Below are 72,089 nucleotides of genomic sequence, written 5' to 3' on the forward strand. Positions count from 1 at the left end.
TTTGGGTAACTATGAGAATGAATTCTGTGCTTTACTTATTCTCCTTAATCTCAACCCTTAGCCGTTCACCATTATTATAAAAGGGGAAGCTTCCAAGGTTGAAACTGGTTCAACCAACCCAACAACTTCTTCTCCAACTTGGACTAAGCCATGGTTTGAACAGAGGGGAGAGAGAGAGGAAAAACCGAAACTACTTGCATGTACCTCTCTCAATCTTTTTCATTTATTTTCTTCGATCTTGGCTATTGATCTTGACTTTGGCCCCAAAAATTGATTATGACCATTGATGAGCTTCTGACCCAGAACAGTTTCAAAGTTTCCATTTTTGCTTCTTCCCTTAAGAGGCTATCTTCTTTTTTGTGACACAAAAACAAAAATAAGCTTTTTACCAAGATAGATTTACTACGATTCGTTTCTTTTCTTGATAACAAATCTTTGAGTCTTTCTTTAAATCTTTTCTTCTGTAGTAAGAATCTTTCTTAGCCTTTTTTTCATAAGTTTTCTGAGACTTCATTTTTTTTCTCTCTTCTTCTCTAAGTGATAGATGTGACCGAAAGAGAGAAGAGAGAGGAGAGAGAAGAGAGGAAAAAAGAAAGCTTTTGGTGGAAGCTTTTAATTATATTAAAGTGAATTGAATTCCCGCTTTCCCGCTTTCAGTACCAAGAAATAAAGTCGCGTGTGAAACTCACTTGAAGAGATTGCTTTGTGATCACCAAATGGTTTCCTTCAAGATTTTGGACCACTTGTTTCTTACTTTATTTTATCACGGGCTTTAAAAAAATTTGGGCTTTTTTGGATTTTTTTTATTTTTTTAATATTCAGCCACTTGATTTAATTAATTTTGCACAAGACTAAATTAATTTAATGATCATCTTGGGCTTGTTTAGCTTTTGACCCATTATGGAAACTGATTTTCCTGCACGCTAACAAAGACATCAAACAACCCATTGGAAGCAATTTAAACATTTAATAATATTTTAATAATTTTTTAATTTTAATAATATTTGATCATCATTTTAATTAAATATAAAATTTTTAAATTCAATAAAATTTATTTTTTTTATTTTATATTCAATTTATTAAATTATCTTTAATTTCATTACCTTTTTAAAATTATTAATTTATACTTTTATTATATCCCTTCATTGATCATACACTATTATTCTCTAACTTTTGTTATATTGTCTTGTTCTCTTTTCTCATTTTTTTTCTCCTCATACCATCTCTTCACCTGATCGTAATTAATTATCACCAAGTACCATTATCGCAATTTTCAATCTTGTCTATTACTTTGATCTATAACCATCCATTCTGTTAATTTTTATGAGTTGTTGGAGTGTTATTAAAAGAATTTATTTTTGTGTCTTTTAAATATCTAAATATATAAAAATAATAACATTTTCTTGATGTACGTGTTAAATTATTCTATTAAAAAAATTAAAACATAAAACATTCAAAATTTTTGTTCAAATTATCAAAATTTGATGTCAGTTATATATTATTTTTAACTAATAATTATATTTAAGTTACAATTTAACATAATACCTTAAAACATAAGGTTGCTTTTCATATTTGATTGTTATTATATAAATTTTATATTTGTTTTATTGTGCACATTAATTAAACTGTATTTTATTATTTCATTTTATATGTTTTAAAATAATGCGATCGTATTATAAAAATGATAGCTTTTATAACTAATGCAATTCTTCTTATTTTATATTGTCATTTAAATACTATCCTACAAAATAATAAACACTCTAAAATTTATAAAACTCTATAAGGTAGCGTTTGTTTTGAAGTATTGGGACAGAGACTGGGAGACTGAGACACAGTATCATGTTTGTTGACTCAAAGACTGGTATTAAAATTTCTGTCTCTGTCCCTAAAATTTCAATATTTCAGTACCTCCAAAAAGTAGGGACATAGGAGACTGAAATTTTTAGAGACGAAAATTGAAATTTTAATAATATTTTATACCTAAAATAGCCTCATTTTAATTAATTAATTCTAATTTTATCATTTATGCAAATTAAATTAGAGTTTTATTCTTGTTTCAATTTTTGTCTCTCACTTTGCACCAAACAGAATACTGAAATTTATTTCGGTCTCTGTCTCTTAGTCTCTGTCTCTCAGTCTCAGTCTTTCAGTCTCTGTCTCTCTACCAAACGCTACCTAAAAGTACTATATATATTTGTAATTTAAATACTATCCTATAAGGAGCATACTTTTAAGGATAACATGCTCCACTTGGGAAAAATCTATTAGACCCTTGTCCCACAAAAGCTCTAGCGAGTTCTCTGTGCAACAAAAAAAAGGATAAGAGGAAAGAGAATGAGATGAAGAAACAAAACAAGAGAGAGAGGAAAGGAGAAAAGGAGTACAGGAGAGTGGAGCCTTTGATGGATCCATTGAGGTGAGCATGGAGTTCCACCTTTGGCATTGACATCCACCACTCCATCTTTTCTTCTTCCTCAACACTGAAACTGAAACTGCAAGTGCTTCGTTGGGTGTTGGGTAAGAGTAAGAGTACACTCTGGTTGGTTCAGAAGAGACTGGCCAATGGCCATTCACTGAACTCATCCAAGGGCGTGTATCAGATAAAAAAAAAAACTGCACTCAAACATGTTGAGGATTTAGGGTTCATGCCACGATCATTGTGATAGGATCCCAATCAATGTTATACTTGATGTTAATTTTGAATATTCAACTATTATTTCCTATCTTTGAAATATTTAGTGTTGTTATTTTTATTTGTACGTTCAAAAAATTAAAAAAAAGGTAAAAAATAAGTTTTAATCAATTTTAAATTTATAATTCTTTTAAGAATAAACTATCATTTTTATCTATAAAAGTTGAAAATATCGTCATATCTATTCATAGAAAATAGAAATTATCATTTGTATTCATAAAAAATAAAATTTTTCAGACAAAATTATCTAAACTCTCAAAAATTAAATAAAATTTCCTATACCATTCTCTCCACCACTACAACCATCATCTCCCCCCTCTCTATTTCAAAGTTCTCAGCGACTCCAATCCTAACATTGATCACATCGCCGCTCAGTATCACCACTTTACTCTCCTCCTCAACCGCCACCTTAACCTTTTCGCTCATCGGTGTCGGTCGTAACTCAACAACACCAGCACCACCATCACCAGCATAATCATCTAACGCAAAAAAATCCTAGATCTAAGGATGCCGCAGAGCGTCATGGCGGTCGATACCAGTAGGTTGCTGGTCAGGACCTCGAGAATAATGGCGAGGATGAATCCCCCGCCCGCAAGAAGTCCAAATCGGAGAAGTTCCCTCTCAACAGCTGCGAATTCGCCACGGCCGTCGCCGTATTCTTTCTCTTCACCACTGGCCTTTTCTGCATCTACCTCACAATGTCTGCCTCCGAATTTGGCCGCATCAAGCTCCCACGCACTCTCTTTGATCTTCTCCTTCTCAAGTAAATAAAGATCCCTCTTTTCATCTTCATAGATTTATCTAAATCAAATTAGTATTAGATGAACGTAACATTAGTGATTTAGACAGGTGGGAGAAAGCATCTTTTTTTTGTGAAAAAAAAAATTGGAATTTGTTGTATTGTTTTCAGAATAAGGGTGTGTTTGCATTTTTTCTTATATAGTTTATTGTGCTTGTTTCTTTGTATACAGAGAGAATCTTTTAGAATATGACGAAGAAGTGAAAGAAGAAGAAGAAGGAGGAAGGAAGGGTAGGAATGGCCATGACGGTGATGATGATGGTAATGGAGACACTGATGGTGATAGTTGGAGAAGATAGTGGTGGTAGAGTTTGGAATTTGAGTAGTTAAGAATATTGAGAGAGAGAAAGAGAGAGAGAAGGGAGAAATGATGGTAATAGTGGTGAAAGGAAGAATAGTTTAAGAATTTTATTTAATTGTTTAGAGTTTGAATAATTTTATCTGTAGAAATCTATTTTTTATAAGTATAAATAGTAATTTCTATCTTTTATGAATAGATATATCAATATTTTTAACTTTTGTGAGTAGAAATAATAATTTATTCTTATTTTAATATGTGAATTGGTGAGTTATTGGGTTTGAAGGTGATAATTTAAAAATATTAAATAATAATTTAATTAAATATATCAAATTATTTAATAATATTTAATTATTAATTTTACTAAAAAATTAGACATAAGACTTCACAATGTGAATAGTAATATTTTAATTCAAAAGTAACTAAACTTTTATTTTTTATTGATATTGGTTAATTTTCGTTTTGTTTTCAATAAAATTCAATTAAAAAAAGTATTTTGAAAAAAATGGTGCTAATCATATACATATACTTCTAGTTTTGAGAAGTTAAGGTTGTTTTTGAAAATATTTATAAAAATATTTTTTTGAAAATTAAAAATTCAATACAATTCTATATTAATAAATTTTATATTTATTATATTTATATCTATTAAAAATATTTTAAATACTAAAAATAACTTCTTCAAACATATTTTTTGTAGTTTATGCTTATTAACAACTAATTTTAATTTTATTTATCAAATCAATTTAAAATATTAATTTTAAAAATTAATTTTAATAAATTATTTTAAAAAATTAAAGTTTTATCGTACTGAACCAAACCTAAAATGATAGACTCTACTCATAACATTATATATATATATTTATTGAGAAATCTATCCTAATTTTTAACTATAAAACTTTAATATAATGAAAAATTATACATATTTAGTTTTTTACCCATAAAAATAGTTTTGATGTCACAAAAATACATAAGTATTAATTTTATTCATGTATAGTTTTATTAATATTTTAAAATTTTATAAATAAAAATAACTTTTATCTTTTATGAGTATAAAATTAATTTCTTTTATCAATGGATATATTTGTTAATATTTTAAATTTTTATAAATAGAAATAATAATTTATTATATATATATATATATATATATATATATTTTTTTTTTTTTGGTCTCGTAATATATTTAAATATTTTTGTCAACCAAGTCCTATTAAGTTGGCACAAACCTAATAAAAATCATTCACACATCCTGTGCATGTTCTTTTTTTTTTCTTTGCGTGTTTTATCCTCGTCATCGTTGTTGCCGTATTTTTTTCTTATTTTTTTTCTTCTCTTCCTCCTCCTAGTGGTTATTGCAACATTTTTTTTTATTTTTTGTTCTTATTAGGAGGGTGAAATCAGAGGAAAGAAAGGAAAAGAACTTTTATGTTATGCAAAATTTATTAAAAAAATAGTACTAAAAAAATTTTTTAATTTTGATACCAGAATTTTTTAATCGTGATACTGATTCTTGCTAGAAGGATAAAATAAGAATTGTGAAAATTTTTGAAAAAAGATGATAATGATAAAGACGATTAAAAGGAGTTTTAAATTATACATAATTTATTAAAAAAATAGCACCGATTAATTTATTCACTTACTTTGGCTAACATTAGATATAGAAGTTATTATAAAATTGTGTGTATTGTCTTTGTTGTATGTTCAACATGATACAGTATAACTGTGAAAGTCATTGGCCGACTATAGGATATACATTTCCTAAAAGGAGGGTCACATATTCATCCTTATTGAACTATATATCATGTTATCAACCATATAGACAAGAAGTATTAAAGAATTACTCAATAAAATGAAATTGATGTTAATATTGAGTTCTTTGTTGCTAATTCGAACATGGCCTGTGATTTAGCTGACAATTTAAATGGGTTAAAATCAACATATGGCTTAATTGTGTGCTAATTTGAAAATGTTTATGTTATTTGAAATAAGATAGTGGCTTGGGAGTGCCAATATATGCTTTAATTCGGTTATTGAAGCTCTTAAGGTTCCTAACAATTGTTCTAATGGAATCTTATTCTATTCGCAGTATGTAAGCATGCATACTCATTGTCCCAAAATTTGGAACCTATCAGTGACAGTGAGGGACTAGGTGTTTTACAATTTAAGACCGGTTTGATATCTGTCATTAAGGTATATAGTTATTATCTAATTTTCTATCTGGAATGCAAATTTTACTTAATATACTTGTGTTGCGCATCGTAGTGTGTATGTACATGGTTTCTCAAAGCCTGTCTCATCCTTTTGTATTTCAGGACTGGACGCATCTTTCATTTCAGTTTATTGCATAAAATTTCCTGTTGTCAACTATTTCCTATGGCAATTGCTGCTGCTGCTTAATGAAATACTATCATGATCATTTTACTCAAAATTTTTTCTTCAATCTGTAACTCTTTAAAAATTGAAAGTGAGATTTACAGCTAAAACGACCAGAGGAATCAAGAGAGTAGAGACAATATCCTATTGTCTGGTTAGAAGACAGAAAATCATCAAGGATACCTAAAGGTTGAAAGGATTCCCTATCATTAAGGTTACGAAAGAAATGGAAGTCCCAAGAGAAAGACGAACCCAGGATTGAATCCGCAATGATAAAGACAAGGAAAGGCTAGGTTTAAAGAGGTATCTCCTATCAAATGATCTGCTCAAAACCCACAAAAATTATGATAATACTACAACATAGAATAGCTAGACAATTCCCAACTAGACACAACACTTTAAACATAAAAATGATAAAAAAAAAGGGAGACAGTATGATACCACCATAAATTATCATCGAATTATAGCTAGACTTAACATACATCATTCCCTTTTTATAGGAGTGGACAGATCGTTCTAAAATAGTTGCCAAATAATATGCAAGGCATTTCTCAAAAAAAATTAACCACTCTAGTGCATAAGTACTGTTGGTATTATCTGCTCCACCAAGAGCGCACACATGAAACATCTTTGTCATGTATGGATGAACTTAGAAAAACGGGTTTTGAACCCAATCAGATGTTGAGATCAGTTTCATAAGTAATATATAGTAAGCTTTGAAAATTAAGCCTTTGCAAAATCTAGAGAGCTTAGTAGATATCTGTTTACAGAGTTACTTTCATACACAGTAAATTTTCATGTAATGGTAAAGCTCATCTTACTGACTAAATACTTTAGCTATTTGGCGACACAGGCACATATAAACACCAAGTTTGCTAATTAAGCCCTAAACTCACATGGGACATCCTCCTGCATACCGATAGTTGAGAGAGAAATACCAAGCATTTTATCCACAAAAAAAAATAATTGACATACCATAAAAACACCAGCCCTCAATAAATCATCCTGCAACTCAGATGAAACAGAAACATTGGCAATAGACTGTAGAGCAGCATCAACAGCTCCTGGTAGAAGCTCAAACTCAGTGCCATGCACAATGTCTGGAACTAGCCCAGAAAACTCCAGTATTTCAGATCCGGCAGCCTCAAATTGACTAAGAACTGAAAATGTTCGCATGATGTTTGTGGTTCATTTCCAGGAGTAGATGGTTGAACAACATACATGCAACGGAAAACAAGAGTTGCAAGAAGTTGCACTCCTCCATCTCTCACCAGCTCTTCTCCATTCAATGAAGATGCACATCTGGCCACAATAAAAGTCAACGAGCAGCATGAGCTAGAATGGAATTTTACGCCAGGCAAACAAGCTCTGATGCTGCAACAATGAGAGGTGCTCCATCTGAAAGAAAGAAAATTCTTATCATCCTTGTCCACAGTAACAGCACTTAACAACATGGGATAGCCAGCATATTTGAATAGCTACAATATGTCTCTATATCTTCTGTATAAAATGCATTGTCCCCTTCAGCAAAAGAAGCAATCTCCAAGGCTGAGGACCTTGCAATCCTTACATGGTAGCCTAAGATACAGTTAGCAAAAGGTAAATATTCAGTGAATTAGGATATAAAAACCTACTGTTGCAAGCAAATGATATTATATCACATAAATTCCCCCAAGAAGCAAAAAGAAATTTTAACATACACCATGATTTTGCCACCCCAAATCTGTGCATGCATATAACAGCCTGTCTATAGCTGGCTTGCAAAAGGAGAAAAGAACAAAACAGTTTATGCATCTACAAAACTCTCCCAATCTGGGTGACAGGGGCTATCACACCATTTCTCATTTCTCACACTAAAGAAAGTACATGGACTTGTTTGCATGATATACTTACATATCAAAAATTAAGAAGTTAAGACAACAAAACATGTCCCCATGGGCATTTGAAGACTTCAAAATAACAAGCAGTTAACTTCAACATGAGGATAGTTGTGCTGAATATCACACTATCCTAATAACTTCTATTGATATATGAATCCAAATAAGCTTGTAACATGCAAACTATGTTTACCTGGAGGCGTTCATAAGCCTTCTGTATAGCAAGAAACTTCTCCCTTCCTTCAGGGTTTTTGACAGGATGATATTTCATAGCAAGCTTTTGATATCGTCGCTTTAACTTTTCCTAGTCGATATTTTCAATTTGCTTTGATTAGCTAGATGTTTCATCTGATACCTCCGAATAGTGCTTTTTATTTACATCATCACTGGATACATCATCCAAGGATATTTCAAGGATCTTGCAAGCTGCTCAACAATAGGCCAATTTGGAAAGCGGATTTCATCACACAGATTCCTCTAGTAATAATGATGACACCACATTTCATCTCTAAGTTCAGGGTATGTAACTGGAGGCATTGGGGCATAGTCATACAAAACATGGCAATACTGTGACAATTTCTGTGGAAAATCACCAAGGTGTTGCAAAACCTGATAAATACAGTGAACAGGGATAAATCGAACCGCATGAACAATACCGGAAAGGTAGTTTGGGAAGTACACTTGTATTCTATAAAAAACCATACACATCAGACCTTAATTTGCAATACCTGACGTATTAAATTTTCTGCCCTCATTTTATGAGTCCATATTATCTCAGGAGTGTCAGAATCTGATACCATTGCAGCAGCAAGTGCTGCTGGACCACTGCGCTTCAATACAAACAACAAAGATTCAGGAAGAAGTCCACCAAGAACAGTGCGTTTTGCCAAAGGCAATGAAGCTGAAACCGCAGCCTCTACGCCACCATGAAATCCTTGGTGGACAAGGGTGACGGTAAAGAGTTGCCCAATTGAAAGTAGATTAGATCCTGGATAGGCCAGTGCAAAATAAAATGCACTGGTGCTGTATAGACGTATCATGGCCTTGGGATCCCTGGTAACAATAGCCTTCAACAATGCAGCAGCTGCCTCAACAATACTTGGTTCCCCAGAGAGAATGGCCTGAATTCATAAAACAACCCACCCCCCAACACACACAACAAAAGAGGGAAAACAATGAAAAGAAAAATAAAAACTAAATTTAAATATTATAAGCAAAGCTTGAGAGCTACAAAGACGAGACCATATAAGCGAATAGCAGCGCAGCCGAGAGAGTGGTGAATTATTGGAAGGGTAGAAAATACTAAAAATCAACTGAAACCATACCTATCACATAGTAAACAACTTGAACTAAATATGATAAGGTTAACAAGCAAGGAGACAATTCCTATAATCTTTGAAAAAGAAATTTTATTAAAGTAGTAGTATATCACAGAACAAACATAATACATGGCCAAATAATAAGGAGAAACCTTTGAAGTACCTGTGCAATGTGAGGAAGGCAACATGGACTTGACAAGATTCGTTTTACTCCAGGAGTTGGAGTAACAATTTCTCCAGCATCATCTAAATGAACATGCCAATTTTCAGAAGAATATAACAGGCACAGAAACTTGAGGCTAAAAAAATAATTTTGCGGCAAAGAGAATAGTTGGGTAAATTTTTGCAAATGTAAGCAAATTAAATATAGAATTGTAATTGGTAAATAAGTTATTATAGGAGATTGAAGATAGTGGCACCTAAACATATGTTGCTTTTCTCATTAGATTTTTTGTACCAAAAATAAATAAATTCAAGTCATCAAGAATAATAAGGTTTTAGGCCATGAAAGATTAATAGCAAAAAAAAAAAAGCCAATTCATGCCACATATCAGACAAGAAATAATAAAGAATTACGAGATAGAGAAAATATTTACAGAATAATTGATGTTTGTATGAATATCTTCCACCAAAGATGATGACTCTACCTGAGGTGGGGTAAGGACAGGAACTCTAAGGGCAAGTGCCCAGCGAAGCTCACGAATATCACGCAACTTCTTCCAATCTAGCATCCCAGAGGCCCAACACCTTGTTGTCCAATCAATAGCCTTCTTGGACCATAACCTTCTAATAGCATCTTTTTTCCACAGGTCCAATTTGAGCACCTTCTTTGTCAATATACATCCATTCCTTGAGTGGCTCCATAAAAGCCGTAGCTGCAATCAAATTTGATTGCAAAGGAATAGCTGTCCTCTCCAAAGCTTCATGGACCACTGTAAGAAGATTGACAGCTAATACACAGGCTCCAACTAGAACATAAGCCTCTACATTAGCTAAATCCTTCATCAAAGCCTGAAATTGAGTTGAATTTAACTTTGAGTAGAGCTTGTAAAGTGAAATCACCAAAAGGAAAGAGAAAACAAGAAAGAATAAGTAGATTAAATTTACAAAGACCTTCAAAAGAAAAAGAGGTCTGAGTCTCAGAGATCTGTCATCATGTCCTATCCAGGAGAACAGTAATGTGAGCTGTGCCTGAAAAAGGACCAACAGTCTTGTAGTGCTGCTCATATACAATTGCCATTGCCCTTGCACTTGTAGTCCTCTCCCAATGCGACATTTCCTCTGCTGAAGTAAGCGTCGTTTTCTTCTCCCGGTTGATGACTACTCTTGATTTGATTCTTCACGTTGAACTCCATCAGAGCGTGTATGCAAATAAGCAACAAGTCCGGGAGGCAGAATTCAAGACAATAGCTCCAAAGCGGGTTGATAGGAATTCGCCCAAAGAGCAACAAGTTGTCGACTAACTTCACAGCGTTCACCGGCAAGAAGGAAAAAAGAGTGCAATAAATGCCTCAACAAAGCACCATCACGCACAGAAGCCTCTCGCATGGACTCCACAGCAATAGCATCTTCAGCAATTGATCGCATAATAACAGCTACTGTCTCTCTAACACTTTCAGTAAGATGACCAAATAGTGCAAACAAACGACGCTTTAACCCAACAACTTGGCGCAACAACTAAACAAAAACATTATATTGAGTAGTTTCCCCATGTGGATCACAAATCATAGCCTCGAGCACTTCAACCACAGCCATTGACAGCAAAGGTGATACTGACGTAGGCTTCAATCTGTTGACAAGAATAATGACATAACTCTAATTAGCAAACAATACTGACTTCGTATGCATAATTGTTGCGTGACACTCTTCTTTAGAATCCATCACATTAGCATCACCAGGCCCACCACAATGACTGCTGCAACAAGCCCGGCAGCCTCAGAAGCAACACCCTCTGAACCATTTCTAAGTAAACCCATTATCCTTCCAACTGCTGCTGGAAAAGACGGCACTTCTTGATGCAAGTAGTCGATGTAAACAAGCAATAAAACCCATCACAGTTGCAGCAGCTTTTGGTGACGGGGTGGCAAAGGAGGAGATTCTGGAGGAAGATTTGGAGCTGCAGGAAGCATAGTAATCAAGGCCAAGGTAACCTCACTAAAAGGATAGTAATCAGTAGGTTCCGGGATTGGTCGTCTTTGTCGTCTCCTTACTCCGAGTCTCATCATTAGCTTCCTTCACGCAACCAAAAGTTGGTCCCCGATTTGGTGAGTTCCAACAAATTCCCCTATTCTTTCTTTCTCAATTTTGTTGCTGTAATACATGACTACATTTTAATTTTGTTATTGAAAATATCACTGAACTAGTATTTTTGCTGCTGAAAATAATCACTGGTATGAGTTTGTTACTAACGCTGCACTTGCTTCAACTAGGATTATTAGTATCAATGAAAAACCATCAATTGTATACTAACAAGGATGAAGTTAAAAGAGTAGAAGAGGGTCGCATTATTATTTCAGATGTAATATTGGGCACTACTGGAAGAAAAGTTAAAGTTTTAGAAGTATCAAATAATCACAGAAAAGAAGTTCAGAGACAAATACGGTGTTTTGATAATTTTTTTAGACTCTCATCCAAACATTTTTTACAAGGGCTTGTTTATTTTCGCGAGGGGAGACATGGGTTTTTATTTACCAGCATTATGACAACGACTTAGCTAATGTCTGGGTCGAGGATTGGGACAAATTCAAGCTTTATCTAAAGCAATTTTTACAAGCTCTCGCAATATTACATGAAGGGAAAAATATGTATCATGAGAACTTAAGAGACTACAACTTGGTAACAAAAGAGACTACAACTTGGTAACAAGTGGGATAGAGCCTTTGTTAGTGGAGTTGAGGGAAATCATCTTCGTGATGGTTTTCAAGATCAAATTTTTACTGATGAGATGGACGCTCTACGTGGACTTTTATTAGCTTTACATAATCTCAGTCAATCTCTAAAGGAAATCGATCTGTTTTTAGATTTTATACGAACGTAAGTTAATTTATTCTTTTAGTTAGTATATGATTTTTATTTGAATTTTGTTTATATTTTATAGCTAACATTTATTTATTATTATTTTATAGCTATAAAATATAAACAAAATTCAAATAAAAATCATATACTAACTAAAAGAATAAATTAACTTACGTTCGTATAAAATCTAAAAACAGATCGATTTCCTTTGGAGATTGACCGAGATTATGTGAAGCTAATAAAAGTCCACGTAGAGCGTCCATCTCCTCAGTAAAAAATTGATCTTGAAAACCATCAGGAAGATGATTTCCCTCAACTCCACTAACAAAGGTTCTATCCCCATTAGTTACCAAGTTGGAGTCTCTTAAGTTTCCATGATACATATTCTTCCCTTCATATAATATTACGAGAGCTTGTAAAAATTACTTTAGATAAAGCTTGAATTTGTCCCAATGCTCGACCCAGACATCAGCTAAGTCCTTGTCATAATACTGGTAAATAAAAATCCATGTCTCCCCCTCGAGAAAATAAACAAGCCCTTGTAAAAAATGTTGGAATGAAAGTCTCGAAGAATTATCAAAATACCGTATCTTTCTCTGAACTTTTTCTCTGTGATTATTTGATACTTCTAAAACTTTAACTTTTCTTCCAGTAGTGCCCAATATTGCATCTGAAATAATAATGCGACCCTCTTCTACTCTTTTAACTTCATCCTTGTTAATATACAATTGATAGTTTTTCATTGATACTAATAATCCTAGTTGAAGCAAGTGCAACGTTAGTAACAAACTTGTACCGGTAATTATTTTCATCAGCAGCAAAAATACTAATTCAGTGATATTTTCAACAACAAAATCAAAATATAATCATGTATTACAGCAACAAAACTGAGAAAGAAAGAACAGAAGAATTTATTGGAACTCACCAAATCGTGGACCAACTTTTGGTTGCGTGAAGGAAGCTGATGGTGAGACTCGGAGCAAGGAGACGACAAAGACGACCAGCCCCGGAACCTACTGCTTCTGTCGCCAGCGACTCAGCAAACGGAGGGTGGTAACAAGACAGAGAACGACAACGACGATCAATCCGAGGACCTACAAAATCAAGCATTCAATCCTGAAGTTGAAGAACTTTAATTTAGTTACTGCTTCATATTACTGTTGTTGCTTTTAATGTTAGACAGCAGTCCAAATAGCTTAACAGTTGTAAAAAAAAAAAAAAAGAGAATGCTTAACAATTGAGAAAAAAAAGGAGAATACTAAATATTTGTTTTGAACTTTGCACATAAAAAGCTTAATAATTGAACTATGCCTTGATATCCTTTTGGGTTTAGCAACCGGGTGTTATGCCCAAAAAATATAAATATAAAATATTGACAATGGTCAAAGAAAGATAACTTACACCACTATCTAGGTATACCATTTCAAAGTTGATTTATTATACTAATCAAATTTAAATCAAGTTATTAAGAAGTAGGTTTTAATCAGAGTTGTATATCATACTTCATGACATTTCAATAGGTAATAGCCAAAAAGGTAACAATAAAGCACCCCACATAACAAGAAGAGACTTGGATTTAAAGGGTATGATTTATGCTAACTGTTTCCTTTGCCATATGAATAACTATTACATGCCATTCAAAGATTTATTTATTCTGACAACCATCCCAGCATAAATACTCAAAGCAAACCCATTAACCAACTTCTAATTGGAAGAGAGACAAAAAATAATTAAAATAAACAAACAAAGCAATAATTATTATAATAAAAGATGAAACCCTAAGCATGAACTACTACTGCTTTAGGGTATTAAATCCAATGAGATAGTGACTGTTCCTTACACATTTTATTTTAATTATAAATAAATAAATAAATAAATTAAATTAACCTGAATCAGAGAGTGGTGGATCTAAGTCTCAGTCTCACGGGAAAAAACTTGAGATTATTATTTATTTTAATTAAAAAAAATAGATGATGAAAACTACAATTCAATGGAAGCTAAGAAATTGGAATTTGAAAGAGAGAAATAGACACAAGTTCAGAGAAAACACTGCTCAATTTTGCTGTTAGTTAAATGGCTACATATATATATATATCAAAGTGAAGTTAATAAGAAATTAGGAAAACGCGGTTCTTCTCATTACTAGAAATTACAATGACATCACAAAGAACATGTGCTCTTGCTATTTGATAGTTAAGAGGTCTCATAAACCCCCAATATAACTTGCAGATCTTTAACACTAGCAGTATGCCCAACAAATCGAGTATTGTCAATATTCAATGTTTATAAAATGTAGCTAAACAGAGAAAAAGAAATAACCAAATATTACCAGATACAAGCCTTCCGGCTCCGGGAACAAGAAGACTCCAGTCTATAGCATAGCCTTCATATTTGTGTTTATGTTTCTAAAAGGGGACCTGATTAAAAACCGCAGCAGCTCCTTGGACACCCTCTGTTTCTGACTCTGCTAGAGCATTCAGATGAGAGCTTTTAAGTCCCTAACCTACAAATCAACAAGTATATTATTGTCACAACAAAATGGTCAATTTTATTTACTGCTATCGCAAGGCTTCAGGGCAACAGAAATTTCTGTTATAGTGTGTGCATACACTCTAAGTGACAAACAGATTCCATAAATGGGCACAAGGTAACAGCGGGTCCACAGAACAAAATACTAATTTGAATAAATAACCAACAGAATTGAGATATAATAAGTTTCAATTGTGGGTGAAAAGCTTCATGAATGAGTTCTTTTCAGTACAAAATTTCACATATACCTGAAAATTTTCAATCTCAATTTTTAAGGTGTACCGGATCACCACAAGTTGAGGAGAAAGATAAAAGAAACAACATACTAAAATGATAAATGCCAAGTATATGGACTCAGAAAATTCAAGGCATAAAGGTGATAAGGAAGAGCTAGAAAATATTTACTTAGAGCACTGAAGAATGTTTATATAGAATCAAACATTGAAATAATTAGAAAATAAATTTGAAATGATCAATACAATAACCTCGTATCTATGAATAGTAGGGGTGTTCGCGGTGCGGTTTGGTTCGGTTTTTAAGAAAAATGTCATCCGATCCGATCGTTTAATTAAACTGCGGTTCGGTTTGATTTGGTTTTTTTTGTCAAAACCATCTGAACCAAATCAAACCAAACCATTAAAATCGGTTTAGTTTGGTTCGGTTTTTTCAATCAATTAAAAAAATACTACAATACTATTTCACAAAGTCTTATACATTGAAATCGACAAACACAAATACACAATTGAAAACAACAATCAGGTGTCACCCATATTTTCACTTGAACTGACATCAAACTTACTAAACAAATACATTAAACAACAAAATCAATTTACAAGCAATTTACAAAATCAAGATCTTGTTTACAAAATCAAGATCCTGTTTACAAAATCAAGCAATTTACAAATTCATTAACCAACCAGCAACAATACGAACAATAAAGTAATTCAACAATAATTCAGTAATTCAAAACCTCCAACACTTGATCCAAAACCTCCAGCACTTGATAAATCATACTAAATCACTTCAAAACTCAAAAGTAATTCAGTAATTCAATAGAACAGCAAAACAAACAAAACAAAACAAAACAGAAGCAGTTTCAATAATTCAACAGAACAACCAGCAAGGCAGCAACAATGAAATAAACAAGTCAACAGCCAGCAGCAATCCATCAAATATACGTTATTGGCTCCTATTTTGTGTTTTATTGTCATCAAAATGCAGTGAAGAGGATTTGCATATCTCTGGATGCATCCTATACCTGTCATGATAAAAAAAAAATCAAGAAAAGGATTCAGCTTCATAAAACAGGACAATGTAAAATTATAGTCATCTTTGCCTAACAAAAAATAAGCCATAAATTAGAACAACACTAAAATTAAAATAACATAAATTAGAACACCAAACCACAAACTCAAATTAAATAATTAAAACAGAGAACACTATAAACTTAGATAATAAAAATAAGAACACAGAACACATTTTCAAACAGAAATGATCAAACAGAACCACAAATTACCAAAGCTGCAAGAACAAATTAGAAAGAACAGAACCAAAAATCCGAAACCAAAAATCATATAGTAAAATAAAAATAGAACCAATTATTAAAACAGAACTAAGAACAACTAATTAGATCCAAAAAAAAATTAGAACAAATAATTTACCTGAAAACTAAGAGGCATCCCCATTCTAGATGCAGAGGAATGGCTACTGCGATGACTACAACGCGAGGACGACAGTGGCTACGAACTCGCGAAGGACGACGAACGACGGCTCTGGTGCGTGGAGTAGACGACGTGCTGCTGGAAGAGGTGGTGTGTGGAGGACGCCGGGGAGAGAGAACTGCTACGACGAAGGGAGAGGGAGAGAAAAGAGCCGCACCGCCGCGATGGTGCTGTCTGACAGCATTGACAGCGGGGAAGGGGGAGGAGTTTTCGGCGCTGAGAGGTGGTGAGAGCTCAGAGGATTGGAGACTAGAGAGAGGCTAAGCGGAGTTAGGGTTACTGGTGGGAGGGGCTGGGAGGCGCTATTCGGCGGGGCTGAGAGGGGCTACTGGGAGGGGCTGGGAGGCACTATTCGGCGAGGCTGGAAGGGGCTGCTAGGAGGCGCTGTTCAGCGGGGATGGGAGGGGCTGCTGGGAGGTCAGGGTAATGGGGTTTCTTTGAGAGTTTGGCTGCGGGGAGATGTGGGGGTGGGGTAATGGGGAAGCTAGGTTATCTGATGGGGGTGGGGACGTGGGCCGTGGGGTAATGGGCTCTTGGGCTGCCTAATGGGTTGGGTTAACTAATGGGTTTTTTAATGGTTTTTTAGTTACCGGTTCGGTTGGTTCGGTTAGGATTTTCAGTGTCAGAATCGAAAACCGAACCGAACCAAACCGCATAAAAAACAGCAAAACATGATTTTTTCGGTTTTTTTGATTTTTGGTTCTGGGTTTTATTAGTTCAGTTGATCGGTTTTGTTCGGTCCGAATCGGTTTTGAACACCCCTAATGAATAGGATACTCGACTTAGGAAAGAAGAAAAGGTAAAGGAAACAAAAAGTGAATTACATATGTAAAGGAAAGAAACACCGTACAAACTGACCTTTAATCAGGATAAAGACAAATACAAAATTCTTGAAAAGGTAAACAAACAAGTATATTGTACAAGTAAAGTAGGTTTTAAGCATGAAAAATTGCTAATGCAACTACACAAGAAACACAAAAGGGACAAAGGAAACTCATTCAACACATGTACTTAATCTGTCAAACTATAACATGGCTTTCACAATAACAAAAATTATGGTGACAATAATATACTCACACCAGCTCAATGATTTTTTTGTTTTGGGATTAAAGAGAAAATTAGACAGCAGAAGAGGAATAAAAAGGACAACAGATTCTCTTTACAAAAATGAGCAATCAGAAGAAAGGGTCATCTAAGAAGTAAACAGCAGAGAGCGAAAATCAAAATTGAACAAGTGAACATCAGATCTAGAAAAGCAAGGACCTTTTTAAGTCTTGCAACTTCTTCAAGGGTCTGTGAATTCACAATGGCAGCCTGCACACAGCACAAAAGCAGTATATTCACAATGTTTATAATTTATTTTTTAAGCATTATATTCACAATGTTTATTACACGGTGAATGGAATGGCCCTCCAATGTGGTTGTTGCTAAGATCACTGCACAAGAAACAGAAAGTTTAATTTCTAGTTCAAATAATTACACAAGAAACAGAAAGTTTAATTTCTAGTTTAACAATCTCTTGAAATTTTGGTCCCTATTGCAGTTGATCAGTATAAAATTCAGTCACACCGCACAGAAAGTGATACATTTCATTGAGAAAAGTTCAAAATTCTAGAATATGCAATAAGCATAGCATCAAAACTAGTCATTACCTTAACTTTATCAAGAGTATCCAATGGTCCAGCAACACCAGACACAGTTCTGCATTCTGCAATATCAAGAACAATCTTATTCTTGCCAATGTGATAAACTGATCAACCCAATAACCATTCGAAAATACTTTTCTTCCCCCACAATGACAAGCACAAAAAAGAAATGGTGATTTGCTAATTCATCAACCAGTGAAACACAATGTTTACCACTTCAAAGCATTTGATATTCAATAACCATCTACAGTTTAGGAGCATTATTTTCCTTTAACTATTTTCTCGATCAAATTATTGCTCGTCACTTTCAAAAGTTTCTTCCGAACCCTAAAAGTTGAAATCAGACAAAACGTCCAAATTATGTATTGCGATACAGTAAGAGGAGGAACGAACCTCTACACCGGTTTTGGCTTGGAAGTTGACAAAGGAATTCCTCTCCTGCGGAATGTAATCCCTAGCGGCGGATCTGAATGGTAAGGAAGGAAAGGGGAGACTCATCAAAAAGGAAGGAAAGGAGAGGAAAGGAAGGAAAGGAAGCTAACCTGGATCGTCGAAGAGGAAGGCGTTGACGATTTTGGCGGAGAAGACACAGAGGACGACAAGGAGAGGAAGCTGCAGGAGACGACACCGGATGAAATCGCCGCTGTAGGAGATGTCGTCGATGGAGATCGATGCCGGAGGAGATGTCACAGAGAAGGTCGTCAGTAAACGCCAGAAGATCGGAGATCGTCGCAGAGGCCAACCAGGACAACAGCGTCACGGCGTAGTTAGGGTAATGAGTAAGGGTTTCAATTGAGTAAGGGTTTCTGAAATATCAAGTTATTTTAAAATATTATGAAACATGAACAATAAATATTTTATTATTTTTATTCTATTATAAATATTTTTATTTTGTTTTTATATTAAAATAACTATTATTTTTAAATTTTAATAATTTATTAATTCGTTTATATTTTTTATACTATTATATACTACAAGTATTTATTAAAAAATAATATTAATAGAAATTATATAATTATAAAAAAATAAGTGAGTTTATCATTATTGTTAAATAAAAATATAATCTACTTAATATACTAAAACTGGGTTTTCCCCCAACTAATAAGGGTGACGTGTCGATCTCTCGTGAGTTTATTTTTCTTCCAAAACGAATGAAATTTTTCATCTATTCTAAATTATTTTTAAAAAAATACCTTTATTATAATTATATTATTATATTATAATTAATATTTAATGAATAATATATAATTATACTAATTTAAGAACATATTTTCATTATAATTATATCAAATCAATATTTAATGCACTATTAAATTACTTATCAATTATAATGCGTAATTACTGTACATAATAAAAAATTACCTTAATAATAAGTAATTTACATATTTATTTTTGTTTTACTAAGGTCTATAAATAGTGTTTTTCTGTGGTACATGAATCTAAATTTGAGAGTCAGCTCATACTTTTATATTTAGTATTTTTTTTACTACTTCATAGAATAAGAATGTATTCTTCGTTTTTTATTGAAGTTGATCCTTTTAAAGTACAATTTATAATTTTTTATACTATTTTTTATATACTCATTCTATTATATTATTCTTTTAATAATTTATTAATTGTTGTTACTCTAAGTTATTCTTATCGTCTAATATTCCAGTTCGATTGTCTTTTACCACAATCGTTTACAATGCGTGAAATACCTCATCGAATTGTCTTCACTGATTCAGGTTCCAACTACATGGATGTAAGCGTTCAAAGAAGGGGCAATAATCTCTACTTTACCGAAGGATAGTTTGATCTACTCACCTATTATGACCAACCTAATGGAATGTGGTTAAAATTAGCTTTCTTGGGAGGAGCTCGATTTTTTATTGAGGAATTGCATCCACGGAATTTTATACTGCAAGTTCAAGTTCCATCCCCTTCATGCTTTTTACTGTCTGTCCGAAACCTTCAAAGTAAAGCACATAATGAGATTGAATTCTCTCAGTTTAAGTTCAGTTTTGCTAAATTCGTGACAAACTCGGATATGCAATTTCAACGATTGGTAATTGTTACGGTGGGTAACCGGAGATTAGTCCAATGGATGGCATTTGGCGGCCCAAGTGTATGGTGGAGGAGAATTCCGGGTATGTCCGCAACTCGGGAGGCTCCGTCCGACTTGTGCTCGCGTGTGAATGGGGGGTGGTACCTGCAAGGACACTCCGATGCCTAAGTTAGCAAGAGTGTGAGCAGGTCTTAGAGAGTATTGGACTTAGGAATACCTGAGGTGTGTCAGTGTACTTATAGTGGTGAGCCAATAACCACCGTTGGAGTAGTGCCGTATCTTTAGGATAATAACCGTCCCATTATCTTAGGGAGGTTAAGATATGGCTTTATGAAGTGGTTAGAGAGATTTCAGGGGCGGTTACCCATTTGAATGAGTATTTATCTGCCAGCTAATCTCACAACCGACTTCTTCGTACCAAGTCGGGGTTGACACCGACCTCTAGAATGGAGGTGGGTGCTTTGCTAGGCTTAATCTATTGGATCAGGCCTTTCGATTGGACCTGGGCCCTTAACATTGGGCCGGGGTATGAACAGTGCCCCTACTTGAGCCCAAATTTTCTTTAAAGTTTGGGTTCAAGTATTCAACTCGGGTTCGTAGTCGACTTGTTTGAAAGAATACGGATGGTGAGAACCGACGTGATTTTCGCGACTTTTGGTTTCTGACAGTTACGTCAATTCAAGCGTCGTGTCCGTTGAGGGATCATTTAGGGATTGAGGGCTTTGGTAACGGTGCAGTCGCATTAATGACTACCTCGTTTTTACCATTATGCCCCTTAGCCTATTTATAAATACTTTCCCTCTCTTTCCATTTTCCGTTTCTGCAATCTTTCAAACTTCTCCTTATCCTGTTTGTGTTGCATTCTTGTGTTTGAAGACTTCAGTTCTCCCCAACCTTCATTTTCGGCTAAAGGTTAGTTCTGTTTTTCCCATGTCATTTTTGTTTGCATGTTTTGTTTGGCGAGTAGATAGGTTGACCTGTAGTTTCTAGTTTCGAATCTTTCTTCTTTAGTGGCCTTGTTTTTTGATTTTCTTTTTTCCTTTTTCCCTTTTGTAGGTTTTCTGCCACTTTTCTTTACATAAAAAATGGCTTCTGTAGACATTCTTTCTCAGTGGGTTGACGATACGGTCCTTGGGGAGGAACCGTTGGTCGACGCTGAGTTCGTCACCCACCTTCGTACTCACCATAGGCTCTGTACTTCGGACGAGGACGAGCCCAAATATGAATTGATAATCCCGGGTCCTGAAGACCGGGTCTGCTTTGGGAGAGTTGATGAGGCGACTCCTCACTTTTTCTTTATGTATGAATGCATGATCACCCGTTTGGGTGTTTTTCTTCCTTTCTCGGATTTTGAGATATCCGTTCTGCACCACTGTAAGGTTGCCCCTACTCAACTCCATCCCAATTCCTGGGGTTTCTTGAAGATCTACCAGTTTATAAGCCACGCTCTGGACTTCCCGACTTCCTTGAGAATCTTCTTTTATCTTTTCCATATGACTAAGCCCTTTAGTGGGCTAAATAATAAGCAACAATGGGTATCCTTCCGAGCCATTCAAGGTCGGAGGATTTTCACCCTTTTTGATGAATCCTTCCACGACTTCAAAAACTTCTTCTTCAAGGTTCAAGCTGTAGAGGGTCACCACCCCTTTTTTCTGGACGAGCATTCCTCCCCCCGCTTTCCCCTTTATTGGCTGCCGGCTACCCCTTGTGAAAAAATTGGTCTAGATGACCTAAACGAGGTGGAGGCGGCCATTGTAGGGTTTTTCCGAGAAGCATGGGGGAAGGCCCCATACTTGGATACGAGAAAAATCCTCCAGGGGACGTCGGTATTTGTTCAATCTTGCATAGGTAGCGCATGCATTTCCTATTTCCGAGTTGTATTTCACCGACTTGTATTTTACCGACTTGTATTTTGCCGACTTGTAACTTGGTTGTTTCTTTTGTAGATATGGCAAAGAAAAATGCTCAAGAGTCCTACCAGAGGGTGCAGGAAGCCAAGGCAAAGTCTCGGGCCAGGTCCGGGGGTTCCAAGGCGGTCGTCTCTCCTCCTCCTCTTCCTCCTCCTCCTAGAAATGTGGGTACTCCCTCTCAGCCTATTGTTATTTTCTCCTCCTCAAATTTGGCTCGACCACTCCCTTCTGCCCAACCGTTCTCCGAGCCAGAGAGTAAGAAGCGCAAGACTTCAGAGTCTGGCCCTTCTTGGGAAGGTGGTGTTAGGGCGGAGGCTCTTGCCTTCGTCCGAAAGAACATCTATCCGCTTATTAATATGGATGATGTTTCTGTTCGGAAGCACCTTGCCACTCTGGCCGAAGAAAGTTTTAGGGCGGCGGGAGTTTGTGGCAAACTTCTGGACATGTTTGAGAAGACTCCCCTCAGCTCCTTGGGTACTTCCCCAAAGGTCGAGGAGCTGGAGGAGAGGCTTCTTATGTTTGAAAAACATCAGAAGGAGTTAAAGGAGGAGAGGGATAATTTAAGGAAGGAGAGAGACGACCTCCGGAAGAAGGAGAGCGAGCTGCGAGCCCAATGTACTATGGAGGTAAATTTAAGGAAGGCAGCCCAGGAGAGTTACCAAAGCCTATTTAAAGATATGGTGGAGGTGAAGAAGGATTTGCTGAACTCTCGGACTGCTTATGCTGACTTGGAGGACTCTATCGCCGATGGCGCCGAGGAGTCTTGGAGAATTTTCCTAGAGCAGGTCAGGGTTATAGCCCCCGACTTGGATCTTTCTCCATTACATCCTGACAAAGTGGTGATTGATGGCGCCATTGTTGATCCTCCTGTTCCCGAGGTCCTTTCAGAGTCAGACCTAAAGACTCGGGGGCAGAGGATTATAGAGTCTCCTCCTCCTTCTAAAGATGATCCGAGTCCTTCCACTCCTGCTCCGACTTCCTCTTTGGCTCCTCCTCCCGGTCCTGGTGACGTTCCTCCTGGTGGTGGTGATTCCTCTGCAGCTTCCAAGAAATGACTTCTTTTTATTTTGTGGCTATATGGGGCCCGGCCTGTGGGTCCCCCTTTTTTAAACTTCTATTTATTTGCTGGTGGTGTTTGAACAATTTGCTTGTTGGCCTTTTGGGGCCGTAAACAAAGTATTCTGTTTGTTGCCCTTTTTTGGGATAAGGGTTTAAACAAAATAAATTCCCTTTTTTGGATAAGGGTTTTCTAATCAAAGTGGGTGCCCCTTTTTGAATAAGGGTTTAAGTTACTTTGCGCGTATGCATGCTTTTCTGTTTTGGATATGTTTGATCTTTTCGGAAAAAAAAAACCTTTTGTTAGCTTGCATTGTTTTCTCGAGCCTTTTCGTGCAAAGGCTCGTATGCAACCTTTAAACTTCTTCTAGGTTTCTCAATCTCTTTTGTTTATCCTTTATACTCAACTTTGCTTTGGTGAGTTTTATGACTTAGGTTATTTTTGCGATGCGTTTTTTTTTCTACTCGGTGTTATGTTCCGATCTGTGGATCGAAGCTTTCCGAGTTTCTCTACTCGGGATCACTTTCCGACTTATGAGTCGGGTTAGTTCACGAGTTTTTACGATCGACTTGTATAACCTCTTTACATCGACTTGTACCTCGTCGTTTTATCCTGACGACCCTCTAGGTCGATTCATGGGATTTTCACGCTTTGTCGAGCTTAAGTCGGCGCGTTTCGTAGAAAGACTTATATAAAAATAGAGAAGGATATTTAAGAGAAATATATTAATGAAAAAGATCTTTATTAATCGGGAAGGTACCTTTTTGCTACTAAGGGTCTTGACGGTATATTTCCCTTAGCCTCTACTATGATGCCTCGTTAAAAACCCCTCTCCAGAAAAAACCCTTTTTTGGGAAAAAATCATGAAGCTGGGAAAAGAGTACATCAGGGAGTAGAGTTCGCTTCTAGCTGTAGTACCTTTTCATATTACAAGCATGCCACGACCTTGGTAACTCAGTGCCATCCAGGTCGGTTATTTTATAATAACCTTTCCCTAACACTTCTTTGATTTTGTATGGCCCTTTCCAATTGGCGGCGAGCTTTCCTTCCCCCGACTTGTTGACTCCAATGTCGTTTCTGATTAGGACCAAGTCGTCTACAGCAAATGTTCTTCGAATGACTTTTTTGTTGTATCTGGTAGCCATTCTTTGCTTTAATGCTGCTTCTCTTATCTGGGCGTTCTCTCGGACTTCGGGGAGCAAGTCGAGCTCCTCTTTGTGCCCCTGTACATTTCCGACCTCATCATGGAGAATTACCCTTGGGCTTTGCTCACTGATTTCTATAGGAATCATGGCTTCTACGCCGTACACTAGTCGAAAAGGTGTTTCTCCTGTGGCGGATTAGGGAGTTGTCCTATAGGCCCACAGTACTTGAGGGAGCTCTTCGGCCCAAGCTCCCTTTGCTTCCTGTAATCTTTTCTTCAAACCTACCAGTATGACCTTGTTAGCTGCCTCGGCTTGCCCATTGGCTTGTGGGTGTTCTACCGAGATGAATTGATGCTTGATTTTCATGCTGGCTACCAGGTTTCTGAAGGTGGCGTCGATGAATTGGGTTCCATTATCTGTGGTGATGGAATAAGGTATCCCATACCTTGTGATGATGTTTTTGTAGAGGAACCTGCGACTTCTTTGAGCAGTGATAGTGGCTAATGGTTCTGCTTCTATCCACTTTGTGAAGTAATCTATTCCCACGATTAAGTATTTAACTTGCCCTGGTGCTTGGGGAAAAGGACCTAACAGGTCCATCCCCCATTTTGCAAAGGGCCAGGGGGAAATTATACTAATGAGCTCTTCTGGTGGAGCTACGTGGAAATTTGCATGCATCTGGCATGGCTGGCATTTTTTCACAAAGTCGGTAGCATCTTTCTGCAAGGTCGGCCAATAGAATCCTGCTCGGACTACTTTTCTGGCTAGCGACCTTGCTCCGAGATGGTTTCCGCAAATCCCATTGTGTACTTCTTCCAACACCTCGGTGGTTCTTGAGGTCGGTACGCACTTCAGCAATGGTGCTGATATCCCTCTTCTGTAAAGGACATTTCTCACCAAAGTATAATGTTGTGCTTCCCTTCAGATCTTTTTAGCCTCTTTCTCCTCTTTGGGGAGGATGTCGAATTTTAGGTATTCGACTAAGGGATTCATCCATCCGAGGTTTAGGCCGACTACCTCAAGAACCTCTCGTTCATCTTCTGCTTTTGATACCGAGGGCTCTTGTAGGGTCTCTTGAATCAGGCTTCTGTTGTTCCCTCCGGGTTTGGTACTTGCTAACTTAGAGAGGGCGTCAGCTCTGCTATTTAGATCCCGAGTTATGTGTTTGATCTCGGTTTCCGCAAAGTGCCCAAGGTGTTCCAAGGTTTTTTCCAAGTATTTCTTCATATTGGGGTCCTTTGCCTGATATTCCCCACTTATTTGGGAAGTCACCACTTGTGAGTCGCTATAGATTGTCACCTTTGTGGCGCCAACTTCTTCTGCTAGCTTTAATCCTGCAATCAAGGCTTCATATTCTGCCTGATTGTTTGAAGCTGGAAATTCAAATTTTAAGGAGACCTCTAACTGGGTTCCTTTTCCATCTACCAATATTATGCCTGCGCCGCTCCCTGTTTTGTTGGAGGACCCGTCTACATAGAGTTCCCATGTAGTTGGTTTTTCCTCTTGTTCACCTGCGTATTCTGCGATGAAGTCGGCGAGGCACTGGGCTTTAATTGCAGTCCGAGCTTCGTATCTCAAATCGAACTCGGAGAGCTCTATCGCCCATTGAACCATTCTCCCTGCAACATCCGTCTTTTGAAGGATTTGCTTCATGGGCTGGTTCGTACGGACTCTTATCGTGTGAGCCTGGAAGTAAGGTCTTAGCCTTCTTGAGGCTATTACTAAGGAGTAAGCAAACTTCTCTAGTTTGTGGTACCTTAGTTCAGGACCTTGTAGAACCTTGCTGGTAAAATAGACCGGGTGTTGCCCGACCTCGTCTTCTCTGATCAGGGCTGATGAGACAGCCCTGTTTGCGACGGATAAGTATATGACGAGGTCTTTTCCCGGTATTGGTCGGGTCAAGATAGGAGGTTGGCTTAAGAAATTTTTGAACTCTTGGAACGCCTCCTCACATTCCGGAGTCCATTCAAACTGGCATCCCTTCCTTAACAGGGAGAATAGTGGAAGGGATTTTAGTGCCGATCCTGCCATAAATCTGGAGAGGGCTGCAAGTCGGCCATTGAGCTGTTGGACCTCTCTTAAACAAGTCGGGCTCTTCATTTCTAGGATGGCTCTGCACTTGTCGGGATTAGCCTCAATCCCTCTTTGTGTTAGCATGAAGCCTAGAAATTTCCCTGCTTCTACTGCGAAGGCGCATTTTGCGGGATTTAATCTCATCCCATGCAACCTTATAGTGTCGAAGACTTGTGAGAGGTCGGTTAAGGGGTCGACTTCTTGCTTGGTTTTTACTAACATGTCGTCGACGTATACCTCCATTAGGCTCCCTAAATGGGAGGAAAACATTTTGTTCATCAGCCTTTGGTACGTGGCTCCTGCATTCTTTAGTCCGAATGGCATGACCACGTAGCAATAGTTGGCTTTTGGTGTGATGAACGATGTTTTCTCTTGGTCGGGTTCATGCATCGGGATTTGGTTATATCCCGAGTAAGCGTCCATGAATGATAGGTATTGGTACCCTGAGCTGGAGTCCACCAGGGTATCAATACTTGGTAAGGGATAAGGGTCCTTAGGACAGGCCTTATTCAGGTTGGTATAGTCGACGCACATCCTCCATTTACCATTTTGTTTTTTGACTAGCACTACATTGGCTAGCCATGTTGGGTATTTGACCTCTCTGATAAAGCCGGCTTCCAGGAGCGCCTGTACTTGCTCTTCTACTATGGAGGCCCTCTCTGGGCCGAGCTTGCGTCTTCTTTGCTGTACAGGTCGGGACCCTGGGTAAACCGAGAGCCTATGAGACATGAGCTCGGGATCAATCCCGGGCATGTCGGAAGCCTTCCAGGCGAAGAGGTCGGAATTAGCTTTTAGGAGTTCACCCAACCTTTGTTTCAGGGTTTCCCCTAGGTTGGCTCCTATGTAAGTCGTTTTGCCTTCCTCTTTACCGATTTGTATCTCCTCGGTTTTTCCACCCGGCTGGGGTCGTAGCTCTTCTCTTGTCCTTGTCCCACCTAACTCTATGGTGTGGACTTCTTTGCCCTTTCCTCTCAGATTCAGGCTTTCGTTGTAGCACTTCCTTGCCAATTTTTGGTCTCCCCTCACCGTTGCTATTCCTCATGGAGTCGGGAATTTCATGCAGAGGTGAGGGGTTGACACTACTGCTCCAAGTCGATTAAGGGTAGTTCTGCCAATTAAGGCATTGTAGGCTGACCCTTCATCGATGACTATAAAGTCTATACTCAGAGTCCTTGATTTTTCCCCTTTTCCGAAGGTGGTGTGAAGGGGTAAAAATCCCAGTGGCTTTATTGGCGTATCCCCTAACCCATATAGAGTGTCGGGGTAAGCTCTCAATTCTTTTTCATCTAACCCTAGCTTGTCGAAGGCGGGCTTGAAAAGGATGTCCGCCGAGCTCCCTTGGTCTACTAGGGTTCTGTGGAGATGGGCGTTGGTTAGGATCATAGTTATCACCACGGGGTCATCATGCCCGGGGATTATTCCTTGCCCATCCTCTTTTGTGAATGATATAGTGGGGAGGTCGGGTGTCTCATCCCCGACCTGATAGACTCTCTTCAGATGTCTTTTGCGAGAAGATTTGGTGACTCCACCTCCCGCAAATCCTCCTGAGATCATGTGGATGTGTCTCTCAGGGGTTTGTGGTGGAGGATCTCTCCTATCCATATCCTCTCGCTTTCTCTTTCCATGGGTGTCCGACCTCTCCAAGAGATATCTGCCAAGCCGACCTTCTCTAGCCAGCTTTTCTATCACATTTTTGAGGTCGTAACAGTCGTTGGTGGAGTGACCATATATTTTATGGTACTCGCAATACTCGCTGCGACTTCCCCCTTTTTTGTTTTTAATAGGTCTTGGGGTTGGCAGCCTTTCAGTGTTGCAGATCTCTCTGTATACATCCACTATAGAAGTCTTTAGAGGAGTATAAGAGTGATACTTTCTGGGCCTTTCGAGACCGGGTTCTTCCTTCTTCCTGACTTCCCTTTCCCTTTCCCTAGAGGAGGAAGTAGGTCGTGAACTCAGGTCTCTTAATTTGGCATTCTCTTCCATGTTGATGTACTTTTCGGCCCTTTCTTGTACATCACTTAGAGAAACGGGGTGCCTTTTAGATATGGACTGTGAGAAGGGGCCTTCTCTAAGTCCGTTGACTAACCCCATTATTACTGCCTCTGTGGGCAGGTCTTGGATCTCTAAACATGCCTTATTGAACCTTTCCATGTAGGCTCGTAGAGACTCTCCGACCTCCTGTTTTACTCCCAGGAGGCTCGGTGCATGTTTTACTTTATCCTTCTGAATTGAGAACCTCATCAAGAATTTCTTGGAGAGGTCTTCAAAACTAGTAATGGATCTCGGGGGGAGGCTATCGAACCACTTCATCGCTGCTTTCGATAAAGTGGTCGGGAAAGCCTTGCATCTCGTAGCGTCGGAGGCATCGGCTAGATACATCCGGCTTTTGAAGTTGCTAAGATGATGCTTTGGATCCGTAGTTCCATCATAGAGGTCCATATCAGGACTTTTGAAGTTCGTTGGAACTTTTGCCCTCATTATGTCCTCGCTGAAAGGATCTTCTCCGCCTGGGAGTTGATCTTCTCCTTCGTCGCGGGAGTTCTTGAGAGAGGATTCTAGCTGCAAGAGTTTTCTTTCTAACTCTTTTCGTCGTTCCATCTCTTCCTTAAGGTACCTTTCGGTTTCCTTTTGCCTCTCCCGCTCTTGTTCCAATTGCTCCAGGCGGCTATGGACTAGTCCCATCAATTCAGTTACGTGGGATGGTCCACCCTTTTCTGATTCACGACCATCTGAGGAGTTTACCTTTGGGTTCTTCATTCCAGAGGTACCCTCTCTGTGTTGGTCGTTATCTTGATGTTGGGCTGTGTCTTCAATGTCATTGCCCATGCCTAGATTCTCTTGCTCAGAATCTGTTTCGACATGGCCTTCTTCATGGGATCTTTCTGCCATCGAGGGATGATCTCTCGGGTCCCCGGCAACGGCGCCAATGTTACGGTGGGTAACCGGAGATTAGTCCAATGGATGGCATTTGGCGGCCCAAGTGTATGGTGGAGGAGAATTCCGGGTATGTCCGCAACTCGGGAGGCTCCGTCCGACTTGTGCTCGCTTGTGAATGGGGGGTGGTACCTGCAAGGACACTCCGATGCCTAAGTTAGCAAGAGTGTGAGCAGGTCTTAGAGAGTATTGGACTTAGGAATACCTGAGGTGTGTCAGTGTACTTATAGTGGTGAGCCAATAACCACCGTTGGAGTAGTGCCGTATCTTTAGGATAATAACCGTCCCATTATCTTAGGGAGGTTAAGATATGGCTTTATGAAGTGGTTAGAGAGATTTCAGGGGCGGTTACCCATTTGAATGAGTATTTATCTGCCAGCTAATCTCACAACCGACTTCTTCGTACCAAGTCGGGGTTGACACCGACCTCTAGAATGGAGGTGGGTGCTTTGCTAGGCTTAATCTATTGGATCAGGCCTTTCGATTGGACCTGGGCCCTTAACATTGGGTCGGGGTATGAACAGTAATATATTTAAATTCTCTTATTTTAAGTTGTTCATTATTAAAATAATTTTATAACATATTGTGATTTTTTTCAGAAATTATCGACTTTCTTTTGCATGCATGCAATGCCATTGAGAGAAATAAGGGTTAGTTTGGTTTCTCGGTGTGGCAATTCTATACATTGCCGTATTGCATGGATAGCAGATGATGAAACTTACTTAACAAGAGGATGGTTTGAATTTGCACGAATTCTAAATGTTGATATTTACGATGTTATTTTAGTTGGTTATCGTTACGAGAAAGACTCTATATTATACGTGACTAAGAACTCGAATAGATTCAATATTATTTAAGTAATTTAGTTTTAATATTAGTATTTGATTAAATTATAATTAGAAAATTTTAAATTATTGCTTCAATTTATATATTATGAGTATTTTTCGTAGATGTATTATTTTTAAATAATTTAATAATTAATAAAATAAAGTGGTGCCAAATATATTATTTAAGTTTATTTTTATCCTTTATTTTTTTATTTGTATTTTCATTATATTTGAAAATCATGATGGCAAATAAATAATATAGAATAATATTATACATTTAATTGTATTATAATTAGCTCATTAATAATGTATGATTATATTATCTTAGGAAAATATTTTTATTATAATTATATCAAATTAATATTTAGTATATTATTTAAATTTATTTTTTATATAACAATAATATTATATATATTTATATATCACTTTTTTAAACTCATTCTTATAAATATTGGCATATAATTAATATAGATAACATATATACTTAATAAATATTTTTATTAAATTAAATATAACGATTAATACAAGATAATCTCATAAGTATAACCTAATTATAGCAAGAATTTTCATAAAAATAATTGACTACTAATTTGAATATAATTGATATAGTTAAATTGATACAACCGATAAGATTGAGAATATGTAGCAATTATAGCAATTATTATATCAATTATAATAATAATTCACGTGACTTCATATACAGTAATTTTTGAATTATAATTGTCACATAATTATACTTGAATATTATTTAAGTTTAGATATTTTATAGGTAATATTCATTATCACATGAATTATCATCATTACTCAATAATAATAATAATAATAATAATAATAATAATAATAATAATAATAATAATTTTGAATTTATATAACTAATATAATTGATATAATTCTAATTCTCATTCGTATGTAATAATTTTATTAGTATGTATTCACAGTTTTAATCAACATATAATAATAATAATATTATATGAACATAAAATTAATTAATTAACAAATTGAATTTAGCTTATGAATTTTTATTTTCTACTCAATTTTTTAATCATTAGTGATTTTATTTTTTATATTTACAGTAAATTTTGACTATAAAAAAAATTAGTTTTGATTGTTTCCTATTTCATTTATTTACAGTCATAATTAAATTTGATATAATTATAGTAATATAAAGCTGCTTCATATATAGCAATAATATTATAAAAAATATTATTGCACGATTGTAGAATAAAAAATAATCATATATATAAAACAAAATAATTATAACAAAAAAATTAATACATGTGATTTAAATATTTTTAATAGCTGGTAATATGGAGTTTAACAAAATATAATTATATATATATATATATATATATATGTAGAGAGAGAGAATTATTTAACAAAATTAATATATACGTATATATAAATAAAAAATTATTATAATTTCTGAAAATTATATATGAATTTTTTTTCTCAAATAAATTTATTTTAATTATATTACAATTAGCTCATGAATAATGCAAGATTATATTAATTTAAGAAAATATCTTCATTATAATTATATCAAATTAATATTTAATGCGTTATTAAACTACTTATAAATCATCGATATTTTTAATCATTCTAATTATATCAATTGATATAGTTCTAATTCTCATTCAAGTGCAATAATTTTATTAGGAGATAATTGATGCACACATTAATAGTGACCCATTTAATTTGATATCAATTAGTGGATAATAATAATAATAATAATAATAATAATAATAATAATAATAATAATAATAATAATAATAATAATAAAGTCTACATGGTACATACATTATATTTTAAAAAGGTAAAATATATTTTAAAAAATTAGAGTATTAATAATCAATTATGATTAATATCAATATCAATAATTAATTTTTATAATTATTTTTTGTACTAATAAAGGCTACATATAGTGTTTTTCTTTTTTGTAGAATAAAAAAGGTTATGATTCATAACATTTTTGTAAAATTATATCGTATGGACACAAGATTAATTAGATAACAAATTAAATTTTAATTAATATGTTTTATTTTCTACTCATATTTTTTCATTAATTATTTTACTTTTTATATTTACAGTAATATTGAATATAAAAAAGAAAAAAGTAATATTAAATGTTATCTATTTTATTTATTTAGATTCATAATTAAATTTGATATAATTATAGCAAGTATCTAGGATTAATAATAACATGATAGTATAATTTTAAGTTGTATAACATAATAAAAAAATGTAGCAATTTATGTATGCTTCCTATATAGCAATAATATTATATATATTTATATATCTCCTCTTTTAACTCTTTCCTAAAAATATTGGCATATAATTAATATCGATAATATATATATTGAGTAAGTATCTCCATTGAAAATATTTGTTCACTATTACCGTGTATAATTAGTGTATATATATATAAGGATTAATAGTGAATTGTTACAATTATTTATCATATAGAAAATTCGTACCTCAGACATAGAACTTATTCTGTTTATTATTTTTCATACCTAAAGGATACTAACTACGATTCTATCAATAGTATTACCTATGATAGATTATGTAACGAAAAAGTTTGAAAAATAAAGGCAAGAATTATAAGATTATAAAAAGTCTCATCCAAATTTGACAATAACAACACGACTTACATAAAAATGGTTCTTATGGATGATAAGGTAAGTTGATTATTTTCCATGATTCTTTCAAGTGATGCTAGGTCCATTTTATAAATATTTTTTGTTTATGTTTTAAGTTTATTTGATAAATAAACCATTGCACGAATTAAAAATAGTGCGATTTTATAGATTTATAAGTGCGTGCTAACAGCCTTTATATTTAATTTATTTTAGAGTGTGATAATAGCCAATATGTTTGTTGGTAGATTTAGCTATTACTATATTATTTATGATCACATTCAGTATATATGTCTGATTTATTGAAGAAAGTAAATTATTAAAATCGATTAATAACTATTTTAGAGTTAATCCAATTAATACTAAATTAAAAAAAAACAATGCATAACATATTAATTTTTTATTAATCAAATTATTATAATTTAAATTAATTTTTAAAAATAATTTAAAATTATAATTTCAATCTTTTATCACGTGTATGGCACGGGTAATTACACTTGTATGAGTTTAATTTGATGCATTGATAATGTAAAATATTTTATACATTTGTGCAATCGCATTCAGTCTTTTTGAATGATCATTCATGCAATCAATGAAAATAATAGCTATTTTTCATGATGTAACATTACGTAATTAGATACATATGTAAACTATTTTATAGTGACAATGCATCAAAATTAAATTTATAAGAGTATATATTAAATAATAATGCTCTACAACTAACTCCAAATGAATTACATACCCAAATTCAACTAAGTCGTTATAATCTTTTTCACATTACGCGCCACTTGCCGTGAGCGTACTTTTTTCATCATGATCCTTTTTCGTCTCACTTACACACTCTTACTGCTTCTTCCTAATCTTTCTCTTTAGTTGACAGTGAAGAGATAAGAAAGATGGTGAAAAATATTATGGAGAATGCTAAAAAGTTTAATAATGTTTCAGATTTTATTTGGTTATTTAAGAATTGGAACTTGCATGGGAAAAATAAGATGGTCAAGGAGATTAGGGAGAGATTTGATTCAATGATGGAGAGAGTCATTAGGAGCATGAATTGGCCAGGAAGAAAATGGAGGAAGAAGGAGATGCAGGTGGGAGAGTGAAGAATCTATTTGATATTTCATGGACATATTTGAAGATAATAAGAAAATTGACGAGATACGATTAATTAAAGAGAATATCGAGGCTTTCATCTTGGTAAGAATCTGTCTCATCACACACACACACACATTTATATGATAGAATCACTAACGTTTTGAGTCATATTATTAGAAGTTCATCAACTATGAACAATTGACTGATAATTTAAGTCAGATTGGACACATATATGTATATTCCCTTCATTGTTGTAGCATAGGTCGCTCTGAAATGTTAAGTCGTTGCGTGTTTGTCTTTGTCTAAACTAAAAAAAATCACCAAGATCAATTTTATTTAAAGTGAATTAATTAAGATAGTCCAATTTGTTGAAAGAGATCCCAAGAAGAAAAAGAAAAGTTTCTCTAAGAAAATTTTCTATTTTAAAAATTTGAATTTGATATATCTTTTATTAAAGTACGATGGCATACACTATCTGAAGGATTATTATGTGTTTATAACGCAGTAGAAAAAAAAAATAATCCTAAAATTTTATTTTGTGCTTAAATTTTATTCAAATAATATATATATATATATATAGAGAGAGAGAAATACAGTTGGACACTTTAGCAAAAACTTTATTCTTTGATTGTATGAAAACGCTATACGTATCTACACTAAGACCAACCGTTGCTGTCAACTCGTTGACCAATGGACATCTAATCTAAATTGAGAAACCTTTTACAACTCTTTATACACGCCATAAAATTCTTCTCCAAGAATTAAACTCACATACGTTTATATGTATAGAGGTAAAGGAATAAAACTTTTGTGTTTTATTCTCATCTATTTCCTCTACTCTTGGCATACATATATATAGTATCAGATTTGTTACTGATTTTAAATTTGAATCTCAATTCAAATTTGAATCCTATCTTTATTATTTTAAACTTGAATCTTTTAAATTTATGAATCATATCATAATTTAATTTGAAGCAGAATCAGTTAGAATCTCATTCAATATATAATTCAAATTTAGAAATAGAATAACTAATTATTCTCAAATCTCATTTATTTAATATTCTCAGTTATTATACTATATTATTATATTCTTGGTGCTAACAAATAATATAATAATATTTCATTTGAATTAATATCATTTTTTTCTCAAATCAAAATAATAATTAAATAATTCTACAGCAAATATTAGAACATTCGTTAGTGTGTGACTTCATAGATTCAATACTAAGCGGGTAGTAAATTAGTCATACTAAATTTACTAATCAAGGTTGGCGTCTAACAACACTCTTTAACGACCCGATAGTATGAAATAATATATTTTTACTAAGAACTCGAGAAGAACAAAGTATAATTCCGTCCATCTTTCTAGCTCTTGGTTAACTCTTAGAGTATGGTTTAATTGTCAAACTCTAACTTGTTACCGTTATTATAATGAACTGTGAATGAATGACCTAAGAAACTCATTTCTTCATTCATTCAATCCCTTTGACCCAGGTTTTATTCATCTCAGTCATTATAATCATAGAGCTCAAACTCTTTACCGAGAGTTGACGGATTCCTTATTGACTAATCATTGATTCTCAAGTATTTAAATCATATCCAATATCCATTTAACTATTAGGTGTCCGGAATCAAACTATAATAAATATATTGTTAATTACTATGAAAACTCTATTATCATGTTCATTTTGAGAATATCCTATTGACAAATATGCATTATAACTATTAGGAATTCTCAAAGTGAGTCAGTTCAATGGTCATATCTCTATATGCACCATATATATATATATATATATATATATATATATATATATATATATATATATATATATATATATATTGATCTTTTCAGATTATTAATATCCTTTTAATAATTCTGTGACCAAGAATAATTTAGATTAAATAATAAAAGATTTATTTCTCAATATTATGATCACTATTATAATGATAAAATACTAAATTTAATCAAAGACCTTATTATATTAACATTTTAATATAATAATAATACCAAATTATTTAACACATAATTAATTGAATTGTGGTCATACTACTTATTCCCAACACTACCCTAATGTTCAATCCTAGTAGTTTGATTCATAGATATGTTATTGTTATTAAACATGTAATATACTATGTTATGTTAAAATTAGAATGGAAACGAACACACTGAGTAATATCTCATTGACTTATTGGTCTTGATAAGTATTGGGACGTATAACTCCTCAAAATGTTTATTTCTTATCTTGTATTACACCAATCATTTGATATATAATCTAGAACATAAATGATCCACCTAGCTAGGAGCTCTTAATGCTTCGAGTACACAATTACAAACATTTTAATATCATATCATCGTATGTTACACATACATGACATATTCGTGGCAGAAACTAACATATCAGCTACAAACATCGAATGGATTCTAGCAGAATTAATCAACAACTGACATATGATGGAAAAAACAAGAAACGAAATCGATTTAGTAATTGCGAATAATAGATTAATACAAGAGTCAAATCTCGCTAATCTTCCTTATTTACAAGTCATAGTTAAAGAAACACTAAGACTTCACCCTGTACTTCCACTTATAGCAAGACAATCAACCTTTGAGATATCTATTAATGTTTGTGGCTATTAAAAAACATGGTCTAAAGTAGTAAAATCCATATTCATTGGCTACTGTTTTGGGTTTTAAGCCATGCTTTTTATAGCGGTCACTTATTATGTTTATAAAGTAAGGTGATTTTCTTATACATAAGGCCACACTTAAAAAGTACACCTTATTAAAAAATATTCATGATAAATTTTTAATAAAATTATTTAAATTATATGATGAGATATTACATAATTCGAATTACGCATGTAGAAGTTCGAATCACTCTGATTCAAATTATATGGTGAGCAATTCGAATTCTATACAATACTCTTCTGTCCATTCTTAATAGTTAATGAATATTTTTTAATAAATTTATTTAAATTAGACCACAAAAAAATATTTTATTCATTGTAAAATAATTTAAAAAATGACTTAAAAAATTTCAGAAGTATTATAAAAATATGGCATGTCCTAATGACTTAGGATATTAAAGAAATACTCTACATAGTCACTAATAATTTAGAAATTAAAGAAAAAATATTTTTATCATGTATTTACCTAAATTACTAGAATATTACAAACTTTTATAATACTTATAACATCTTTTAAGCCATTTTTTAAAATTATTTTGTATAGAATAAAATATATTTTTTAATTATTTTGTATGGAATAAAATATTTTCTTTCATTTCTAAATTATTATTGACTGTGTAGAATATTTTATTTAAAATTTGAGTACATTCATGTATTTACCTAAGTTATTAGAACATTACAAATTTTTATAGTACTCCTAACATTTTTTAAGCCATTTTTTTAAATTGTTTTGCATAGGATAAAATATTATTTATAGTATAATTTAAAAAAATTTATTAAAAAATATTCATGAGCTATTAAAAATGGACAGAAAAGTATTGTATGGAATTCGAATTGATAGCTCATTAATATTTAAAAAAAGTCTCGTAATTAAATATTTTGTTAGCTTTTTTTTAACGTATGAAATAAAATATATATTTTTAAAATTTTTAAATTATTAATTTTTTTAATAAATTTTTTAATAAAATTTTTTTAATAAATTATTAAATTTTTAACAGCATAGTTCGAATTACTATTCGAGGCAAACTTTGACTAATTCGAACCAACTAGGTTCGAATTACTTGCTGAAGCGTTCAAACGTGTAATTCGAACTCACCTAGTTCGAATTACTCTCAATCCTAGTTCGAACTAACTAAGTTCGAATTACATGCATCACTTGTTCCATCAATATTCAAGCTACCTTGGTTCGAATTATGTGTTTTGTTAGTTCGAACCAACCTGGTTCGAATTATATAGTAATGTGCTTTGGCTCATTCGTGAAGCAATTTCCAATTTGGCGGATTTGCGTAATTTCTCAGCTCCCTTGGCTTATTTACGTTTTTTACCCTAAACATTATGTTGAATTTTGATTTATTTGATTCTCATTTAAATTAATCACTACATAAGTTAAAGTTCTGTTTTGAAGTTATATTCGAGTTTTAATCTCATTTTTAAAGTTTCAATTTACTTAGTTTGATTTTTTAACTTAGGTATCTGTGACTCATATTAGGGTTTTAAGTGTTTAGTTGAAAAAAAAATAAGGCAAAAAAAATTTCAATTGTCACATCAAATAGTTGCTAGAATGTATAATGTAGCAGTCGTTAGTCCATCTCAGCATGTCGTTAACGATTTTGTGAGACAGTGACAAAAATAAGATTAGGAACCAATGTGAGTCATAACTATTAAGTTGGGAGACTAAATTGAGTAACGCGAAATTTTTGAAATTAGATTGAAACATAGTTGTTAGAACCGAACCAGTGATCGAACCGGTCAAGCTACTAGTTTACTGGTTTATTGGTTCAACCGATAAATCACTGGTTGAACCGATAAAACCGGTCTCACGTAAATATAAAATATAAAATAGTTAAAAACTTAAAATTAAAATTTGAAATACATATCTTCACTAACATTTTATGAAAAAAACCATAAAATTTTAATACTACAATAGTATCTTATTTTGACAAAATAAAAAAATAATTAATCCACAAAGCCTATCATCTAACTATAATATCAGTCGATTTTAACACTAACATCAAAACAAATAACCTTAATCACAATACTAGCAATAAAATAGATCAAGTAAATTAATAAATTTTTAGTGAAATTTATATTTATATTAATAATGGTATATAATTAAAATATAATTAATTTTAAAAATAGAAAAACAAAAATTAAATTAAATTAGATATTTATGTATACTATATAATTAGTATTTGTCAAATATAGTACTTAGAAGTGTAATGGCTAAGTGGCAAATAGAGGTTGCTTTTGCTCCAAGGTTTTTGGTTCGAGACCTTGTGGAGACATTTTAAAAAATTTTTCAAGCTGACCAGTTCGGTTAGACCGATTTGCACCGGTACACACCGGTTTTATTCCTTAAACGGTCCAAAGAGTAAACCGAACCGGTTCACTAATTTTCCGGTCGAACCAGCTGATGCATGATCTGTAATTTGAGGATATGATCTAATCTGTAAAGTAAATATGTTTTAAAAAGTAAACAAAAAAAATTATTGACTTTTTTTATAAAAATAAAAAAACCGGTTCACTAATTTTTCGGTCGAACCAGCTGATGCATGATCTGTAATTTGAGGATATGATCTAATCTGTAAAGTAAATATGTTTTAAAAAGTAAACAAAAAAAATTATTGACTTTTTTTATAAAAATAAAAATTTTTAATATTTTTTATTTTATGGATATATTTGATATCTGATCCAAACATAAAAAGTGCAAATATCAAATTTGATCTAATGAGTTTAGTGCGGATTGGATCGAAATTTCAGCCATATCCCATCTGTAAACACTCCTAGCAATAATAACTAAAAAATTATAATGATGATATTTTTAACGAAGTGAAAAAAAAGTACTAAATACAAGAACATTTAATCAAATATTAAAAAAAAATTTTACTTTAAAAATGTTGGACTTTGTTTGGTCATATATATATATATATATATATATATATATATATATATATATATATATATAATATGTAATAATAATAATATGATAATTATTTTATATATCACACAAATATAAACGTTTTTTTTCTATGATCTTAAGAAAGGTTTTGTAAGTCCCTAACTTTGTTATCGATTTTTGTAGTGTTAGCCTTCATATTATCAATTTGATTCATATATAATTCGGATGATAAATTATTTGGTGACGTGCTTCCTTTTTTACTGTGATATACTTGTTTATTATTATTATTATTATTATTATTATTATTATTATTATTATTATTATTATTATTATTATTATTATTATTATTATGTACATTAAAAAATAACAGGCCAAATTATTGCCATAACATAATAGAAGTATGGAAGTTTATCATTTTTCTCTAATGGAGGAAACAAAATTCTTTTCAATAGTTTATTTAACGTTTAGTAGAATAAAAATAAATTTTATTTGATATGAGTTTAATATTTTTATTCATTATAAAATATTTATAGAATTACTTGTAGATAAATTTTGAAAAAAAGAAAAAAAACCATGATTTTTAATTTTATTTTTAAATAAACTTTTTTTAATTTTAAAATAAATTTTAATTTTATTTTTAATAATATTAATTTTTTACCATATATAATTATTCAATTATTTTTTAATCATATATAAATAATTACTCTTAATAAGACTTTTTTGTGTTATTCAATTATGTTTTTTAAAAAATAATTCATTATTAAAATAATTAAACTTTTCACAACAAAAATAATAAAAAAATTATGAACGAAAAAAATTAACCTTCCTGATAATTTTTTGTATTTTTATTCATATTTTAATTATAAACATAAATATAATTTAATTATATTATTTATGAAATGTGACTATAGATGTAGGTAAAATTTAGTTATATTACTTATATATAGTTTTATTGTATTGTATTGCTTATAAAGTTAGGTTATAATTATGATAATAGAATTGTTCTTATATTTTTATATGTGTGACTAATTGGTGGTGTTAAAACATTACTCTTAATTATAAATAAGGTTTATAATTTAAAAAATCAAAGATTCAATTAAAAAGATACGAAAAAAATGATGTTAAAATATTCTAACTCTTTAAAATAAAAATATTCAAAATTCAATTAAAAATTATTTAAAATTTAAACTCAATAAAAATTTATATTCAATGTGTTTTGTATTAAATATATTTAATAACCTATTATATCATATTGGTTGAAATTAGTTTTTATAATGTTAATTTTTTAATTACACTTTATTAGAAAAACCATCTTTTCAGAATTTTTTAAAAACTAATTAATATTATATATATTTTGTTACATTACATCTTGTTATAAAAAATTTATTTATTTCTAATGCTTATATTAAAAATAAAAAATAAAATTTAAATTAGTAAATTTTAAGGGTAAAAAACGTATATGAGCCAAGGAGAGTTTAAAATTACATAAATCAGCTAAACAAAATTCTGATACATCATTCTACCAAATAACAAATTAATGTAATTCGAATTAGATTTGTATGTAATTCGAATTGATATAATTCGAATTACTTGAAAGCATTGACAACATGTAATTCGAATCAATATGTCACGAATTATAAACTTAGAGTTCGAATTGTATCAATTCGAATTAATAGGGAGACGTGCTTTGAAGGGAGTTCGAATCAAGTTGATTCGAATTACTCCCTTTTCGTAACAAATTCTAATAATTTTTTTAATAAATTTATTTAAATTATACTACAAAAAATATTTTTTCTATGTAAAATAATTTTAAAAAAATGGCTTAAAAAATGTTAGGAGTACTATAAAAATTTGTAATGTTCTAATGACTTAGGTACTCAAATTTTAAATAAAGTACTCTACATAGTCAATAATAATTTAGAAATCAAAGAAAATATTTTATTCCATACAAAACAATTAAAAATATATTTTATTTATTTTTCCACACATATTTCCTATCATTATATTGCCATTGGAATCCTCATATATTTCTAATTTCTCAACCTAACCTTCACAAATTCTAACACAATCTTCATGTAATTTTACTTGAGATATGTGTCTCATATTTTGTGATTTGTATAAGTGAGTCAATATATATAAATGGGTAATAGACGTTTCAGTACAAGTTTTATTATTGACTAATGATAACTCTATTTATATTAATATAGAGAGTAAATCAAATAAATATTTAAATTATTGATCTCTAAAATTTGAAAAAAAATATTATTCTTCGTTATAAATATGTTTATTATATTTTTTTAATTTTTAAAAGCTGTTTTACCAAACACAATTATAGTACTTGTGCTTATTAAAAACTATTTTTAATGTGATTTTACCAAACGCAAGTGCTGTACCTTTTAAAAACTCGTCTTTTAAAAGACAGCTTTCATAAGATACTCTTAAAAAATAAAAGCTTTACCAAACCAAGCCTTATTCAAATTATACGGTGACCAATTCGAATTTTATACAATACTCTTTTGCCCATTCTTGATAGCTCATGAATATTTTTTAATAAATTTATTTAAATTATACCACAAAAAAATATTTTATTGTATGCAAAATAATTTAAAAAATATTTTTTAAGCTATTTTTTTAAAATTATTTTGCATTGAATAAAATATTTTTTGTAATATAATTTAAATAAATTCATTAAAAAAATTTATTAGAATTTGTTACGAAAAGGGAGTAATTCGAATTATATCGTTTCGAATTACTACTAATTTCGAAAATAGAGTAATTCGAATCAACTTGATTCGAACTCCCTTCAAAGCACGTCTCCCTACTAATTCGAATTGATACAATTCGAACTCTAAGTTTATAATTCGTGACATATTGATTCGAATTACGTGTTGTCAATGCTTTCAAGTAATTCGAATTGTATTGATTCGAAAACAAATCTAATTCGAATTGTATTGATTCGAATTACATTAATTTGTTCTTTGGTAGAATGATGTATCGAAATTTTGTTTGGCTGATTTAGGTAATTTTAAACTCCCCTTCGCTCATATACGTTTTTTACCCAAATTTTAATCTATAATATAATAATAATATAGTAATTATTTTATATATTATACGAAAAAAATTAATTAATTATTTATTTATAAAAATTTTAAGAGCTTGTTATATATATATATATATATATATATATATATATATATATATATATTGATGAATGTGATATATTTTTTTATGTAAATAATCTTTTAAAAAAAATCTAATAGTTAATCTATTACCTTTTTTGTTTTAGTCCAAATTAAATATTTTTTATTATTTTTGGAAAGAAAATCTTTTGAGAAATTTAATAATATGTGATGAGGAACACCGAATAAATTATACAGAAACTAATTAAAACACAACATGAAAACATCTTTAAAAAAAGACGTTTTAGCCATTTTTATCTGAGTGGCCTCCATATTTATATACTTAATCTTTTAAGATATTGATACCAAATAAACTTAACAAAATATTTCTAAGTGAAAAAAATCTTTTTTTTTTTGCGTAATTGCTAACTATAGTAGCACAAATAACTTTAATTGCAAACCTATTTTGTACAACATTACAACTATTGAATCTCAAAACTTTATAAGAAATATGAATATAATTTTTTTAGATTTATCAAGACATTTCTTTTTCAAGTGTTGCAAAGTATTAAGAACTTCACATTGAAATTTTATAAATCATTCACAGTGACCTTATTATTAACAAAAACTTACAAATAACTTCATAGATGACTTGATTTGTATTGCACGCAAGTTTTAAAATATTACCTTCATAAACATGTATATAAATATTTTTTAATTATTTATGTGAAAAATTTTATGTTAAATGGGGTTCTTTTATCTCTTCAAATAATACTAGTTCATTCTTTTTTTTATCATTAAAAAATAATTATAAAATATGGTACTTACAAATTAAATTAATATCTTACATAGTCAAAAATAAATATGAATTCATTTATTTTAAATTATATATATTTTTTGAAAAATAGTGCTTTTTTCGAAATTATTTTATAATTTATTTTGAACATATATAAAATTTTTTTGTATATATATATATATATATATATATAATTAAATATGAGATAAATAAATCAAAAATTTTACAAATTAAAATTTATTAATCTAGATGTTTCGAGAGTTTCCTGTAATTGTGTTGTCTTTAGGTTTATATGTGAGGCCCAAATCTTTAATGGAGCAGATTCCGACTTGGATCACGTTCTATGGCCGTCGTCCAAGTTGTTTGTGAAAAGATGGGAGTGATACCTGCAAAACACTCCGATACTTAAGTCAGCAAGGGTCTTAGCAAGTTTAAGTATATTGAAACTTAATTACACCTGAGAGTGTCAGTGTATTAGGGGTAGGGCTAGCAATGGGTAGGGTAGGGTAGGGTTTGGACTCTACCCTAACCCTACCCGCGGGTTGAAAATTTTATTAAAACTCTACCTTACCCTACTCGCGGGTTGAGAATCTCTCAACCCTAACCCTACCCGCACCCTAAAGTTCTAAACCCTACTCTACCCGTAGAAATATCAAATTTTTCAAAGTAAATATAAAATTCAATCATTTCAAATTTTATACATATTAATAACATAAAAAATAAAAAACTAATGCTTTAAATTACTAAATTAATTAACTAATTTAGTGGTTGATCACTTATTATAAGTCATTACATAAGGGAGGTTGTGGATTCAACTCTCACTTACTTCACTATATACCTATTTTTTAATAAAATATGTGTTATATATGAGGTGCGGGTAGGGTAGGGTACACCATAAACCTGTACCCTACCCTACCCGCAGCGGGTCGGGTAGCCTACCCTATCCGAGTGGGTTGGACCGGATTGGGTACCCGCGAATAGGGTATGAATTGCCAGTCCTAATTAGACTACCCGAGCGGATTAGACCGGATTGAGTATGAATTGCCAGCCCTAATTAGAGGAGGTTATAACTCTCTCCGAAAAAAATTATCACCCTAAAATGTTCGACCTCTTAAGAGGTCGGTTATATGGTGAATATATTTTAGACATTTTGTATGTTTTTAGGCTAAACTCATATTTTTGGACGAAGTATGAATACTAAAAATAATTGTATATAAATAATTCGAAAAAATTATTTTAAAATTTTGTAAGAACTGTGTTAAAATTTTTTAAATTATTCAATAATTGTTTTATATTTTTATATTTTATCTTAAAAATTTATTTGTCCATATAACATACGTGGACATTTAATGACTATACCTGCAGTTAACGTTTTTACTTTAATAGTTATCGTTAATAATTAATAAAAAAAATTATATTGTCTAATAAAAATAAATATTAAAAATTATTTTATGTATTTTAAAATTTAGCGTTTTAAACTCCTCCATTTTGAAAACCAGATCTGCTTAATTGCTCTATAAAAGTTTAAAGAATTTATATGTTAAACCGAAAGAGAAATGGAGAAAGCGCTCACTCTCGAGGGTTGTAGAAAAGCACTTATCAAAAAAGGAAAAAAGAAAAAAGGTTGGTTAATTAATCCATCTTTAAAACTGAACCACGAAAGTCAATATCAAATGTGGCAGTGAACAGTAATAAGCGATTAGTGACCTTAATAATAAATTAAGAAGGAAAGAGGCAGTGGCGGTAATTGTTTTGTTGCTGCTTCTGCTTCTTCTCTTTTTCTTCTTCTTCTTCTTCTTCTTCTTCTTCTTCTTCTTATAGATTGTTGAAGACTCGCAATAAAGTCTTAAACCTTTAATTTTCCGTTATTGGAAAGACGTTAGATTAGCCGTTAGCGTTGTAGTTAAGCAGTTAAGCTTAATCACGCACATGCACTGTAAGCTCCCTCTCTCTTTATTCTAGAACATTCCTCTTCTCACTTCAATTCCTTTGCTTCCGATTGTTGCAGGATCCAACTTCTTCCAATTCTCAATTCATAATCCACGATTCTTACTCTTGTTCCTGATGCTCGCGCCTTATTGATTTTTTTTGTTTACTGTTGGAAGGGAAATTTAGTTGATAACGGAGGAGATGCGAATGATCGTTGCCAAACGATGAAGAAGGTGAGGAATAAGATCGGAAAGTATGAGGTTGGTAGAACCATCGGCGAAGGTACATTCGCCAAGGTCAAATTCGCCAAGAACACCGACACCGGAGACAGCGTTGCCATTAAGGTCATGGCTAAGTCCACCATTCTCAAGCATAGAATGGTTGAACAGGTCAACCTTACGCTTTAGCCTTCTTTGTTTACTTATCTTCCCAATTATTGTTAATTGTTCCTTTGATTCCTTTTGTTTTACGTCACGCTTGGTTTTTCATTTAGCTTGAGTTTATATCAGCTAGGTTACCGATGAAGCTAAATTATTTAGGGTTACCAATGCTTCTAGGGTGACATAAATCAACATTACACATAGTGTTGCTACAAACTCTTGGTGTAGCTAAGAGGTGGCAGTAAATTTTGCAGTGTATGAGGATGTGCATTGCAATGCTTGTGTGTAAATGTGTTGCTGATGTTTTTATCCTCCATAAAATCAGCAAAGTGTTCTCTCATGATTATGCTGCTTTTCAGTGGGATTTACATTGCATGCAGTCAAAGACATTCTGTTTCTTCTATCTGTATGCTGGACTTTTCATTTTTGGCGAATAATCTTGTAGCTTGTTATACTAAATTGTTATTTTGATTCTTTCCCCCCTTATGCCATGTGTTTTCTAACTTGAATCGTGTAACAGATTAAAAGAGAGATATCCATTATGAAGATTGTCAGACATCCAAATATAGTTAGGTTGCATGAGGTATGTATAATATGCTAATACATGACAAATTTCATTGTATTTCTTTATCTTATTATATTTCTAAAGCTTCTTATATTTTAGGTTTTGGCCAGCAAGACCAAGATCTACATAATTCTTGAGTTCGTAATGGGAGGGGAATTATATGATAAAATTGTAAGAATTTATATGCTACTTGTCTATCGGATATGCTGGAGATAGGTTCTGCTATACTCATCTTGAAAATTAGCTTGACATGCAAAGTTTTGTGCTTGATGTGTGTACGGTTACACCCTTTCTGGATCTGTAGGCTCAGCAGGGAAAGCTTTCTGAAAATGATTCTAGGCGCTACTTTCAACAACTTATAGATGCTGTTGCTCATTGTCACAAGAAGGGTGTGTACCACAGAGACTTGAAGGTGAAAGATAATATATTACAGATGAAGTTAACTATAATCTTGCAGTAATTTTTGTTGGCCTTATTATGTTTTGATCCTGAAGAAGTTGTTTTCTTTCTATTTATAGCCTGAAAACCTTCTTCTTGATGCATTCGGAAACTTGAAAGTATCTGACTTCGGATTGAGTGCATTGACAAAGCAGGTAAGGAAGTACTCTATTTGTGAAATGGAGATGAAAGAAATGATTTTTCGTACATTAAAAAGGAGCAGAGTCATTTTATTGTATTGGCATATTATTGTGCTTTATCTTTGGAAAATGTTTTGGAGATGGCAAATCTGACTCCTGCGTTTTTTTTTTCAAGGGTGTTGATGTTCTCCACACGACGTGTGGGACCCCAAATTATGTTGCACCTGAGGTAAAGTCAAGTATGCAGTTCTGGTCTGTTATATATATTATCTCGATCTTTTACTTCTTTTCCTTGGGGTATAGGTTTTAGTTATGTTATGGGAAAATAAGTCTATATTTTGATGCCCTAATAGCTGTTATTAGTAAACCCAAGTCATTCTTAGCTTGGTTCAATATTTCAGAGTATATTTTATTTGGTGCTCGAGTTTCTTACAAAGTGATCTTTTGTAGGTGCTAGGCAATCAAGGTTATGATGGTGCAGCAGCTGATGTTTGGTCATGTGGAGTCATCCTGTATGTTTTGATGGCTGGATATCTTCCTTTTGAGGAGGCTGACCTTCCTGCACTGTACAACAGGGTATTCTGTCTCTGCCTCTCTCTTTAGCATTGAAGTAGAGACCTCAAAGAGCTAGTCAGAGTAGGCAAAATGTGTTGTGAGTGTCGTGGAAAATAACAGTTAAAGATAACCCTATGTTGTAACAATGAACAATGTCAGAAGGCATACTGTCAACAATTATTTAAAACTACTAGGAGCTTTGTTTACAATTGCAATTTTCAATATTGAACTAATCATAATGCTAGAAAATTCTGTCTCTAAACGATAATAAGAACATGGATAATAACTCTCACCTATTAAATGAAATATTAATCTAAATTTACTTAATAGTAGAAATTGGTTGAAATTGAAGGGAAAAAACTTTGGTTACCTTACTCTCTCATTTTAGTATTATTCTTACTCAAGTAATTTTTTGCATGATGTATTGTACCTTGTACAATATGGATGAACAATATGCACTCTGCTTCTGTGCATGCTTATGATCTAATAAAGGATCTTTTAGTTGTTGTCTGGATATCATGAGGAGCCCGTTCTGATAGACACACATGCTTAGGAGCATGTAGTGCTATAGATTAATAAGTAATAACTGCTGCTTTTTCTTTTAAACATGTAGATCAATGCTGCAGAGTTTGTTTGTCCATTTTGGTTTTCTGCTGGGGCAAAGACATTGATACAGAAAATTCTGGATCCTAATCCTAAAACAGTGAGTACATTGGTTTACTTATTTTCAACTTAGATTTATTAATTGGCTCAGTTACAAGCTATGTGCGTTATGCTATGTATGAATTGAAATTCACATGGATCTCTGTTCTTCTACCATTTAGTCAATGCTATTTTGTGCGCAGAACCTTGATCAAAATGCCATTGTGTTAAAACTGGTATTTATTGAATGAAAAATGCAGAAATTACAATAGAATAGAAAAATGATAGTAGAGGAATTTCGAGAGTCCTCTTCTCTCCTAGCCTAGGCCTTTCCAAGTCTTTTCCTACCTCTCACCTAATCAGCTCCTCCTTTTATTGCCTTCCCTCAAATTAATTATCATAATTAGCATTCAACTCCTATGATTACGCCTCCTTGATTCTCTCATGACTAATCCAATCATCAATTATTGTCACTTATGATTACACATTTCTCCTGCCTATTATTCCTCCCTTTTCTTTATTGCTTCTTCTAGAATAATGATAAGGTAGTAAAGGGATTATTTTCTTCCCTTTGCTGCTGAGTCAGCATTCTCTCTCTCTCCAAGGTATGTAACAATACCTTCCCCTTGAAGCATCACCTTGTCCTCAAGGTGGACGGAAGGAAAGGCTTCTTGAATTGCAGCTGAATGATGACAGTTGCAGCTCTTCCCGCTCAGGTTCCCCTGCATGGGCCTCTTGGTTCATCCCTACGTCTCCTTCTGCCTCCTCTTCTGCATCTTCTCCTAGGAGTATGATTTGATAGTGCTTCATGGAGCACCTATGATCAGGTCCCCACTTCTCTCCACATCTAAAGCACAACCCTTTCCTCTGTCTCTCTGCCCAGTCTTCGTTCGAGAGCCGCCGTGTGCTGCTATTACGAGTCGTTTGCGAATGAGAAGCGTTGTTGCCTCCGTTCAAACTGGTGGTAAGGCCTGTACGAGGAGTAGGGGTGCCTCTGTTTGTGTTGGATCCAATCTCGCCCCTTGATTCGCTGCTGCCGTCATGGGTGTTGTACTTCGCCGAACTAGAATTTTTGAAAAATCCAAATCTAGCTCCCACTGAACCAGATCCGCCTGATCCGTTCCCTTCTGGCAGCCCCTCCACCCTCTTGCCGTTAGGGTCGACCCCGGTCTCCTTCCATGCTTGATTTCTCCATTCAATAGCCATGGCTCTATCCATTAAAGCTGGTAAATTATCGAACTGAGCCACCTCTAATTCTGCCTGAATTTCCGTTTCGAGTCCATTGACAAAGATGCACATGAGAGCCTCTATTCCCAGGTTTCTCTGCGTTCGTGCTGCAGCCTCAAACTCTCGCCTATACTGAGCGACGTCCTCCACCTGTTTCACCTCTAGTAACGGAGCCATGGGGTTGAGAGCAGCTCCAGGTTGAAAACGTTTCAATAAGTCCTCCTTGAATCGTCTCCATGTCTGAAATGGTGTGTATTCTTCCCACCATTCGAACCAGGTGAGGGCCTCCCCTTCCAAAGCCATTGTTGGGGTTGAGAGCAGCTCCCGTTTCAATAAGTCCTCCTTGAATCGTCTCCATGTCTGAAATGGTGTGTATTCTTCCCACCATTCGAACCAGGTGAGGGCCTCCCCTTCCAAAGCCATTGTTGCAAAATCCAGCCTCTGCGCCGTTCCATTCTCACCAACCAGCCATTCGGATCCTCCCCCGAGAATACCGGTAAGTCAAGCTTTCGAATTGGTTCGAATCGCCTCTGCCCTTCGTCTCCTGCACCGTTCCCTTCTACCCTCTCGTCATCTTGCTCGTTCGTTAGCACAAGCACCTCCACCTTGGTGCTGTTGAGGTTCTCAACATATTTGCTGCGAATGCCTCCAAGGATCGTTGTTGAGCTTCCTGTAACTCCTCAATCCGTTTCTCCACCGCCTCCAACCTTGACTCCATGGCAGCTCGCGTGGACACCATGTACAGAACACCCAGAACCGGTGCTCTGATACCAGTATTAAGTATCTAAGGAAAGTGGGGAACCACACCTTAAAAGCTAGCTGTTAAGGGGGAAGAACCACTCTCCTTATATACAACATCAAGCATCCCATACTACTCGATGTGGGACTTTGAGCACCCCATAATACCCAAGTCCCTAACACATTGCTTTGAATCTATTTAGTTCTTAAGATAGTTTTATACTTTCATTAGGATTTGCACCTATGGAAATTTTAAGCCTGATTGGTGATATTTTCTTAGAATTTCATGTATCATTTAATATAATTCTGATAAATGCAGCGGATGAAAATTGAAGAAATAAGGAAAGATCCATGGTTCAGGAGAAACTATGTTCCGGTCAGACTTAGTGAAGATGTGGAAGTCAATTTGGATGATGTTCAGGCAGTTTTCGATGATATTGAGGTCTGCTCTTGTTTTTGGCACTGTTGTTTAATTTGTTATTGTTGCATAGAAACATCTGATATGTGAATTCACTTGTGAAGGATTGAAAATGTGGAGAAAATATGTTCATTCATGATAGGATAATGATACCAGATTACTAGAAAATGTATAATGATAACTTTGCAACATCCTTTGATCTCTGATAATTACGTAGTTATTGTTCTTTGATATTCATTTGAGCAATTAAGTTGCTGCACCCGTTATCCAGTGGTAGCATGTTGTTTCTTCTCATTCACTACTCTAGGTATGCTCATAAGTTTTGCTGTTTGACAGGACAAATATGTTTCTGAGAAGTCAGAAAGTCCTGAGGGAGGTCCTTTGATAATGAATGCATTTGAGATGATTACCTTATCTCAAGGGTTGAATCTTTCACCGCTATTTGACAGGCGTCAGGTATTGTATCCAAGCATATTCTTTCCTCAAATTCATGGTTCCTTTTTGGGGCTTTTGTTGATTCTGTGTTTTTCAAGGTTGTCGGTTGCATTGCTTAAACTGATATTTCCTTTTTTTACTTTCCTAATAGGATTATGTGAAGCGGCAAACCCGATTTGTTTCACGTAAACCAGCAAGGGTTATAATTTCATATATTGAAGCTGCTGCAGAGTCAATGGGTCTTAAGGTCCATTCTCGTAACTACAAGGTATCACTCTGCTTGTTCACTTCCCATTTGATAAATTTTGGATACTTTCAAATAAATGCTAAAGCTGATAAGAATTGGTATTGTAATGCTCCAACCTTGATCTTTGTCATAATTCAGAGCAGAGTACAGTGATCTATGGCAACAATTTCATAAGTTATTTATGTCATATTAGCTTACTTCATTTGTAGTGAAAATAATTGTTCCAATAAAATTTGGTCCTTTATTAGGAAGTCCCCAAGTAAGGTTTCATATTCAAAAAGTGATGATGTTGGGTTGTTAAATCCTTAGACTAGTTAGAACTTTATTTTCTTTCTTTTCTTTCTTTTTCACTTTTTTCTGTTGATTACTAATATAATGCTCTTACAGATGAGGCTTGAAGGAGTTGCTGCAAATAATGTTGCTCAATTTGCAGTGGTTTTGGAGGTAACTTGTTGCTTCTTACTGTATTTTATTTTTTTCAATATGAAAACTTTGGTTTCTAACCATAATTGAAATCTTCTTTTATCAAAAAGGTGTTTGAGGTTGCACCATCACTTTTCATGGTAGATGTTCAAAAGGCAGCTGGTGATACTCTCGAATATCACAAGGTTAGTCCAGATCTATGTACACGGTTCACCACAATTGAACAGATAATAACAAGTTCCCCATTCTTCAATGAATGAAATTATGTTATGCTTGAAAGTTTTTTATGAATCCTGCCATCCTGGATTAAAGAGAATTGGGATGTTATTTGACTTATTTCCTTAAAAAAGATTTATTTGTTTGTGAATATAAATAGGCAGTTAACATTTTACACTTTCTTTAGTTTTACAAGAATCTCTGTGGAAAATTAGAAAGCATTATCTGGAGACCGATGGAGCCAGCCCCAGATTCTGGTATGCTTCGACAAATGACTGTATGATCCAGTTCTTGGGAGTATGATGGTAATGATAAATTAGAAGAAAAAAAACACCGAAAGCTGCGGATTGTGCTCCATTAATCTACCGAGAAATGGCATGTTCATGGCCATCATAAGGCAATGTACAGTTTGTATGATATGTGTTGAGAGAGAAAGGGTGTCACTGTCAAATAGAAGTGGAGAGCCCCTTCATCAGAGTTTATGGTTTTTGTTTGATATAAATAGAAGCCTGTACTGAAGCTACCCCCACACAATCAGGTTCTGGGAGAATTGATCTTATATATTTATTATAGAAATAATGAAATCCCCCTGTTGTTTTGCGTCCGTCCAGAGGTCTATCTTTAAGATGAACGAGAGGATTCCAGAGATTGACATGAACAACAGAATATCAAATGTCGAACTTCTGGATTCTGGTGATTCAATTTGTTTTTCAATTTTTTTTTTCACACATTGCACTAATTCTCCACTGGTCACTGGAAACTCGAACCCGGATATGGAGTTTATGAGCCTCATGAAAATATCCAATTATCCACTGGCCTCATGGGTCAAGGCCTTACTATGATATTTTAAGTGACAAAATAATGTTTGGGCCATTCGTAAAAAATAAAAAGTAAAAGATTATTAGTGATCAGTCCAGTCTAGTCTAGCTCAAAAGATGGATTTGTATGTTTACCAAAACAAAATAAAAATAAAAATAAAAAAAGATGGCATTCTATAATCTGAAAACTCAGACCAAAAAGAGGATGACAAAATCTAACCACTATTTGTGAGCATTTATAAATTAAGAAAATTTTTAAATGTTTTTGGAATATCAGTATTGTAATCATTTTAATCATTTATTTCAATTAATATAATATTATATACATTTTTATAATTAAAATTAACAGCTAAAACTATTAAAATATTGATATTCTAAAAATATTTGAAATTCTTTTCTTAAATTATGACTAGAATTTAATTTTTATACATCAAAATTTAATATAATCAACACTGCATTGTCACATCAGTAAAGTAAGTAATTTTTTAACTCCTATAATTAACGACAAAAGTTTTGCACTAAAGATGAAAAAAATGAACATTTGAAACTCTGATACGATACGTTAAAGTCAGAAAACATGCACAGTAATCTCCGTAGTACATAACCGTTGCGTCATTTTCGTAACATGAAATGTCGTCTAAGTGAATTTAATGGTTACGTACAGGGCAGTTAGGATCAATAACTGAAGCACCTCAATCCAAACACGTGGATCATAATTCCAAGTTCAGTTCAGAAATAAAATAAGCTCAAACTATAATATCACCACCACCAAGTTGGTTCAGTGCTACCTAAATTCATCTTTTCCTTTCAACTTTGAGTCTTATAATAGAAAACAGTTTGTGCTCAAAGCTATAACCCATGTTGATCCTTATATCTAATTTTACTTTATGTTGGGGAGAGTCAATTTTCCTTGATTTAAAAGAATTCTTTTAAGCATGGGAGGATTAACTAAAGTGAAGAGATCGATAAAATAATAAAATAATATTTTAGTTACTTTTAATTTATAATTTTTATTATTTAAGAGTCTCATTATAATAAAAATATTATTTAACATTATGTTACGTGTACACCAGAATCAGCTATCAAAGTTAACTACTAGTATAAAATACATATTGGAATATAAATACACATTGAAAATAAATTACACCACACATGTATTTATACACAAATACATTGGTAACTGATTTTAATAGCTGATTTTGGTGTACGAATAACATTTTTTAATTATTTTTCATTTTCCAACCTTCCTATTTTAAAAGAGCTTGATTTAAGGGAAAGAAAAGCATGACTGCTTTACACAATAAATTTTGTTTTTGACTCAATTAATGTAGGCTATGTTGTTATCCCAGTGGCCATGTTACTTTTATAGCCAAAGCAGTAAAGCAGAGAACCAAGATGTGGCCTACCTCATAGTAAATAAAATCCATGATGATCATGGCAGGCATATGTTTCTTTCTTCCTTGGAATTAATAATCCAACTAACTAACCATAAGATCATGATTAGACTATATACTAACAGTTACCATATAAAAATAAATTGGAACTACTAAGAATAAAGCTAATAGTAAATTAAATTAGTAATATAATACACTCCTAAACCAAGTTTGTTGGGTATTGATTGATTAATTTGGAAAGGAGAGAATGTTGGGAATTTGGGTTAATACTAAACAAGCACCTGGCACACTAAAAATTTCCCCCAAGCTCAAAGTGTATAATTAAGTATGCCACTATAATTAGGCACTATACACAGTATACACCCAAATGTTTATCATCAAAGTTTTTTTTTTTGTTTTTTTTTTGTTTTATTTTTTATTAAGGTTCAAAGAACTTGTTACCACATTTGCACTTCCATGACAAGAGATAATAGCCTTCATCTCTTGGAGCAGTTTCCTTGTGAATGTGGCCATCTCTATGGTGAGGAGTGATAACAAGAGCAGCCATGCAAGGTCTGCAGTTCAAGCATTTGTTGACACACCTTGGAGGCCTTGATCCTAATACCAGCTTCTTTTGCATCAAACCATTGTTGTTGTTGTTGTTGTTGCTTGAACTTGAAATTGAATTTGAATTGGAAGGTGACCCTGCTATGTCCAAGAAAACACAACAAGAACATGAGTTAGACCAAGAGACACTAAGATAAAGTATTTGGACAATGATGGTTTTCTTTGTTTTTACCTGAATTAGAAGGAAACAAGGTTAGAGAAATGATGAGAATCATGGTCACTGAGAATTTTAGTCCATTGGGGTATTTTTTTGAGGATTCCATAGTCTAAGGAGGAATAATAGAAAGAAGGAAAAAGTGTGAAGTGTGAAGAGTTTTCTTTTCTTTTTTTTTTTTTTTAAGGGAGAAAGATATGGAAAGTAGGGATGATGAGTAGTAGGGGTTTTCTTTTGATCATTGATGCAATGAATCTCTCATCAAATTTTAAGGGGTCCCAATTGTTGAATGAAGAGTTTTGGTGTTTCTAATTTTTAATTTTTTCTTAAGAGGAACAGGTACTATGACTTGAGGTATTCAGCGTGAATGACTGAAGTCACAGTTTCTTTTCATATCTTTTGCTGGAGTGAATTGACTACCCTATGCTAACTTTTGAAATAATTGAAGGTACTATACCATCTCTCTTTTGTCACCATATAAGGGTGTGGCTATAAGATTTTGGTCATTTTGCATTTGGCTCTGCTATACTCTTCAATAATACTATATATCACTATTAAATTCTACTACTTCACAGTATTTTTTTCCCCTCTAGTCTTGTAACAAATGCAAGTCAAGAATACAAATTCAGATTATGGCCAATTCAATCGAGATTTTTCTTAAATGGACCACTTCATTCAAATCAAGCTACAATTCCAGTTTTCATAGGCTTCCAATGCTTGTTCCTATTTGTATGGTTTCATGTAGCCCCTCCATTGGCTCTCTTTTCCTATTTTTGATTTAATAGTTCTTCTAAATATTTAAATACCAAATGAACTTAAAATAGATATAAGTTCTTCGTTTAATAATTAGAAAGTTTCACATACTACTCCTAACAATGTTGTATCATCATAACCATCAAGGATTAGTCCAAGTGGTAAATGACTCATTCGCTTAAGCAGGTCTCGAGTTTTTTTTTTTTTTCGGAGCTCCATTTAAGTATCTGCCACTGACCAATGGGTTGTTGCATGCACAAAAAAACAAAATTTTCATTTCAATTAATTCACTTAAAATGTGATTATTTTTGGGCTGTCTCTCATGAACAACTCCTATCAAAGAAACAAAAATTTTCATTAGATTAAAATAAAATTAGCCACTATAGCCCAAGTCCATGAGATTTTCTTAGTATTTTGTATTTTTTGCCCATAGATTAGGCCACAGATAAAACCGCCATTTATTAATAGAGTCTGTTAAGAGTCTTCCACTGACAATTATGCAACAAAGAACAGAACACACCCACCTGCCAGTGTACAAACTTACAAGCTATAATAATTATCTATTTTGATTGTTTTATGTCACACTATATAATCATATACCAGTTCAAATTTAATTGGTTCCATCTTTAACACAAGGGTCAATGTAGAACAACTTTGTATGTATGGATGATATTTTATCAAATCACAAGTTGGATAACAAACTGAACCACAACCACCTAAGAATTTTCCTTGGCAGATATATGTGTATATCAATGAGGAATTGAAAGATTAGATGAAAGATTCCACTGACTTAAAGGACAGGTGGTGTCTTTCAATGTTTTTTGTGTGCCACTTTGTGTCAAGGTTAGAAGTATTAGTTAGTTGTAGGATACCCTTACCTCAACCTAGCTATAGAGAACATGACATTACACTATACACAAAACATGTTCAATGCTGATCAAGTTGTAATTACATTACATACATACATATGCACTACCATTGAATAGTGCTACATAGACACATGAATAAATAACAGATTAAGTTTGTGAAATCTTGTCAAAGGAGAAGAAAACAAGAAGGCTCCTCCATTATTATTTGTTAATAGTGTTTAGTAAAGCAGTGAAAAAGATGTCAGTGGTGAACCACATGGCAAAAGGCAAAGGTTATTCCTTAGGGTAACCCTGATGATAATAGTAGCATAGTGATTAGGTAGCTGTAGCTGAAGGCACATACAGAGAGAGAAAGAGAGAGTAATCAGTAATGGTTCAATTCAATGGTTGTGTGAATTGTGATTCTGAAAAAGGGTCCATTGTGGTTGGCAGCAGGTCCCGCCCGTTATGCTTGGTGCTTGCCTTTTAAGAGTAGGACAAAGTGGTCACTCTAAGAAAAGACTATATATATAAATATATATAAACAATGCACCAACTATACAAAATATCCTTTTTTTCCAACCAGACAGATTTTCTCACAGAAGAATCACTACCCCTTGGAAATCTTGCTATTATAGATATCTTATCTTACATCAAGAAGAAAGTTGTTGTTGTTGTTGTTGTTGTTGTTGTACAATCATTTTGTGGTGGCACTAGGCTCTCATTGCACAGCACCATCATCCTCCTCTTCCTGTATGATTTGTGCAACTTTTGTCCTCTTATTTTTGTCCAAACTAATATGTCTCAACCAAATTCAGATATATTTTTAACTTCTACTCTTTCATCTCTTTTGAGTATGTACACAGCTCAAAGTACTTTTCTATACTATCTTTGCTTTAACACATCCTTTAAAACTGAATTACTGAGGTTTTAGTCTTGGATGATAAAAGGTTTTAAACTGCATTGACGCGAAATGCTTGTGCACCAGACTTGTTCTTTTTATACTCATTCTCCCCTAGTCTGAACACCTGGGCATCCATGACACCATAACAATGGGGCAACAATGCTGTCATGGTAACTCATCAAGGTGAATTCAGCTAACCTCAACAAATGTACACTCCTAGTTGTAAGAAAAAATCAAACCTTGGAGGTAAAGGGTAAAATATAATATGTCCTTTTCCAAACCAATACCAAATTGACACGTTTACCACATATCTGTCCATTCATATAACTTCTTTGGAAACAAGACTCCTCCCATGAAATGAAAGAAATATATATTTCTTAACTAGAGAATTGAATGCAGTGCTTTAATCCTGAAATGAAATTAAACTTTCCTCCAAATCCAGATCCAAATGTGGGATATAACTCGATTATAACACAAAGGTATAGAATATACAATAATCATATATATATCCTGGAAACTGGAGATTGCATTATTATGAAAGATAAACCAAGTAGTTTGCTGAGTACAATTCATAAGCAAGAGAAGCCTACAAGAACAAGGACTGGACTATAAAAAGAACAAGAAAAAAAACAACCCAAAACTTGGATTGTTGTGGCAGAACAAATGAATGCCCTGTCACACCAAAGCCCTGGAATATGAGACATCTACCCTTAGGATTGAACTAAACAACCAGAGCGACAAGACAAAAAGAAACAAAGCTTAAGTCTAGCCAACATCATAGTAATGTGCGACAGAAGCTCAAACACAAGGTACATAACATCCAGAGGGACTATAAGCAATGCACCATCAAGCAGTGGAAACCATTAACCAAAAAGACTTAGTAACTGTATTCTCAGGGGAACATAGCAGTAAAAGTGAGTGGCCTGCACTTAGCCGAGGCCAAAAAAGGGTTGTAACAAGCATATTTATGTGTGAATCATGCTTGCAAAAAAAAGGGGTTGTGTAAGGTACATGCCAAAGTTCCCTGGAAAACAACTAAGCCAACAAACCACCACCAATCCACCATTGATAGGTGCATATCAGCCCAAAAAGTATGCTGAATGTTACCCCTTGTTGAGTTCTTTATTATATAGCTCAATGCATCATCATGTAGTGTAGTGTAGTGTAGTGTAGTGTAGAGTCCTCCAATTTCCAGTTCCATTTTCTTCAACTCTAGTTCCTTTCCTGAGTTTATATACTTCTATTATGATTGATTAAGACAGAATATCACATCTCCACAGATTCTCCACTAGCAAATCAATTGTGCTGCTGCCAATTGAACTGCAGTGTTGAAGATTCAAACCCAACAAGGTTTGGCCCAACTTTTTCAGGAAAGGCACACTCTTGTTTGACACATCAGAACAGCCAGACAAAGAAAGAATTTGTAAACTAAGCTGCGTGGCATGAGATAGAATGGATACACCTGCGTCAGTGATGGCACACTTCGACACGTCTAGGTCGTTGAGCAACAGGCAGTTGTCTGCAATCGCAACCAAGCTTGCATCGGTGATTTTCCAGCATCCATCGAGATTTAATAACTCAAGGGTTCCACCATGTAGCTTAGCCAAGGCTGAAACAATGCTATCTGTCAAGTTCCAGCAGCCGGTAAGGTTCACCTTGACTAGTCCTGCCTCACAGTTCTCCAATAGAGGGAGAAGGCCAGCATCTGTTATGCCATAAAGTCCAGTTAGATCAACATGCTGAATTTGGGGACACAATTTTCCAACCATGGCGAGGCTAGCACTACTGAAACCGGGGCAGTTTTGAATAGTTAACGACCGAAGAGACTTGCAAGGAGATAGCATGGATACTTCCACATCAATATCCTTGATTCCCATGCACTTCACAAGGGTGAGAGATTTCAACTTTGGTTTGATGTTTGAAAGGGCACCAATGATCCCAGACTGGGTAACCCGGTTACACTCCTCTAACTGCAAGCTCTCAAGAGACCCTGCAGCCTTGCCGAATGCTATAAGTCCACTGTCAGATACAAAGCAACACTTGCGAAGGCACATCTGTTTCAAATTGGAACAACCCTTGCCCAAAGCTTCGATGCTTGCATCGGTTACCCCTCGGCAAGAAGTGATGGTTAATGAAACCAACTTCTGCAGACCTTGAGCAACACCCATGACCCAAAAGCCCCTTTCACTGATATTTCGGAGACCACATAGAACCAAATTTGTGATTGCCTTTCCATAATGTCCAACAACAGCCAGAGAAAAATCGGTGATGTTCAGGGCCTGAAGTTTTACCCTTGATAGCTCAGAAGCCGATGATAACAGACTAGATACTCCATGATCCCCAACAAGAGGACAATCCTTAATAGAGATTGACTGTAACTTGGGGCAACACCTTGCAATTGCTTGCAAGCCTTCATTACCAATCTTCGAGCAAGATTCAATGTTTAAGGTTGTCAAGTTCGGGCATCCTTCAGCTATTGCAATCAAACCCTTGTTGCTGATTGAGGAAGATAAGCACAAGTCAAGCTTCTCTAATAGATGGCATCCCTTTGCTATTTCAGCTAGACCTTCATCACCAACAGATGATACATTCCACAGAGAAAGTGATCTTAGAGAAGGGCAACCGTGAGCAACTGCCAAGAGGCCAAGATTCGTGACACCGCGCACCGAGTTGCTTCCCCTAATAGAGAGCTTCCCAAGTCCCCCACGGCCACTAGTCCCAACAGCAATTGCAGCAAGCCTTACATCAGTAGCTTTCTTCCCTTCCAAACACCTTGTAAGGTACCCATCTTGATCCTCATCTGAAGAGATCATTTCAACATCTGAAGAAGCAGGCCTCTCGATTTCGGCCTTGCAGATACTGCTCATAAGCATAAGCCATTTTTTAGAAACACAAGCACATGAGCTTCTCTCTTTGGCACTAGGGAGCCGTCTGAATATCTCGAAGAGACACTCATCAGGAAGGGTGTCAACACTAGGCTTTTGATCTTTCTCATGCTCATGGTTGTTAAAGATAAAGGGGGCACTGATCCGAGCTCGCTTGTTAGGAGGGTAGTACACATCCACATTGGAACCGATAGTGTACAATCTACCCAAATCCATGGGACCAAAGGAACTCCCAGGATAGAGTTCATCATCGCCTGAAAAAATCCATTCAAAAAATCTGAAATCAGCCTCACAAAAGATTGCTCCAACTCAATACATGATAGTATATCCTAGAACCAAAACTTATGTTCATCTAATCTCTTATCATATATACAATATTTGAGCCTTCAGCACTATACTTTATAAGAGATTACTATCTCTATTACCAGATCCAAACTCTCTTATTGCAACAACTAGCTTTAGGAAAGTTGTCTCTATTCTAAGTATATCATCCAACAACATCCTAAAAGATCTCTTCCTATCTATACAATCACAAACTTAACCTATAGATTGAATCAAGCATATCATAACTAGGAAACTAACTGAACCATGGATCAAAGGCCAGTAAAAAGAGAAGAAAAGCCAAGTAGAAGGCGTACCACTGTAATTAACAAGGGTAGGCATGTCGAAAAGCAGAAGAATCCAAGTGACAGCAGCAGAAAGTGAAAGCAAAACAGCCCAGAATCAGAAGAAACAGCAGCAGCAAAGACACAGAAGAAGAAGAAGCAGATGAGAATGAGAATGTGAAGAAGGTTCAATAGCATTTGAGAGGGAGGAACCCCACGAAGCAGGGCAAAAAAGGAAGAAGATTTGGAATGGTTTGATGAAGAAAAGGTTGAGTTTTGAGAAGTGGGGGAATGAATGTTATATATATATGAGATGTGTGTGCTGCAAATGTTATGAAAAGGTTATTATATTTGGAAAAAAGAGGGAAAGATAGGTGTCGTCCACAGGGAAGACTGAGTGAAACAATTAAACAAACACAACACACGCACAAAACATAGGTTGAATGCAATGCAACTATGCCATTCCAACAATGCATTGAATCCTCCCTTGAAACCGGGTATTCCCCACCCTCTCTCTCTCTCTCTCTCTCTATTAGTCCAACCAAACCAACCACCTCAGCATTTGTGAAATTCTAAATACCATTTCCTAGAAGATAATACAAGGAACCGCCTCTCTATCTACATATACTTTACCTTTTCTTTTTTTGGATTTAATTAATAATAAAAACTCATGTTAATTTCATGTAAAATTAATAATTAAAAATAATTAAATAATTTAATAAATTTAATTAAATTATTATCTAATAACTGTTTGTTATTAATTTTATATAAAATTAATTATACCTAAATTTTTATCTTAATTAATAATAATAAAATTATTATTTATTATGATTATTAATTACTTTAACTGTTTGCATGGTTGGTTAAGTTGCCTTTGAAGGGGATCTAGATTTTGAAGTACAAGTTGAATTGTTAGTTGTAACTAACCCCAATACATGAACGTCCAAGTACAATATCATGGTCTCTGTACCTTACTCTCTCTCTCTCTTGCTTTTCATGTTCCTACTTCCTACCTTGTCTTGATTCAAAATATTACTGTCAACATTTTTTATTAGAATAAATTATCATTTTTGTCTCTAATATTTGGAGTAAATCTTATTTGTATCTCTAACGTTTAAATCATCCTATTTATATTTATAACGTTTGTACAAGTGATTTAATGTTATCTTATCGTCAATTACACATCATGAATACTTTAGTTTGAATTTTAAAAATCTCTTCTTTAAGTTATAATACAAATGTTTGGGATAGAATCGATGATCCACTCCGAAAAATAGCTTATCAAAAGTTGAAACTAATTCCTACAACATTTACATAATTCACTTTTCTAGAGACATAATTGAATCTAAACACAAATAGTGGGTATAATATTAAAATCGAACACATTTTAGTGAGACCTAATTGACCATGAATACATCCAAGTGAGAATAATTGAAAAATATAATCTTGGTTAGTATAATTGATAGTAGGATAACATTGAATCACTTTTATAAACGTTAGAGATACAAATAGAATGATTTAAATGTTAAGGACACAAATAAAACTTACCTCAAACGTTGGGGATAAAAACGATACTTTGCTTTTTTTTATTAATATTAGTAAATATTTTAGTTATTATTTTATTATAATTTAAAATTTAAAAATTTAAAATTTTGTCTTTAGTATTTAAATTTGATTAAATATTAATAAGAAATAATACATTTTATTAATTATATAACATTATTTTTCCTAATATATATGTTAGACAAATAATTGAATAAATTTTTAATAAATTTTATTATAAAAAAAATAAATTTTAAAAATATCCTTTAAAATAATGAATCGACTAATTTGTTTGGCAAAAATATATTTTAAAATTTTTTAAAGAATAAAAATTTATTTGAAAACAAAATATCTGATATGAAATTCTTTAAGAATTAATTTAAAGTTTTCTTATATTTATTATAATTAAGTTAAATAAATAGTAAAGTTAGGTAAATTAGTGTAGTTACTGGTTGAAGTTGGGATCTTATGTTATTGATTCGGCCACCTTTTCTTTGGTTACAAGCTAAGCATATCTAATCTACGGTATTGCATTCCAATGCCGATACAGACACTGTTTTTGTTTTTGTGTTCATATACACTGCTTGTACAACTTTTCCCAGAGAATATCGAGGTAAATTATTTTCTTATTTATGTAACATAATTTGATAAAAATTATTTTTAATATGAAGATAAAGATAATATTTTAGTTAAATATTGATATTTAAAATATATTATAATATTATAAAGGTGTAAAAAATAGTTAATACAATATGTAAAGAGTATGTTGTTGATTTGCTGTAACTTGATACGTGTTTATTACACACTTTGTATGTTGACCAAAATATTAATACGTGTTCAACACGAACACACATACAGTGTATTAATTTTGTACCGATAAAATCTACCTATTTATAATTATACAAAATAATTATATTTTTAACAAAAATATTAATATTTTTTCATATAAAAAAAATTAGTCATAATTTAATGATTATTTATTTATTCGTTTATTTGGTACTATTTTCTACAATATCGTTTTTCGGTGGAAAACAAATAAACGACGTAGTAAATGCCGACTTTAATTTTTAAAATTGTATATCCGAGTTATTTTTATTTTTAAAATTTAAAAATTATTTTATTTTAAATCAGTCCCAGCTAATTTTTAATCGCGTAATTTAATTCTCAATAACTATTAATCATTTGTCATGCATGTTATGTGATATGCAAAATACAAGCACATTCTCTGTGGCCTCTAAGAAAAAGATGACATTGATGTAATATGAGTCTAAATTGGTTAACACACTTTTTTCAAGTGTGTCACTAGAAATGAACAGGATAGCAAGGATAGCAAAAAATCAGAGTCATTATAATTAATTAAACTATTTTTTTATTTGATGCCAATTAAATACAATTATGATAATACTTCTTTAATTGTAAATAGTAGCTTGAAGATTTTTTTTTTCAAAAAAAAAATATATTTTTATTTTTTGAGGTAGAAAAAAAGAAAAAAATTTGCATAAAGTAATTTTTTATTAAAAAAGAAATAGTTAATGGTCAAATTGATTCTCGAAAGATTGTACGATCGTTATTTTTATCCCTAAATTTTTTTAATCAAATTAATTCTCAAAATATTTAACATTAATCTCGTTTGTCCTTCTATTTATAGACTAACAATTTTCGTTAACAATAATACACGTGAATCATTAACTGACAGGTGTGTTAATATGTTCACCATATTATGTCAAAATAGTCCCTATCTCCATTTTATAAATCCTAATCCCAAAATGAATAGAGACATTAATTCATCTTGATGAATGGTGTTGCAGTGGTCTAGAGACATTACCCAGGTTTATAAGCCACGATGCGGATCACCGATAGAGGTCGAAGTGGTGGATTGTCACCACAATCGCTGTGTAGCTTCGGTTCTAGCTCCTCCATGCGAAGAAGGAGGATGAACATGGACAAAATCTATTTTTGACGGCTAAAAACTATTATTAAGAAATTTGAAACACCAGAAAATTCAGGAATGTTTGTTTCACACTTATCCAACATATCGGGTGAATTTAAATTGGTATGAATTATAGCTTCTTGAACCCTTTCACCATTAATGTGAGATTTAATTTTTTCACTTGGTATGTGTAGAAAGGCAGCCACTATAACTACTTTAGTTGGATAGATGATAATGAATATAAAGTTTTTAAAGTTGCAAATGGTGGGACAGAAGCAGAATTTGAAGTTGAGAGTGATTATGAAGATTAGAGAGTGAAATTAGGTTGGAGAATGAGTAGTTTGAAAGCTGGAGTCAGAGTAGTTAGGAAGTTGCTTATTTTCATGTTTGTCCTAATAATAGTGTTTATGTTAGTGATTAGAAAACTTTGTATGTAATTCTGTGAGAAAGTAAAAATTTTGTAAAAGCATTGGTGATCTTGTTATTTTGTTGGATCTTGTTAAGAGTATTCATGAAATTTAGTAAATGAGGTTGGACATTTTTTCTTATTCATTAACAATCATGTAACCTGAATTTTTTGACATTATTTTAATCAATTTTTACACAATTCTAGAAACAAGTAAATAAAAATAAACACTTAATCACTCATAAGATAAATTAAGTCTAATCATATATATTAAAATTGAAATATTTGCATGCCATATAAGCATGCTAGCTAACATAGTCTTTAAAATAATACCAATCCTATTAACCAAGTCTTCATAATATCAAGCATAAGTTACCTAATTTTAGGTTATACCAAAATATGAACAAAATTGTACAAAATACTTAGCAATATGTATATAATGCATAAAGCTTCTAATCCTTAGCCTTTTACAAAATACATAATTCAGCTCCTAATACACAACACATTTCAAACATCTTTATCTTTCTTCCTCGGACGTTTGAATCGGGGAGTTGGTACAAAAGTCACTGAACTAGCTAGTTTCTTTGCAATAGTAGAACTGGTGCCCTTGATTGTTTCAACCGAAACCGGAATTGTTACAGCTGCAGTCGATTGTGGTGAGGCTGGAGTTGTTGCTTTTCCTTTAACAACATAAAATTTTGGAGGCCTTAATCTTACTTTGTCTTGCATTTTATCATCATGACAAATAAAGTCAATTCACTAATCATATTCACATTATAGAACATTATATTTATAACAAAAAAATAGATTATAAATAAAGTATCAACTTGAATATAACAAAGTTCATTGCATATCACCTAAATTCGATATCCCATCATCTTTAATATCCTCATAACTAGAGTCATCCGTATCAATTACTTTCTCAGTGACTCTGCTAGATGTAAGCCTAAACTTCTCCTTGATTCTACATTTTTTTGAACTTGAATTCTTGGCAGCAACAATTTCACTGTCACTATCACTAGAACTCTCATATCTATCTCCCAATATTTTTGAAAGCTTATAGAGACTATCTTTGATACTCTCGTACAAATTATGAGAGTCACTATCCTCCTGAAGTGGAGCTAGAGTAACAACTCTACTAGTCCTTGTCATATTGGTGCCCTTCACTGGTTCTTTATTTTTATCTCCAACAACATACTTTTTGAAAAGCTGAGCAGTGGGTTGGGAATGAGATTTTGAGGGTTGGCTATGAGTCTTTCGTAGTTGGGAAGGAGCTTTTAAGGGTTGGCTAGAAGACTTTGATGGCTGAGTGAGAAATTCAGGGACTGGTTGTGAAAAATTAATTGTGTTTCAGACTATGATTTGGGTTGAAACATGAGCTGTGATTTGAGTTGTGATTTAGGTTGACACATGGATGGTGGTTTGGGCTTGATATTAGCTGTGGTGGTGTATTGTTGGGCTTAGACATGAGCTGGGATTTGGGCCTTAAACAATATCTCTTATTCAACCGGAAAGTATTTATGGCCTTGGGTATATAGGTGTTGTTGGTCTCTAGTATAACTAACTCATCATCATCCTTACTCATACACTCCACCATGTGTGGCTCTGAGACTCTATGCACAAAGTAAATGTTGATCAAATTGTGATTCTTTCTATAATCCTTCACAATTTCCAATAGATCAGCATCTACTTCTAACTTCCTCAACCCAATTTCAAGCGACATTCCGGGTGCTTTCCAGCAACAACCGTTCACCTCTGAATATCCTAACTCCTTATAATATCCCTTTACGAAGAAATCATCTAGAGTATCCCCTTCAACTCCTGCTAACACCTTTGTATTGCCTGATTCATAAATTTTTTATCCATTTTTGACATTCTTAAACTTTCTACCATGATGAAAAACAAATGTCGTTGGATGATTTTTCATCTACAAATTAAAATTAGCAACAATAAATCACACAATATAATGCACTTTGGTTTTCATTATTTTCATTTTTGTATACAATTTATTTATGTTTAAGCAACAAAACTCCAATAACTACTTTAATCTAAAATGAACATCATCTCACAAAATCCTGCCTTTTAAACTAAACAAAATAAAAAATTTCATCTATCCACACACATGTCATTCGGCAATATAAAAACAGAGCATCCAAATTTTTTAACATACAAAACATCTGAATCATTACAAAATCCTAGCAGCAACTATTTCCAACACAAAAACTCTAACCTGAAATCAATCAACATTCAAAATCAACGAATATCATACCACATATTCATACAAAAAAAAAATAATAAAGAAGGAACTCGCAGCGCAAGGGAACTTACCTTTCATCGGAGACGGCGCCTACCACCGCAGAAGAATGGTGGCCTTCAGACTGCGACGAGGAGGAGTGGTTGCATTGCGAACGGTGTCGTCGATTATTGCTTTCACGGCTGATCGGAGCAGCTTCGTCTTCTCACTCTATTTCGGTAACTCTTCGTTGGTTTTGGGTGAAAAAAAAAAGAGTAAGTAAGAAAGAGAATAATGGTAGATTAATAGAAGAGTTACTTCAATAATGGGCCATTTATGCAAAACAGTATCGTTTTGATCTTACTGAGTTGTCCATTAACGGCTCACATGTATCGTCGTTAACGAAAATTGTTAGCCCATAAACGAAAAGACAAACAAAATTGATGTTAAATCTTTTGATAATTAATTTAATTATAAAATTTTTTTGGAGACAAAAATAACGATTGTGCAATCTCTCGAGAACCAATTTGACTATTAACAAAAAAAAAAAAACATGTAACACATATTACATATACTCAATTTAAGTGTCTTTTAGTAATATGGTCATTTTACAAATCAGGATTTTGTTATGAAAAAGTAATAAATTTTATAATATTAAAATTAGAGCATTTGATTTATTTATTTTTAAAAAAAATAAATATTAAAATTAAATTCTCTAATTTTATTTTTAATAAATAAAAAATTAAAATAAGACTAACAGATTAGTACGAAATTCGAAAAAAAAAATTGCATACACTAAAATTGAATCTTTCAATTTTATATTCTTCTGTCCTTCCATAAATTTGACCGTTAGATTTGTTTAATAATAATTTTAAAAGAATTAACACCATATCAAAAAAATCCACCAATCATTCTAATAACAATTGATAACACACTATTTTTATCCATATAATTTTTATCCATATAAAAAAGAAATAGCTAAGAATTTGCACCTAAATAAAGAAGAAGAAAGAAATTTCAGAGAAACCCGAAGGAATTGACGTGCGTACTGCAAGTACATCAATTTGACCTTCATTAAGTGTATTTAGTCATCTTTTAATTAACCAACAAAAACGACAAAAGTAATGAAAATGTGATTAATATTGGGTGTGCGTAGGGGAGGGGAGGCTCATTTTTGGGATTTAATTATTAATTAATACTCCCTCTCCACTAATTAAACTAACATTGCTTCAACAATAACCAATATTTGGTTACCCTAACAATAATAGCAAAACAAATACTATGTGCTTCCTCGCCTTAATTACTTATTAAGCATGCACATGGAATGCAAACATTATTATTAATTAGTTACACTAATCAAATTTACTCTCAAAATTTAATTTAGTGATTCACAGTGTCATCTAAATCTAATACATTAATATTTTCGTTCATCTTTCAAATTTTTTTTTTATTATTTGCATTGTCTTAATGATTGTTTATATAATTTTGTTATCATGATTTAATGATTAAGTAAAATCATTCAGACTATCAGAGACTTTCTATAACAAACATTAAATGTTATAAATATTAGAAAGCATAGAAGACCAATTTTCTGTTAATCAACTTCCGCCTATTTTTTAATTTCTTATTTTTTGCTTAATATATCTTTGTCTGCTCTCATCTTTTTTTTTTCTTCTAAAAATAGAAAGACTTGAACCCACAATCTCATAGATGACGCGACCTCTTAAATGAGTGTGAGAAGACTATTCCATTTGAACTATAATTCATTGTTGGCTTGTTTGCTTTCATCTTCACTCTCAAACACAAATTTTTCTATATATCTAAAGAATAAATATAAAGAACTATAACTTTTAATTACGAAATATTAATTAATTTTTTATTATAAAATTACTTTTGATTTTTTATTGTTTGTAAGATTTAAGATTTAAACTTAAAATCTATAATTTAAAATTAAAAATAAAAAATTGTGTAATACTTTTGAATTAATAAAAATTGTTCTTATATCATCAAATTTATGATTGTATTCATGAAATATATTATGATGAAATTAAGACCACCATAGATAAATATTCTATTTTTCTACAATAACAAATTATTAATAATAGAGTTGTTGTTAAATGAGATATATAAATAGTGAATAATAAATTAAAAATAAATGATAAATTTTAAAATTAAATAATATATAAAAACTAATTAATAAATAAAATTAAAAAACTCTTTGATAATTATTAAAAAATATATTTATTATTAAAATTATTTAATAGTCTAAATGTTTAAGAACCATCTAATCCTTTGTCCGGTTACTGATATTGATGATTGCCCTAAATTTTACTTTTAAAAAAACATATACAACCTAATTATACATATTTTGGATTTTTCTTAGGGCATATATGATATATCCTATTGACCAATCCGGTATTCATTTTCGTAAAATTTTAATTGCGCATGTAAATATATAGAAAATTAAATAAACTATGGATTATTTGAGAAAATAATAAAATAATTAATAATAAGCAAATGCTAGTGGTAAGTAAAATTCAACTCGGAAGTTTGAGTTGTTGTTATTTATTTATTGTATGTATTTTAAAATGGGAGTCTTTCAGATAAAGATACTTAAAATATAATTTTTTTAAAAATATTTTTTAATAATTAAAATTTAATACATATAATCAATTAAATCGTGCTATTTTTATTAAAATTATATCAGATAAATTGATTTAGTCAAAAAATCAATAAACCAAATATTGAATCGGTCTAAATTAATATTTTTTTAAAAAAATGACTACAATATTTTTATTATAAAAAATAACTAAAATACTTTTATTATATATATTTTTTTAAATTTTGAGAATTATAAATCTTAATCCTATGACAATACAAAAAAAAAGAGATTAGGATTTAAAATTTTTAAAATTTTAAATAATAATAATAATAATAATAATTTAGTTATTTTTTATAATAAGAATATTATAGTAATTTTTTATAAAAAAAATTATTTTTTTTAGACCGATTCAATATATAATTTATCGATTTTTTTAGTCAAATTAATTTGTCTAATCTAATTTTGACAAAAATAATATAACTTAATAATTATATGTATTAAATTTTAATTATTAAAAAATATTTAAAAAAATTATTTTAAATATTGTTATTTAAGTGATTCTTTTAAAAAAATGAGGTGGTCAAAATTTTCAAAGTCAAATTAATAAATTCTTTAATCATATATATGTAAAAGAAAAACAATGGGTTGATTGGAATTTGTGTGTTTAATGGGTAAAGAAGAATTGTAGGTAGGAAAGAGTCAATTAATGTGCATCCTAAGGTGTCAAATGTCAAAGTTAAGTTTCCCTAAAATGAGTCTGCTGGGAGAAGGTGAGACAATTCACTGAGCTTCTTTGACTTAGAAAAATATGAAGATAGTGATATATAATTATATATATATATATTAATTTTAATATATTATCAATGTAAAATCAATTTATATGTATATTTAATTATATAATATTATATTAATAAAAATAATTATTTTTTATATTAAATATATAAATAATTATTTAAAAAAATAATTATAATTATATAATTATATAAAATATTTTATACTGTAAGAATATCAAAATCAAATTCTCTCCATATATATTTGAATAAATATAATTTATAATAATTGATTTATTTGAAATTGTAGAAACTGATGATACTCAGCTCTTGGACAATAAATATGTTACGATGTACAATGAATTTGATTTTCCAGCCGTTACGTGCAAGTTGTGTAGGGTCCATTGCATGGCCCTGTTGGCCTCATTCTCATTATCATCAAAATTATATCACTGAAAGGGACCTAATATTATTAGTGGCTGAAGAAGAATTCAAAATTGAATTACATAGTTCCAAGACGAAAAGGAAAAAGAAAAATCAAAACAGTAGGGGGTTAGAATCAATGGATCTATTTTTATCTTTAGGCTATACTACTATATTCTAGATACATAATAAATTAAGTTAATAATAATGTCCCAACTTTGGCTTTTCCTGTTTTAGTGATGAATCTTGTGGTGGTGACGATTATTAAATTAATAAATTAATTAATGAATGGCTGCTTTTGATTAAGGATTCATTATACGTACTTTGCCGTTGCCTACTTTTGCACTTAAAGAGAATAATCCAAAGAAAAGTTTGGTGCTTGTTTTTTTTTTTTTTTTGGCATAAGATGCAAATTAGATTAGTCAAATGGAGATAGTTGTTTTTAATTTGGTAAAGTATTATCAATTTATCATCAACATATATTTAATTTGGTTGAGTTAGGGGAAGTCATTTATTGTTACTATGGATGGCTGGATGGTTCAATTCATTTCCCTTAGTGGATGATACATTGTATGATATAATTAAAAGTGAATTCTAATAATATATTACATTTGTAATATACATAGCTGGTTGTTTTTACTAGAAATATATATACATTACGCAACTATCCTAATGATATAGATGTGACCCCCCTTCATTCATTTGAGAAAAAAATCCTAAATGGTTTTTAACAATTACTTTAAAAAGTAATGAAATTTTCAACAAAAAAAATCTTTTGAACTTTTTATATTTATTTTTATGAGACTGATTAGTCTCTATATTAATATTAATAGAAAAATTAATCAGTTTCATAAAATTAATAAATATCAAAAACTGAAAAAAAATATTTTTTAATTTAAAAATTTCGTAATCATTCAAAAACATTATCAAGAACCAAATTAGATATTTACTTTTCATTTAATGTTAAAATCCACGAATATAGATCATCAATTATTATTTCAGTAAATTTTATGTCGTAGGGTTTTCATATTTAATTTTCTTTTAAAAATTTTTGTTTTCCTTTTAATTTGATATGATAACACTATTTCAAAAAATTTAAGTTGATAAAAAAATATACATAATTATATTTTTAATATATTTTTTAAAATATATCTTTTTAAATTTACTTGAATTTTTGTATAACTTTTTTTTATTTTATACTATTTTGTTTATAGATTACAAGCTAAGGAATGACTCTTAAATTTTTTAAATATAAAAATTTTGATACCAGATGATATTATTATTTTTAAAAACTTAAATTAATAAAAAAATACATAAATATTTATATCTTTAACACAAATTTTAGACTTTTATTTCTTTTACTTCAAT

The 72,089-nt window shown here is 32.6% G+C and overlaps 3 protein-coding genes and 2 long non-coding RNA genes across 10 annotated transcripts; 1 reads left to right on the forward strand and 4 right to left on the reverse strand.

Annotated features, from left to right (window-relative positions):
* Nucleotides 1-6,853: 6,853 nt before the first annotated feature.
* LOC130969155 (uncharacterized) lies at nucleotides 6,854-12,465 on the reverse strand. The gene is made up of 6 exons (XR_009081804.1): nucleotides 10,472-12,465; nucleotides 10,006-10,369; nucleotides 9,522-9,604; nucleotides 8,768-9,160; nucleotides 8,233-8,648; nucleotides 6,854-7,740 (listed from the first exon to the last, which is right to left on the reverse strand). It is a non-coding gene; the product is annotated as an uncharacterized LOC130969155 (long non-coding RNA).
* Nucleotides 12,466-12,497: 32 nt separating this feature from the next.
* LOC130969161 (uncharacterized) lies at nucleotides 12,498-19,054 on the reverse strand. 5 transcript variants are annotated; one of them, XR_009081807.1, is made up of 9 exons: nucleotides 18,812-19,054; nucleotides 18,663-18,735; nucleotides 18,276-18,331; nucleotides 18,016-18,059; nucleotides 17,887-17,937; nucleotides 16,564-17,384; nucleotides 16,081-16,160; nucleotides 14,703-14,876; nucleotides 12,498-13,467 (listed from the first exon to the last, which is right to left on the reverse strand). It is a non-coding gene; the product is annotated as an uncharacterized LOC130969161 (long non-coding RNA). The 5 variants fall into 5 exon arrangements; XR_009081806.1 differs by lacking the exons at nucleotides 16,081-16,160; nucleotides 16,564-17,384; XR_009081811.1 differs by lacking the exon at nucleotides 16,564-17,384 and having other exon boundaries at nucleotides 17,887-18,059.
* Nucleotides 19,055-45,192: 26,138 nt separating this feature from the next.
* LOC130969175 (CBL-interacting protein kinase 24-like) lies at nucleotides 45,193-52,536 on the forward strand. 2 transcript variants are annotated; one of them, XM_057894809.1, is made up of 15 exons: nucleotides 45,193-45,431; nucleotides 45,601-45,813; nucleotides 46,325-46,387; nucleotides 46,469-46,540; nucleotides 46,674-46,781; nucleotides 46,888-46,962; nucleotides 47,123-47,176; nucleotides 47,398-47,523; nucleotides 48,116-48,205; nucleotides 50,429-50,551; nucleotides 50,864-50,983; nucleotides 51,114-51,230; nucleotides 51,597-51,653; nucleotides 51,743-51,817; nucleotides 52,036-52,536. In XM_057894809.1, exons 2-15 carry the CDS (start codon nucleotides 45,649-45,651, stop codon nucleotides 52,129-52,131), a joined length of 1,341 nt encoding a protein of 446 aa, XP_057750792.1. In that variant the 5' UTR covers nucleotides 45,193-45,431; nucleotides 45,601-45,648; the 3' UTR covers nucleotides 52,132-52,536. The 2 variants fall into 2 exon arrangements, with proteins under 2 accessions (XP_057750792.1, XP_057750784.1); XM_057894801.1 differs by having other exon boundaries at nucleotides 45,237-45,431; nucleotides 45,611-45,813.
* Nucleotides 52,537-54,264: 1,728 nt separating this feature from the next.
* Nucleotides 54,265-55,651, reverse strand: LOC130966389 (EPIDERMAL PATTERNING FACTOR-like protein 6). The gene is made up of 2 exons (XM_057891453.1): nucleotides 54,839-55,651; nucleotides 54,265-54,744 (listed from the first exon to the last, which is right to left on the reverse strand). Exons 1-2 carry the CDS (start codon nucleotides 54,927-54,929, stop codon nucleotides 54,479-54,481), a joined length of 357 nt encoding a protein of 118 aa, XP_057747436.1. The 5' UTR covers nucleotides 54,930-55,651; the 3' UTR covers nucleotides 54,265-54,478.
* A 2,180-nt stretch (nucleotides 55,652-57,831) lies between these two features.
* On the reverse strand, nucleotides 57,832-61,194 carry LOC130969191 (EIN3-binding F-box protein 1-like). The gene is made up of 2 exons (XM_057894821.1): nucleotides 60,849-61,194; nucleotides 57,832-60,464 (listed from the first exon to the last, which is right to left on the reverse strand). The coding sequence occupies exons 1-2, from the start codon at nucleotides 60,871-60,873 to the stop codon at nucleotides 58,579-58,581; spliced, it is 1,911 nt and encodes a 636-aa protein (XP_057750804.1). The 5' UTR covers nucleotides 60,874-61,194; the 3' UTR covers nucleotides 57,832-58,578.
* Between the last annotated feature and the right edge of the window lie 10,895 nt (nucleotides 61,195-72,089).

Source organism: Arachis stenosperma, chromosome 1, assembly GCF_014773155.1.
Source record: "Arachis stenosperma cultivar V10309 chromosome 1, arast.V10309.gnm1.PFL2, whole genome shotgun sequence".
In the NCBI taxonomy this organism is placed as follows: domain Eukaryota; kingdom Viridiplantae; phylum Streptophyta; class Magnoliopsida; order Fabales; family Fabaceae; genus Arachis; species Arachis stenosperma.

Bases quoted from the DNA above. Each gene is read 5' to 3' on its own strand.
- LOC130969175 (XM_057894801.1), top strand. The intron at 45,814-46,324 runs GTCAACCTTACG...ATCGTGTAACAG, and splicing joins AGCATAGAATGGTTGAACAG to ATTAAAAGAGAGATATCCAT. The intron at 51,231-51,596 runs GTATCACTCTGC...ATGCTCTTACAG, and splicing joins TCCATTCTCGTAACTACAAG to ATGAGGCTTGAAGGAGTTGC.
- LOC130966389 (XM_057891453.1), bottom strand. From the start codon at position 54,929: ATGGAATCCTCAAAAAAATACCCCAATGGACTAAAATTCTCAGTGACC. The intron at 54,745-54,838 runs GTAAAAACAAAG...TGGACATAGCAG, and splicing joins CTTGTTTCCTTCTAATTCAG to GGTCACCTTCCAATTCAAAT.
- LOC130969191 (XM_057894821.1), bottom strand. From the start codon at position 60,873: ATGCCTACCCTTGTTAATTACAGTG. The intron at 60,465-60,848 runs GTACGCCTTCTA...GGATTTTTTCAG, and splicing joins TACCCTTGTTAATTACAGTG to GCGATGATGAACTCTATCCT.